Here is a 72089-nt window from a genome sequence, read left to right as displayed (position 1 = left end):
TAGGAGAAATCCTCTCCAAGACAAACATTGAGGAGTGGCGGTACGTTCCATCGAAAATCAACGTCGCGGATGATGGAACCAAGTGGGCTAGTGGACCAAACCTGAAACCCGACAGCCGTTGGTTCAAAGGCCCGGAGTTTCTATGGGCACCAGAGGAGGCTTGGCCACAACAAGTAAAACCAGAGGAAACCGAAACCGAAGCTCGACCATGTCACATCCATATAGCAGTGCAACATGACGAAATCATTAACTGGGAACGCTTTTCGAAGTTCGAGAGGCTCCAAAGAACAGTTGCATACATCCACCGCTTCACAGACAACTGTAGACGCAAGGCGGCAAAACAACCACTGCAATCCTCGCACATTACCCAGGAAGAAATCTATAGAGCTGAAAATACCCTATGGCGATCGGCGCAGCTAGCTGAGTTTCCGGAAGAGATGGTTCGACTCCAGATGACAAAAGATGGAGGAAAATCGAAACTCAACCAAGGTAGCCGTCTTTACAAGCTATCACCGTTCATCGACGAATGGGGAGTAGCGCGAATGGACACTCGAATCGCTGGGGCAATCTTCGTTCCGCACGATACTAGATTCCCAATCATCCTCCCGAAGGGTCATCGCCTCACCAACCTGGTCGTAGAGTGGTATCACCGACATTATCTGCATGCGAACAATGAAACCGTTATCAACGAGGTCCGCCAGCGATTTCACGTACCCTGTCTCCGAGCACTAGTCAGGAAACTCTCCAGAACCTGTATGCAGTGCAGAGTGTCAAAGGCAAAACCGCTGTGCCCACGTGAAGCACCACTTCCTGATGCGAGACTCAGTCCATATACTCGACCGTTCAGCTATGTTAGACTGGACTACTTCGGTCCCATTCAAGTCAAGGTCGGACGTTCTCTGGCCAAACGATGGGTGGCGCTGTTTACGTGCCTCACCATTCGGGCCGTCCATCTGGAGGTGGTACACTCCCTTTCCACTGATGCCTGTAAGATGGCGATACGACGATTCGTAGTGCGGCGTGGATCACCCTTGGAGATTAGAAGTGATAACGGCACCAACTTCCTCGGAGCCAACCGTGAGCTACAGCATCAGATCCTGGATATGAACCAACAGCTATCCGCCGTGTTCACCAACGCTGCCACCAAGTGGGTATTCAATCCTCCGTCCGCTCCCCACATGGGTGGTTCGTGGGAGAGGCTCGTCCGGTCGATCAAGATCGCCTTTTCGTCCCTGAATAGCAGCAGAAACCCAGACGACGAAACTCTTCTCACATTGATGACCGAAGCGGAAGGGATAGTCAACTCTAGACCTCTGACATTTGTACCACTGGAAGCGGAATCGCAAGAAGCTCTCACGCCAAATCATTTTCTGCTGCTGAGCTCGCAGGGAGTTACTCAACCTCCGAAGCCTATATCTGGATGTTCTGAATCTGTTCGGACCAACTGGAGACTGACCACTAACCTCGTGGACCAATTTTGGAGCCGCTGGGTGCGAGAGTATCTCCCGACCATTGCTGGTCGTACCAAATGGTACGGAGAGGTGAAAGAACCGAAAGTTGGAGACCTAGCTGTCGTCGTGGATCCGTCTGTCCGAAACGGATGGCTGCGAGGACGTATTGTTTCCGTAATAAAGGGGAGAGATGGGCGAAGCAGACAAGTTCAAGTGAAGACGTCAGGAGGAGTGATGCGACGACCAGTGACTCGGGTTGCCATCTTGAACATCAAGGCCTCGGAAAACACTGAAGCAGGAAGTAACGCAGTACCACCGGACTCGATGGACGTGCATTACGGGTAGGGGAATGTTGAGGGGGCAAATCACGCCACTGTTCACTTCATATCACCCTGCGCATTTCAGTACCATCAGCATCGCTCCATGACAGTTCGTCTGATAACCGTCGAAATACAGCTGTCATAACAATCCCATACGTCTTCCTCATACACATCTTTGCTAACCACAAAAAGGTAGAGTTCCATCCGAGTGTTATTAGAAATTAATATTGAAATCAATTTAAGCCATCCTGTAGTAAGCTTCGCTGTATACAAAACAAGGAGACCAAATGTAAGTCGAGATGAATTATTGTAAATCATATCTGAATTCATTATGTGAATATATTATATTATAGCTTTGAGCTCGCTCACCAACAATTCCCGCGTGCTGCAAAGAGTCGTCCGAAAAAACCCCAACAATGCGAAATAATCGCTGAAATTGAACAAAATATCGGTTCACCTCTCGTAGAATATGTGAACAGTCGTCCAAACTGTTGGTTTGTCGAATATATCAGGTCAAATAAACTAAATTTCACTAGAAATTCCTAAAATTCGAAGCGCACAAAACTACGGCCGAATGACTACCGAGAGAGCAATTTTTGTTTTTATTTATATTTTGACATGCGACAGCTCCATTGAAGGGTGACTCAAAAGTCATGAAGTTCTTCAAACATGAGATGACTATCAATACGGTGTCAATAGACAATCGTTATACCACCAAACAAGCAGGTGACCACTTTACCCCACGTGACCACTTTGCCCTCACTACCCCTAGTTTGCACTCTCTGAGACTTATGAATCAGGATCTGCTACATTAGTTGAATATGAATCATTCGCTTTGCGTAGTCCGTATGATCCTGCTGTTTCACGATGCATGGAGAGGTTCGATATGTATATGTTAGAGGCAAAAAAGAATATAAGGTACATCGGGGCAAGTTGAAACGATTTTTTCGAAGTTCAACTTGACAGTTATCTTAAAAAATCACTAAATCACTAAATTCAAATCTGTTTGCGGCATATACAAGGTATGACAGATGACTTCCGATAAAAAATAGGATGTAAAAACTGGATGTTTCGAAAAATATCAATTTTTAAAATGTTTAGCTATCATATGTATTATATCAACTCGTCACGTAGAGCGTGGTAAGTTGGAACGCGGAACTATCATGAGTTTAATGTGCGGTTTTGCTTCTCGAACTACCCACAACTGATTTATGAAACACTGAATTGAAAGAATTTCAGATAAACATTTGGAAAAAGGTTTTTAGTACACGTGAGATGTGAAGGAATAGTTTGATACACACAAAATGAACACTACATACTAGAATTAATATTCGAAACAATATCATTAAGAATATTATTTTAGACGCTTCGATGTCAGAGTAGAGTCACACAAAACGATCACTAAGAGGGTCATGGAATCAAAAAATATTCAAATGTTACGTAACGTACTCAGAAAGGGAGGAGGGGATGCCTAGTGGAAACTTGTTTAGAAATAAATCCAACTAAACATAATCATTTTTATGCAAATGACCATTTTTATAATTTTTAATTTATTTAAATGACCAGAAAATAATTTCTGTAAGATCATATTAGAACGAACGAAAGCGAATTATTCAATGAAAAGATCAATCGGCAAACACTGTGGGTTAGTGAGTACAATTTTCATTGGCAATAAAATTAAATCTAACGACAATCATCATTTGAGACCAGTCACAAAAAAACAAATTTTCTAAAAAAAACAAGTACAAAGTTCTACAGTGGTAACAATGAATTATTCCGTTTTCGACGGAAACACAACGTAACTTCTAAAAATATAACGGGTTTTTCAAAAAGAGCGCTACAAAAGTTTTTTTTTTAAATAAACCAAAAACGGGTTTGGATATCAATGAAATTCTTTATTCATGTGAAAGTACAGGTTATGTATGGAACTCGATTTCTTTTGCATGGCCACCACGGGACGCTTGCAAAAGTCCAGACACTGAACCCAATTTTCGACGGTTTTCAAGCATAAATCGACCGATACTGCTGCAATTTCACGTTCGATATTCGTACGAAGTTCTTCAATCATCGCTGGCTTGTTGGCATAGACCATAGACATGACGTAACCCTACAGGAAATAGTCTAACGGCGTCAAATCGCACGACCGAGGCGGCCAATTGACTGGGACATTTCGTGAGATAACACGATCACCAAACTTGGTTTTCAAAAATTCGATTGTTAAATTCGCTGTGTGGCGTGTGGCGCCATCTTGTTGAAACCACATATAGTTCCAGTCCATATAATCCAATTCGGGCCAAAAATATTCGGTTATTATTAAGCGGTAGCGATTCCCATTCACATTAACGTGCCGGTCTTGATCATCACGGAATAAGTACGGCCCAATGACGCCGCCGGACCACAAACCGTAATTTTTCGGGATGCAATGGTGACTCATGGAGTACGTGTGGATTGCTGTCTGAGCAATAACGCATATTTTGTTTATTGACGGAGCCATTCAGCCAGAAATGAGCCTCATCGCTGAAGATGACTTTTCGATGAAAACCCGGATGATTCAACAGCCGGCTTGGAAAAATATACGATCCAAATAACATTTTCAAGTTGTTGATCAGCCCAATTCACGAACATACGATGCTTCTGGTGTTCCAGCGCCTTCAGTTCTTGCGTCATTTTGATCTTGTAAGGATGTAGGCCAAGATCTCTCCGAAAAAATCGTCACAATGACGTCACAGAGATGCCCAACGCTTGAGAACGACGTATGAGACTTATTTGGGTTTTCCTCAATTGATGTGCTAGCGGCAGCAATATTCTCAACACTACGGGCATTTTTTTGTCTCACTGGCACGGGAACACTTTGTACTGTGCCTGTGGATTAAAAAGTTTCCACTAGACGCACAATTGTTGATCTGGCAGGGCGATTATGACGACCATAAATTGAACGCAGCACTCTTAAAGTTGAGACCATTGACTCCGAATTTCGATAGTAAATTTTAATAATTTCGACTCGTTGTTGGATCGTATATTTTTCCACTATGAAATGGCAAACCTGAAGAGAAATGTCAAGAGAGCAGGGAAAAATATGGCGTCGTTCACTGTCCCTATTGGTCTACTTTTGTAGCGTCCCTATTGAAATACCCGTTATTTCTACTATAATGATGTACTACATGGGCTGAAAAGTCCCGGGCATTTTAAAGAAAACAATCGTTTTTTGGGCAAAGCTATTATATAATATAATTATATTATAAGGGCCTATTGGACACATGGGTGTGGTAAGGGATCCATGGTTCATCCATTGTCACAAAACGTCGAAAGAAGTCCACTCGATTACGCTCTTACAACGCCAAGCCGGCTGTTGAATCATCAACGCCCCGGTGTTTTTAGTCGACCGTCAGCAAACGCGACAGCCATCGCGTGGATAGCTGTTTCATGTCCAAAATGTCGTGCAAAATGTATCCCACTCGTTCTTTTGAAATGCCTATTGAATCAGCTAACTCGCATAACTTAACTTTATGATCATTCAAAACGAGTCGATGTACTTGTTTTACGATTTCTGGATTCGTAGCCTCTTTTGGCCTTCTAGAGCGAGATGCATCTGCGGTGCTTGTAAGGCCCATTTTAAATTCACTGAACCACCGATAAACTGTTATTCCGAAAGGATCAGAAGTGAAATAACATTTTGTCAACCACTGCACTGATTGTTCAGAAGTTTTTCCCATCAAAAATACGATGTTTGATCAAAATACGATATTCCTCTTTTTCCATTTACTATACGAATGCTCAGGTAGAGACAACTGTAGTTTGCGAACGAATAAACGAAATGTCATGGAACTCACTTTTAGTGGTGCCATCTGTTGAAAAATCCCGGGACTTTTCAGTCCATGTAGTAGAATAGGGCCCTATTTCCATTTCTCTAGTCAAACAGTGCCACGATACCGAACGCGGTCATCACGAGTACTTCATCAGACGCCTTGACCTGTTATTCTCAAAATAGCGTGGCAATGGTTATGAATTTTATCTGCTTGGAATACAACCATGAATGCTGAGTTTTAAATTTGTCGTGATTCTATATTTGGTGACTAGATTTGTATATACCAACTGTGACGCTTCGAACGATCACCGCTTTAAACTTTGATCTCAGCTGTTTTGCCGTAAACATTTATTGAATTCTTTCTGTCCGTTTATTGGCCTTGCTGAAAATATTCTCACGTAGCCTGTACTCAGTCATAGGTGACAATTCCATAGTTGAGTCAGTACAAGTGTTAGCAAGGTCAGACAGCATACATCTGTCAGCCACGGTGACCATGACCTTCCTCATGAAATTTCCCAGCTACTGTTACAGATTTGATTAAACCATTATTTTCCTTTGCTGCGGCATATCTTCATGATCTCCCACCATTCAGAAATTTTCATGCGAATCAAAATGTTTGATATGCTCAGCAAAATTCCCACACGCCATGTGGAAACTGAATGTTTATTTTTGTATCAAAACCACGTGCTCTCACCCCGAGTAGAAGAGCTGCAACAATCCTTTTTTTATCGTTGTATAGTTGTCGAAAGTATTCAATTATTGGGACTTTTGCGTGTTTCAGTATGTGCTCTGTTGGCAGTTTTTGTTTTAGTTTGAAACCCACTCTGAGTAGGATATAATCAACTGTAATGGGGGGATTTTGAGTAGATGTGAGAGCAAACAATAACAATAAATATAATTCAATTTCGTGTGTAAATAGGATTCAGCGAAATTTCTCGTCAAAGACGATTCATGCTCTCAGAAAGTAATAGCAATAGTTTCCAGAGTATAATTTTATCACAACACAAAGTGTCAGTTCGACAATGTATAGCGTTCGTGGCGGCGTTATTTTATCGGTTGGGAAACAGCGTACTTAAAAGGGATAAAAGGATATAAAAGAGTAATGATTTTGTCTACAAAGTGTTTCTGTGTTTTTCAATCGTTAGAGCGTTGGAAACTGCAAATTATTTCGATCTGTATGGAAGATGCCGGGTCCAAAGCGATCCTGATGTTGAAGCTCTATGTTGAACAGTTTTTTATTACAATTTGATCTCATAGTTTTATCCCAATTAGTATAGGATTCGCGTTCGCGAATAATCCGTACCTATGTTTACGAGCGATGGGAACACTTTCAGAGCGTGGGTGTGAGAGATTCGATTGCTTGGAGAATTGAGATGGTAAATTGAAGTATGGTATACTAATCAACGAATCGCCTATTAGCAAGAGCAGTAAGAGATCACAGAAACTGTAGCTCAGCCTAGAACTTCTTGAGGAGCAATTAAATTGGAGATGAAAGGAGCAACTGTGGCAAAGATAGCGTTGCTGATGATGAAGCCAACGAGAAAAAGTTTCGTCGAGCAGGAAAAAGGGGCGTTATCGTATAGAGTAGGCGTGAACAGATGGAGAAATGGCTTAGAATGCCTAAGAGAAATGGACACTCGAACCATACGAATTTAACCATGCGTTCGATCAGGGTTGCCAATGATATTTTTCAAAAAGCTGGAACAAAACTGGATTGTGCAAAATCGTTGTTTAATGATTTTAAATGATTTTTTTACCCATTCCAATGTTTGAGAAATAGAGTTTCATTGACAGCTTCGGGTAGTATTTACATTTAGTTCATAAAACAAACCATTAACACTTTGGCGTCCGGCGACACCACAGTGGTTACGCACGAAAACTAGCGCCTGACTGCCGGCGACACCACAGTGGTTACGTGCGCATAGTACTTCAGTGGCCGGCAACAACACTTTAGTATCGTTTGCATTCTGTTGGGGTTTTGTTTAGGTAACAATAACTTACACACGCTATCAAGTTTGCAAGTAGTGCACCCGTGGCCGAGTGGTTAGCGTCTCACATTATCATGCCGGGTGTTCGGGTTCGATTCCCGTTCTGGCCGGGGGATTTTTCGTCAAAGAAATTTCCTTCGACTTGCACTGTGGTCACGCGTATTCACGAATTTGCCCCTCGGAATACATTCAAGGCGTGTTATTTGGCTTAAGAAATCTCAACTAAGTATTAACAAATGACGCTAATTAATGCATACGTTGAGACGGCAAAAGTTCCACAGGGAACGTTAACGCCATCCAAGAAGAAGACGCTATCAAGTTTTATGTTTTTATAAGTAGGGGGGTCTTTCGTTGTATGGCTGTTGAGCTTAGCAGTCCAGTCTTTTTTAACCCCCTCAAGTCCGTAGCAATTTTGTCCGTCGCGATAGTGTACGCGTTTGCAATCTATTTCGCGCTCGTTTCTGGCGCTCTTTAAGGAGTGTTAGTAGAGAGTGAGAATGACAAAGTAGAGAAATGAACGGAGAACGAATCAATCCGTTCGTAAAATCTGGCCTTTCCAGAACGCCGCCGAAAAAAAGTGATCCGGTAGAGAACTCTTCAACCCGCGCTGGAAAATTGTAATTTTATTCTAAATGTGAAGAATCCAATAGACTATTAGAAAAGTGCAAACAGGGCTTGATCGTTATTTTAAAAGAAAAATGAGCCCGAATAGTGCAGATACTGGCAATGCAGCCAAAAAAAACCACGAGCACAGTGATCCCACTGAGCAACAGGTTAGATGCCCTTGCCCCAGTGAACGACGAAAGTGCAAGAAACTGTCCAACCATAGCCCGCGCCGATTTACCTGCGTCAAGTAGTAACAAAAAACGCGATTGACCTAGTTAAAAAAGCTATCGGCAGCAACAATTTTCTGTGTCGCGATGTGCTACGCGGAAATATAAGTGAGTTGAAAGTGCAGTGCAACACTCTTGACGATTAACGCAAAATCGCCAACGAGTTAGAAAAAGAAAAAACATTATATTATACCTACCGTCTAAAAGCGTGGAAAGATTTAACTGTGGTGCTGAAAGGCATAGAACAGGGTGTTTCACCCGACGAAATAAAAAACGTCTTAACCGACATGGGTTTTGAAGTGGCCTCGGTTACTAATATGATGAACCGATTTAAAAAGCCACAGCCCCTCTATAGAGTAGAACTCGAGCCATCAACAAGAAAATTGAAGCCTGGCGAGGTGCATCCGATTTATAAAATCACCCGCCTTTTAAATCGAGTAGTGATGTTTGAAGAGCCACTGCTATTGGAATGCAAACGGGTTTCATAACCATTTGAATGAAATTAAATTATTCGTGGACCAACACGACATCGACGTTTTTCTCATCAACGAAACTCATCTGACGGATCACTACAACATCAGAGTCACGGGTTATGATTTCTATGGTACAAACCAACTGCACGGGTCAGCAAGAGGAGGAGCTGCGGTCCTCATTAAACAAGATATTCCACACTATTTATGGCACCGTCACAGTACTCTAAATATCCAAGCAGCGGCTGTGTGCATAGAGAGTAAATCAGAGAAATTAGTACTAACAGCATTCTACTCATCGCCGAAACACCACCCTTCGGAGAAGGAACTGAAAGACTTCTTCTCACTCCAAGGGTACCGATTTATTGTCGCTGGCGACTTCAACGCAAAACACACCTTCTGGGGATCAAGGCTGATTACCACTCGCGGTCGCGTTTTTTACAACGTCATCACTGACTCTGGCTATGGCATTGCATCATGCGGCGAACCAACACACTGGCCAGAGGATCTTGCACGACTTCCGAACCTGCTAGACTTCGCTGTCACAAAAAACATTAATAGTAAACGAATTCGATCTAAGCTCCTTCTGGACTTATCATCTGATCACTCACCAATACTTCTGGAATATTTCATAGAAAACGAAGTGATGCAGATATCATCCAATCTCACCAACTTTTCTACGAACTGGACAACATATAAGACATACATCTCTTCTAACATGCTTGATTTACCTCTGGATAACGAACATCATATCGAGGCCGCAGTAAACCAGCTCAGTGAACTCATGAAAATTGCTGCGAGGATAGCTACCCCACTTATGAAGATCCTGAAACACAGAAAAATTGTTTCTGCCTCAAACATAAAAGCAGCAGTTGCAGAAAAACGACGCCTAAGACGTATCTGGCAAAACAAACGATCGCCATAATCTAAAAACCAGCTCAATATGGTATAACGTAAACTAAGAAAGCTATTACAAGACGAGAAAGATGAAAAATTCCATCATTACCTCACTGAATTGTCGCCAAATCAAGATACTAACTACTCGCTATGGAAAGCAACTATGAATCTAAAACGACCTCTGTTACAGGTCCCGCCATTTAGAATGCCCACTGGGAAATGGGCCAGAAGTGATGATGAAAAAGCAGCTACTTTTGCAAACCTTCTTCATCAAGTTTTCACCCCGAATCAATCGGCACCTAATGAAGAAACGCTCGAATTTTCTGGTGCAACAAATCAAAACAAAATGAAAATCAAACACCGACTGGTGAGACACGTTATCAAAAATCACATCAATGTGAAAAAGTCACCCGGCATTGACCACATCAACGGACAGATGATCATGGAACTACCAGATCTGGCAATCAAACATCTCACGAGAATTTTCAACGCGATGACCCATAGAGGATATTTCCCACAAGCATGGAAAATTTCAACCATCATTATGATTCCTAAGCCAGGCCAGGCCTAAGCCGCCCAGAAAGTGGAATCTTATAGACCTATCAGCATCGTTCCAATCTTCTCAAAAGTGTTCGAAAAAATTATCCTAATAAAATCAACGCCCGAGATTAAAAGATTGATCCCGAATCATCAATTCGGATTCCGAGCAAAACATGGCACTATTGGACAAGTGCACCGATTGGTAGAAGAAATTCGTAAAGTATACGAAGGTCGCGGATATTGCTCAGCGCATTTTCTTGATGTATCTCAAGCATTCGATAAAGTCTGGCACGAAGGGCTGTTCTATAAAATTAAAAATATGCTACCTCAATTGTATGAAATTATGCGTTCTTATCTACTGGGAAGAAAGTTTCATGTTCGGCATAACCAGGTTCTATCACCAGAGCGAGAAATTTATGCTGGTGTTCCACAGGGCAGTGTCCTTGGACCGATTCTCTATCTCATCTATACAGCTGATCTCCCGATCACGCAGAACTTAATGACTACAACATTCGCAGAAGACACAGCAATCCTCAGCAGTCACAAAAACAGAACGATTGCTTCACGGGGTCTCCAGGAATACATAACGGTAGTGGAAAAGTGGCTTCAAAAATGGAGAATTAAAGTAAACGAAACAAAATGTCTTAAGGATAGCGACGGTTAAAGAAGAGCTTCATAAAACGAGGAGGAAATATGCGGAAAAGTTAAAGAATCATCCAAACCCATTAGCAAGGCGACTCGGTCAAACTATGGTTTCACGTCCGAAGAAAAAAACGTTAATTATTTAAAGTGGTCAAACGTTATTGTTGTGCTCCAGCAAACATGTTAAATTTTAACTATAAGATTTGATAACAGATGTAATTCATTATTATGTTAAAACCGAATGCATAACCAAATATTGTTATTTCCACATCATGGAAGATTCAATAAATAATTGTATGGAAAAATAAAAAAATAAGTAGGGGAGGTGGGGAAAAACGGACATATTGAGAAGAACTTTAATCATATCTTTCGAAACTCATGCTTTTCCAAACTTAAATGCCGTTTTTTGCATTTCAATATACTGTTTTTCGAATTTATCGGCCGAATGTTTTTCAATGTTCTTAGTAAAATTAAAACGAAAAGTAGAACCTTTTTGATTATTACCCGCATGGACATATAGTGGAGGGAATATGGACAGGTGTGTAATATTTACGTATGTATATCTTCACAAATTCATGAAAGTAGGTGAACAGGGTTGAGAACTTATGGAAACTAACGATAAGATTAGTAAAACTTAAAATTTCCAATTTCACGATAATGTCATAACGGACGGCGACAAGTCAAGTAATCCGAGTTAGCGCTGCCGGCGCCAAGCGCATATTTTTTTACGAACCGTGCGGACGTCAAAGTGTTAATTAATCATATCATTAGAGTACTCAATTATGTCGTTTTCCACCACTCGAACGTTACTGTGAAACAATGTTTGAGGATCGTTTCTTCTAAAACTTTTAGAAAACTTTGAGTGGGTTACACCTAAGATATAACCACAAAGTTGACGTAGGACTATCATTGGCTTAGTAATGTGGGAGCAAGACCAAATAGCACACCGAGTAAATTTCAAATAATTGTTGAACGCTTGTCAAGTAGCTGCTGTGCGGCAGCGGATAGCACGAAAAGCATTTGAAAGAAATACGGCAATGTAAAATGTTTTTAACGGTTTTTAACTTTCAACACATTTTGGCTGGTTCGTCACTTTTACTTCCATTTTTGGAAGAATGTCGAGAGTGACAATTGAACTCGTGATCTTTGCGTGAGAGGTATGGATGTTACCACTACGCCAGATCGCCTCCACGTTTAAAAAAGGTAATTTTGACTTGGAAGACGAAGAACGTTCCGGACCGCCAAAAAACGTTGAAGATGAAGAATTGGACGCTTCACTCGGTCAAGATTCGTCACAAACGCAACAAGAACTTTCAAATACAGTTGGAGTAGCTCAGCAAACCATATACGATCGTTTAAACAGGACAATGGGTACCGTATGAATTGAAGTCACGAAGACGGCCGCACGGAATATTCACGGCCAGAAGGTTATGTTGTCTATTTGGTGGGACCAGCGAATGAAACCATTACGGGGGAACTTTACCGACGACAATTGGTGCGTTTGAGCCGTGCACTGAAGGAAAAACGGCCACAATACGAGCAAAGACACGATAAAGTTATTTTGCAACACGACAATGCTCGGCCGCATGGAGCGAAACCGGTCAAAACATACTTGGAAACGCTGATATGGGAGGTCCTATTCCACCCGCTGTATTCTCCAGACATTGCTCCGTCCAATAACAACCTTTTTCGATCGATGCAACATGGCCTGGTTTAACAGAATTTCTCCAATTTTGATGCAGTCAAAAATTGGATTGAGGTTCGTTTGCTGGTTATAGATCATTGTATGGAACCCATGAGAAGGATTATTAGGTGAAGCAGATGGCAGAATTTGCGAACGTAGTGTGCGTGATAGCATGCGCTGTTATAGCTACTTTTCACATTGTGACGTTGATATTTGTGTTTATGTTCAATTGCCTTCCACATCCATATTAAAACGCTTTTTTTCGGCATGTTTTTTATCAATTCACAGTGCCTAATCTTACCTTCGATTTGACGTTTCAGCGTGGTTTGGTTAAGTTCCCATTCATTAACATTTGGATAGGGGCATGTGGAAATTGCAAGGAACGGTAGTGGAAAAGTGGCTTCAAAAATGGAGAATTAAAGTAAACGAAACAAAATGTCTTAAGGATAGCGACGGTTAAAGAAGAGCTTCATAAAACGAGGAGGAAATATGCGGAAAAGTTAAAGAATCATCCAAACCCATTAGCAAGGCGACTCGGTCAAACTATGGTTTCACGTCCGAAGAAAAAAACGTTAATTATTTAAAGTGGTCAAACGTTATTGTTGTGCTCCAGCAAACATGTTAAATTTTAACTATAAGATTTGATAACAGATGTAATTCATTATTATGTTAAAACCGAATGCATAACCAAATATTGTTATTTCCACATCATGGAAGATTCAATAAATAATTGTATGGAAAAATAAAAAAATAAGTAGGGGAGGTGGGGAAAAACGGACATATTGAGAAGAACTTTAATCATATCTTTCGAAACTCATGCTTTTCCAAACTTAAATGCCGTTTTTTGCATTTCAATATACTGTTTTTCGAATTTATCGGCCGAATGTTTTTCAATGTTTTTAGTAAAATTAAAACGAAAAGTAGAACCTTTTTGATTATTACCCGCATGGACATATAGTGGAGGGAATATGGACAGGTGTGTAATATTTACGTATGTATATCTTCACAAATTCATGAAAGTAGGTGAACAGGGTTGAGAACTTATGGAAACTAACGATAAGATTAGTAAAACTTAAAATTTCCAATTTCACGATAATGTCATAACGGACGGCGACAAGTCAAGTAATCCGAGTTAGCGCTGCCGGCGCCAAGCGCATATTTTTTTACGAACCGTGCGGACGTCAAAGTGTTAATTAATCATATCATTAGAGTACTCAATTATGTCGTTTTCCACCACTCGAACGTTACTGTGAAACAATGTTTGAGGATCGTTTCTTCTAAAACTTTTAGAAAACTTTGAGTGGGTTACACCTAAGATATAACCACAAAGTTGACGTAGGACTATCATTGGCTTAGTAATGTGGGAGCAAGACCAAATAGCACACCGAGTAAATTTCAAATAATTGTTGAACGCTTGTCAAGTAGCTGCTGTGCGGCAGCGGATAGCACGAAAAGCATTTGAAAGAAATACGGCAATGTAAAATGTTTTTAACGGTTTTTAACTTTCAACACATTTTGGCTGGTTCGTCACTTTTACTTCCTTTTTTGGAAGAATGTCGAGAGTGACAATTGAACTCGTGATCTTTGCGTGAGAGGTATGGATGTTACCACTACGCCAGATCGCCTCCACGTTTAAAAAAGGTAATTTTGACTTGGAAGACGAAGAACGTTCCGGACCGCCAAAAAACGTTGAAGATGAAGAATTGGACGCTTCACTCGGTCAAGATTCGTCACAAACGCAACAAGAACTTTCAAATACAGTTGGAGTAGCTCAGCAAACCATATACGATCGTTTAAACAGGACAATGGGTACCGTATGAATTGAAGTCACGAAGACGGCCGCACGGAATATTCACGGCCAGAAGGTTATGTTGTCTATTTGGTGGGACCAGCGAATGAAACCATTACGGGGGAACTTTACCGACGACAATTGATGCGTTTGAGCCGTGCACTGAAGGAAAAACGGCCACAATACGAGCAAAGACACGATAAAGTTATTTTGCAACACGACAATGCTCGGCCGCATGGAGCGAAACCGGTCAAAACATACTTGGAAACGCTGATATGGGAGGTCCTATTCCACCCGCTGTATTCTCCAGACATTGCTCCGTCCAATAACAACCTTTTTCGATCGATGCAACATGGCCTGGCTTAACAGAATTTCTCCAATTTTGATGCAGTCGAAAATTGGATTGAGGTTCGTTTGCTGGTTATAGATCATTGTATGGAACCCATGAGAAGGATTATTAGGTGAAGCAGATGGCAGAATTTGCGAACGTAGTGTGCGTGATAGCATGCGCTGTTATAGCTACTTTTCACATTGTGACGTTGATATTTGTGTTTATGTTCAATTGCCTTCCACATCCATATTAAAACGCTTTTTTTCGGCATGTTTTTTATCAATTCACAGTGCCTAATCTTACCTTCGATTTGACGTTTCAGCGTGGTTTGGTTAAGTTCCCATTCATTAACATTTGGATAGGGGCATGTGGAAATTGCAAGGAATGGAAGCTGATACAAATCACGCAGAACTGTCAAACTGACGTCTTCGTGCACTGATTTATGCCGTGATATATGTTGAGACACGGACGTAAGTTTAACGTAGGACTGTGATTGTTCGGACCATTATTTTAATGTAATTGTTATCATTGTTCAGAAATCTGTTATTTTAAATTTTTTGAAGCTCCAAATGATGCCCTCTCATGTACTTATAACCATCAAACGGGTTATAACGAACAAAAAACGAAATTAGCTTCCGGCAGGAGGTTTAACTGTCTAACTGAAGATGATTAATCGATATCAGTGTAACACATAACAGGGTGGAATGGCAGACGAAGAATATGTAGATCGGTAAACAAAACAAAATGTAGTCATTTGAGGCAAAATACACATGAAATTATGAAGCTGCTTCACTTTAAATATATAACTATGGTGTTGTGATTTCTTCATATTGTCTTACTCATATTATTAGTTTTATTCTAAGTCATCGGGAATAGTAGCTTCTTCGGCGAAATAATGTTCGTTTGCAGAATATACTTCACGTCACATACTGACACTGTGAGCCATGACAATTTTTTTGGTATCGCTGAAAAAATGATTTTCAGAAGTAATGAGTTTCTATGAAATTGCAGCCATCTTACTAACCCACTCCACCATCTGCATCACCCTTCTTCCTACACATTGACTGGATGTCCAGTTAGTTCGATAGAATGAATTATTGCACACAGTTTTGTGTTGCATACAACATTCAAGGGAATCAAGTTGAAAGAGAGAATGCATAACACATGATTTACCTTCGCATTCGCTCGTAAAACATACCTCTTAAATTCGTGAAATTGCTCACTCGTTTTACTATATCCACTGATGAAGTCTCAGGCGAAAAAATTGCTGGATAAATTTTAATTTTGAATCATAATATATATCGTGAGAAAGATTCTGTGTAATATTCATTTGAAATCTCTTAATTTTTCATAGAGTGATCCTCCTATATGTAAATCAAATTGGGTCAAAAAGTCAATGGACAATGAGAATGGTTTGCAATTCCAAAGCGTCATTCAGTGTGTTTTTTGTGCTATTTCGCTGGTTCAGGTCAATCACAGAGACCAACTACGAATTATACAGTCTATCCAAGCTCAAACTCATATCAATTAAAGTCAATGGAATACATTGACTCTATGACCATCTGAACTTCAGAATTATCTGGAGGATCTATTGCATCTGATGTTTATACAAACTCTGAGCCAGCGAAGCACGCGGGCTCTATTAACTATCTTGGGTAAATTTTCTTGCTGTGAACATTGTACCAGTCGTGGATAAAATGGTAGATCAATTGGTCTGAACTTGTAAATGTTTTGGAGAATCTTGCACATCTCATATTTATATAAATTCAAAGATAGTGTAGCACGATAAAATTCGATAAAAGTTGAGCAATACCCTGACTTTGAAGTAGTTTAATAAGTTTCCATTATTTTTGGAAGCTCTTTGTTTCGGAATTTTCGACAAAACATCAATGAATCGGACTAAATGAGATGAACCAAATTACACTGGGTGACTGGATCGAGAAACAAACTGGAAAAATCCAGTTTAAACTGGAACATTGGCAATACTGTGTTCGACACAGTTTCCGTCATGTATTGGCGATAGAGCACGAATGCATAAAATAACACAGTATACGAACGGGCGGTGCTTCATCGAATTTGTTAAATACCTATACCTTCGCCGTAGAAAGCCGAAGGGACCGTTCATTTAACATTTATTTGCGTTTGCTATTTAGTTAAAACTGTCGGTGTGACAACTGTAAAAAGTGATAAGCGTATTCGGTTCACCCTGAGTCAGCTACTGTCAGAGGGCTGTTGCGAGAAGATTGTCGCGAGCAGCTAAAGGGTGTCCCATATCAAATTGCATCACGGAAAAAACGCGGTAGAAAATTTCCCATTGGGTAGTATTTCTCTATATTTTCTTTTGGTAATTTATATAGTTTAATGTGTACTGTTTACACTGTATTTTTATCGCTGTCATTTTTCGAAAATTATAAAAAATGGCGTCACCCGAAAAGCAACGTCGTGAATTGATTTTGCGCAAGTGTCTGGAAAATCTTCAACTCTCTTCGGGACATCGGAAAACAGCTTGGAAACGTGCAGTTAACGGCAGGTCGTGTGATTAAACGTTACTACGAAACTCTGAGCATCGAACGGAAGGAGAAACACGGTCAGAATGGATGTTTTTTGTGTGTTGTGAAAGCGTTTAAGCGGAATCCCAATGCTTCGGTCAGAGATGTGGCTAAAAAGATGAATCTGTCCAAGTCTTTCGTTCAGAGAGCCAAGAACCGGGAGAACCTGCACACGTACAAAGTACAGAAGGCTCCAAATCATGATGAACGAAAATAAAGTGGGAAAGTCATGGGCCTGGAAACTGTACACCAGATGCTGACTAAGCCTCATTGTCTCATCATGAATGATGAGACTTACGTCAATGCGGACTTTCGGCAGCTTTCGGGGCTACTGTTCTTCCAGGGATCAGTCAAGAGGGTAAAATCAAGTTACCTATGTTTGATAGTTAATTCAATTGTACCACACCCATTGGAAAAAAGTGATTCTGTTTGCTCAAATTCGTGCTGTGAGTTCACATCGTCATCGAAAGTCCACACCAGATTTGAAGATTGTAATCGTCCATAACGACGACACAGCCAGACTTCATTGCGTGGCAAGACATTCAATCGTTTGTAGATGACACTGATGTGAATGGATCTATGAGGGAGTATGACGCATACTGCGATCTATTCCAGATCTACGCCATCAAGAACAGCTTCTTAGTTACAGTTTAAAGTAGATTTCTCGGCAATTAGAACTCCTTCACCTCTTGCGAAGTCACTTGTGACTGTACTGTAGTCACAACGGAAATTGTATAGCAGGAAGCGAGTTCTGAATTCGTGATAACAGCGTGGAGCTACGTTTTAGTCAGCAATGTTGTAATCTTCGTTCGCATACCTCTTACCTTTCGGTAATATTGTTGTATTTAAAAAAAATGGTGCACACTTTCAGGACAACCCATCACCTGGGTGGTCGAAGCGGATGGAATTCATATTGACTATGAACCATTCTTTGTGATTTGGTTATATTTGATTATTTGTTTTTAACATAAAGTGGACATTTTTCTATGTCACACCATGGTTTTTAACTAGTACATTTTTTTATTTCAATTTCTGTAAAAAAATCACACAAATTCAATACCTTTGTATCAAAATTAGTTCATTTTTTTATGAAAACATCAAATTACACATATTGAGGTCGGACTCTTTTTTCTGTCGATCCCTGTAAGCGAGGACGCTACAAATTGATATTGTTCCTGTAAAGGCGCGTCCACATTATGCCGAATGATGCCGATCGGCCTGTACCAGGCGGCATATTCGGTTCGTTATGTAATGTGGACGCCCCATCGGGTGCACGAAGCCGAAGTCCCATCGGATGCACGAAGCCGTCACGAACACACGAAGCACTATGTCGTCAACGCTAATTTACTTCGTTTTGTTTTGGTTCGACTTTCTCGAACCGGACCCACTTTTTTCGGGTTGGGTTCGGTTTGATTCGAGTCGGTTTTCGGCACGTCGGCAAGCTCGGGCGGTACGTCCACATTTAGCCGGCTTTACCGGGCGGTCAAGACCGATTGGCGTAATGTGGACGCGTCTTAACAACTCAGGAAAGAGTGTGATGGAGGAGCATGTGTCTACATTTTCATCAACAACCGGTTCGGATGTTATCAATACACAGCTTTCAAACGATATCGAATCCGATTTCCACAACTCCAGCAGCGATTGAATCTGCGCAGAATCTCTCGCGGTAATATGCTCTTTCCAGAGTGTGATAGCTTCCATGTTGATATCTCGGCCTGTTTACATACAGGCGTTGAATGCAATCATATGTTATGTGTCAGTTCCCATTTTATCAGTAGCCCTTCCATGCGCCAGTGTCTCCAACAAGGTGGCGAGTTGCGGACAGATTGTCCCGTGTTCGGTCGATTTCACGGTCGGTTTTTTTCATTGACTCAATTTTAACATAATTTTTTTATGATAATAGACACGTTATTTTTTTCGTTATAAAAAAAAATAGATAAGCAGTGCCGCTCGAAAGATGTTCTCATTTTCACAGTGCACCGAGGAGATAGTGCGGAATTGTGGATTAACATCGATGCTACGAATTGTGTGTGAATGTTGTATGGTTTCTGTTCAAGTTCAAGGAGCTTTTATTGCAGTAGTCTTCCGTTTATAATTGTTATATAACATCATCTGCAGCTGATAAACGAGCTGTACAATGTGAACTTGCAGTGAACAAGAATGAAAGAATCAATGTCGCAAAAATGAAAAAAGTTACTTTGCTTGAACAGCGAAATTTAGCGAACGTGACATATGGCGAACTGAGAAAGAATAGCGATTAAAGAAATAAAGTCACAAAGCAGTGCTTGTAAACGCTACTCTCGGTCTATATGAGAGTGTTTACCTCCCCCTATTTCATTCAGTTGTTCAACGGAGGAGGGTGAAAGTGCACATAGTAGCTGAGTCAGTTTAACACAAGTATGCAGAACTGATTTAATGCATTGATAGAGACATTGTAAACAGCAAAGTACATTTTCCGAACATGTTTATACTTTTTTTTTCTTTTGCGTTTGATTTTAACCGGATGCTGTGAATCTTACAGAAAGCCACTGATAAAAATAGTAGTGGGGTTCCGATTTGTGTGTCGTTTCTTAGCTGTTACTTTGTTATTTCTATATGTCCTATTGCTTTGATAATATAACAAGATCATTTGCTTGGGCGTTTCTGACGTGGGACTACGTCTAACCGTGGGGGTAAAATGAAAACCTATACACAGAAAATGCAAGAAAAAAATGGAAGATTTCGAATGCTTATAACTCGAACATTTTTTAATAGATCGGAAAGATGTTTGCACCAATTGAAAGGAAATATTTCTACGCATCTATAACAATGAATAACATACTATTTTTCTTGAGATAAGCAGTTGAATAACTGTAAAATGTCAAGCGCTATCTAAACGCCCTAACTTCTCCGTTTTGATTGGCCCGATTTACGGTTTCCCCAACACAGCCATCAACATCAAAGTACCCCACATTACATGGCGTTTGTTCAAATGCTTTACTTACACAGCAAATATGTTGAATTCAGTTGAATTCGAAAATTGTTTCATAAAATCAATAATTTAATGAATACAAACAAATGATTACCAAGCCAACGGTAGTCCCACGTCAACCTTGCGGTTGCATCATATATATAACCCACCCATTTTTTTTCTTTCAAAAGACCCACGATTCAATCCAATCTGAGGGTGAATACATAATATGCACACAATCTTGTATTAATCATGCTTTTACTCTCTATACGTCCGTAAAAACGAAGCATGAAAGAAACACAAAATACAATAAAAAACCAATATTTGCACATTGGAAAACCCAAAACATATTTATTTTTTGTTTCAAAGGTTGAAAAACTCGGAAATTAGTGGTGGTATATGCCTATTTTTAAAGCCTGAAACAATGATGATAATATTTTTGTTGCCGACTATCGTGATTACATTATTATTCAATTAAAAATGTTAAGAAACAGTTTAGTTCAATTATGCTCGGAATAAATCGAAGCAAAGAATTGCAGAAGGTGCACTTGGGATGAATTTTAACACCATAATAGCATACATTTTCCAGCATTTCTTCCTTTTGGAAGTTCGTGGAATTTTCGGGTTCATTTATTTATCTCTGTCTTAACCTTGTTGTACAGACAGAAAAACAATAGAACGTATTCAAAATTTTATTTAACGAGTTTTTGGCTTCTCTCACATTATTCAGTTTCGACTGGACCGGGGTAAAACCCATTTTTAACTTCATAATAACTTCACAGTACAACCATTTGTACATACTGGGATGTGCTTGGCTCGGGAGAAGGTGCGAATAAAGTCTCGGGAGAAGGCGCGAATAAAGTCAATTCCAGACTTTTGAACCACAGTTTGAGGCTAACCTTAGGGATAATCGAGTGACGCCACCGGCCCAATTCCAACACCACGACACTGCTCTTGATTTGCTGAATTCGAGGGTGGATGATATGTTCCAGACAGTCGGAGTTATGCAAAACCGCAACGAACTCATCATAAGCGGCATCCCTTTCAGGAACGGCGAAAATTTACAATCGATGTTCATGGAAATGGGAAAACACTTAGCGATGAACGACACGACCACCTTGATGGCGCAAACTAGGCGCATGAAATCTGGCGGAAATTTGGACGGTGACGGCCTCATTGTTGCGGAGTTTGCATTGAAGGCTACGCGAGATGCGTTTTACAGTGCATATTTGCGGAAACGAGATCTTACACTACGGCATATTGGACTGGATTCTGATCGGCGCGTGTATGTTAACGAGAACCTCTCCATCGAAGCGCGTAAGCTTAAATCGGCTGCATTACATAAGAAGAAGGCGGGCAAATTGGCATCGGTTTTCACCAAGGAAGGAATCGTCTATGTGAAGGTTGCAGTTGGCGGACCACCCATAGCTATACGGTCGGAGAATGAACTGGATAATTGTTTGTAAATCTGTTAGTAATTCTGTGTTTTCTCGTACACTTTTGAAGTAATGTTGATATGTAGTAGTTTATTTTACTGTGACTTGATTTAAATATTGTATGTTAAAAATATTAGTTTTCCGCTCCTCCGTAATTATGCAGCCCTCGAAAAATTGCTTCCCTTACTACACATAATGTTATCGTCACACAACCACACCTACACGAACATTCCGGGGGCGGTGCTGAATGCTGCTCTACTTTCTGGGAAGCTGAATATTTGCCATGGAAATTCCCAAAGTCTTTGCGCGCGTAATTGCAGTAAGCTTGATGAGATTCGAAACTTTTTGCTGAACCCAAAAGTCGAAATTGCGTGTTTCACGGAATCATGGCTAAGTCATAAGATCAGCGATCGTATTATCAGCGTCTCTGGTTACACCGTCGTGAGGAATGACAGAATATATAAGCGCGGCGGAGGCATTGCAGTTTACTATAGGGATCATTTAAACTGTTCTAGGGTTTTCGGCACGACTCTCACAGAAGATTCGACGGACAAGACTGAATGTCTGGCGTTGGAATTTCGAGTAGAAGGTATCAGAATCTTGATTATGGTCATCTACAATCCTCCGGAAAACGACTGCTCGTCTTTTTTGGCGGAGAAGTTGGCCAATTACGCCGCATGCTATGAAAACATTTTTCTACTGGGAGATTTTAATACTGACTTGATGCGATCTAGTAACAAACGTACGTTATTCGAATCAACGCTCCGTACTTTTTCTCTGTCATCCGTGAGCGACGAACCAACGTTCTTTCATGGTGGAGGGTGCTCACAGCTTGATCTCTTCCTAACCAACAACAACGAAAAGGTTTTGCGATTTGGACAGGTCAGCTTTCCCGGGCTTTCTCAGCACGATTTAATTTATGCGTCAGTTGACTTCGACGTCTTACGGCCTTCCACTCCACGTACTTATCGAGACTACGCAAATTTTAATGCGCATGTTTTGGAACACGAAATTCTGTCCATCCCCTGGAACCAATTCTACGCGATGGAATGTCCAGCCGATTCCATGGAATTCTTCAACGCTCACATCAAAAGAGTACACGATGTGTGTATTCCTCTACGTGTCACTGCCAGTCGTCGACAGTACAATCCATGGTTCACTGATAGTGTTCATCAGTTCCTGCTTGAGCGTGACTTGGCGTACAAAGATTGGTTGCAAGCACCTTCACATTTGAAGGACGTCAGGCGGCAGAGGTACAAGATATTGAGGAATCGCGCCAACGCGAAAATAACTCAAGCTAAACGACAGTACCTAAATCGTTTTTAGACAGCAGAATACCTTCGAAAACCTTATGGCAGCGGGTAAAGAGTCTTGGAGTAGGCAAAGATAAACAGTCGCGACCTTGTGCGTTTGATCCAGATGATGTAAATCGTACATTCGCTGCAAATTTTACGAGAAATACTCATCGAGAAGCTGTACCTTTGAGACTAGCACCACCATCGTTGTACAGTTTCTCATTTCGACCTGTGCGCTACTGGGAAGTCGTGAACGCCATCTGGGACATCAAATCGAACGCCGTGGGAATGGACGGTTTACCGATTAACTTCTTCAAGATCATACTACCATTAGTTGTGCAACAAATTACGCATTTATTTAACATGTTTATCAGTAGTTCCACCTTCCCTTATCCCTGGAAACATGCGAAGGTTTTGCCACTGAAGAAAAAAGCGCATTTGAACGATATCTTCAATCTACGACCTATTAGCATCCTTTGTGCATTGTCAAAGGCTTTCGAGAAGCTCCTCAAACACCAAATGACCAGCTATATAGAGGAAAATGATTTACTAACTGACTGTCAGGCCGGTTTTCGTAAAGGACAGAGCATCAAAACCGCAGTTCTTCGAGTGTACGACGATTTAGGAACCATTGTTGATAAAAAAGGTGCTGGCATACTATTACTGCTCGACTTTTCCAAGGCTTTCGATACTATTCCACATAGCAAATTGCTTGGCAAATTAGCTTCTCAGTTTAACTTCTCTTCTACTGCCGTAAACCTGTTGGAATCGTACCTGCGTGGGAGAAGACAGACAGTTTTCTGTGGTGACCGCTGTTCAAGCAGTGTCGAAGTGTCGTCAGGAGTACCTCAGGGCTCAGTTCTCGGTCCTCTGCTTTTCTGCTGCCATATCAACGACCTACCGACGGTGCTTACATACTGTTCCATCCAGATTTACGCCGACGATGTACAACTATACGTTGGTAGGCTTGGTCCATGTACTCGGGATTTAATCAGGATGATGAATGCTGATCTTGAACGGGTTTCGAATTGGTCGCGACGGAATGAACTCCAAGTGAATCCTGCTAAGAGCAAAGCACTTTTCATAACAAGCCGACGTCGTAGAGCTGGAAGCTTTATTTCCCCAGAATCTGAACTAAAACTGGACGGGCAGAGTATAGAATTGTCGGAAAGTTTCAACAACCTAGGATTTATCTTCCAACATGATCTCCAATGGGACGAACTCATAATTCAACAATGTGGAAAGATCTATGCTAGTCTTCGAATGCTTTACTGCTGTACCCGCACTGCCCCGACCGCCACCAGACTGAAACTGTTTAAATCACTGATCCTGCCGCATTTTTTGTTTGGCGACGTCCTCCACGTCCGCCCCAGCGCAACATCTTTCAACCGGCTGCGTGTCGCATTAAACTGCTGTGTGAGATATGTATATGGGCTGAACCGCCTTGATCACGTGAGTCACCTGCAACAGCACCTCATTGGGTGCTCTTTACAAAACTTTTACGCGCACCGATCCTGTGTTTTTTTATGGAATCTATTGAAGACAAAGTCTCCTGGCATACTTTATCGGAAACTTATCCAAACTCGTGGACGCCGCTTGCAGAACCTGGTAATACCTGCCAACAACACCGCATGCTATGCTAATTCATTGTTCGTTCGAGGTGTGGTAAACTGGAACTCATTACCCCCCGCTGTGAAGCGTTCCCCTTCGGAAGCAATCTTCAAGAGTGGCTGCATAAATTTTTGGAATCGAGTAAATTGAATTTTATTATAACGATAGTAAAGAATAGGATAGATTATAATTATGTCTGTGCCAATTTTAAAACCGGAGGTAGCAAATTATTCATAAGATTCATATCTTACGCTACTAGACAATAAACAAACAAACAAACAAACAAAACAATTCATCTTCGTTCCACTTTCGAAGAGATAATAAACTGAAGCCATCTTTTAGTGGGAGTATGCCTGCAAAACCTCGAGACTCATGATATGCGTTGAGGACATACATCCCAACGCAATACGGCGACAAAGATACTGAATTCGCTCGAGTTTGATGAGGTGTGTTTTGGAAGCTGATTGAAAACAGAAACTGCCATACTCCATCACTGAGAGAATAGTTGTTCGATACAACATTATAAGATCTTCTGGATCATCTGCAAGTTGTCTTAGGCTGCAATTTTATGTCAGGCAATTGTCAATATCGTTTACGTAGAAGTTGTACAAAAAGAGGCTGAAATATGAGCCCTGGGGGAGTCCCATGTAGGAGAACCGGCTTACTACCGAATCTCCGTGAAAAAAATTCAAATGTTTCTCACATAGCAGAGTATATAACATGTTATTCAATAGAGGTAGTAGACCCCAAGAGTGTAATTTTTCTCACAAAACTTCTATTGAAACATAATCAAATGCCCCTTTATGTCCAAGAATACTGAAGCCATGCTTTTTTTTCGGCTAAGCCATTTGAATTTTTGAAGAAAGCCCCTGCCCCTTGCCCCTGCGGAACCCGTATCCGAGAGTAGCCCATTCGTTTCAACCCATCGATCAAGGCGAAACCAAATCATTTTCTTCAACAATTTCCGTATACAAGACAAGATTGCTATTGGGCGGTACGAATTGAAGGACGCTGGTTTTCCGGTTTTTTTTAATAGCCATAACTCGTTCTTGTCTCCAAACATCCGGAACAATATTATGCTCCAGAAACTTATTGAATAGATTCAACAAGCAATGTTTTGCCATATCGGGGAGGTTTTTCAGCAAGTTGAACTTAATTATAACTAATTGTTAAATAAAAAATGAGATTTTTTTCCATCACATATAAAAAAATCTTTTACTTTTTTTTCATCGATTTCAGTATTTTTTATTAATAACATAATGTATTTTCTTCAAAAAAATGTCAGTGAATGTTTGAGTAAGGGCCGTGGTCTGCTGTTCGACGCAACTTTGTCGCGATGCTCTCACAAGAACGTTGTACGGCACTTACGTCCATTTTCCGGATACAATTCCGGATTCTTGTAGTCAGTTGCTTGGTGTCCTTGGCCCTCCAATTGTTTTTATACACTAGGGCACTGAGTGAGCCAAGGAAATCCTCTATTGGGCGGCACTGGGGCAAGTTTGTTGGGTTACGATCTTCCGGCACGAACGGTATCTTTTTCTCCTCAAGATACGCCAGCGTCTTCTTGGCGTAATGGGAAGACGCCTTGTCCGCGTGATGCTCGTTCAGGAACGGCAGTAGGATTTTATCGAGGCACTCTTCTCGATAGATTTGTTGGTTGATTGCCAGACCGCTCGGCTTAAACCAAGGCTTTGAAATGCCCCGGTCGAAAATGGCGATGTACAACATAACCTTTTTTTCAAACTTGTGCTTGAATTTGTATTTCACTTCAGGCGGTGTGGATGACTTGTCGCTAGAGTAGTAATTATCATTTCCTGGAATATGCGTTTTGGACAGCGGAAAATAGCTTTCGTCGTCCTGAACGAAAGACGTCCCGCGGTATTTTTCGGTCATCCACCGATACTGTGATTTAACCGTCTCAATCTGCTCCTCCGTGTACTCCGGCGACCTCGTCTTCTTCCTGCAGACGATTCCTTCCATCTTGAGGGTCCGATGAATCAATACGTGGGAGCAGCCATATTTCCGACCGGCGTCACGCAGGCTGGTTGCGTCCTTGTTGTCAAACAGCTTCTTTAACGATGTCTTCCTCTGCTTCGTCATTATCGTCACCGGACGACCACTTCCGACCTTCCGCTCTACGTTCAGGGAACCCAGGATACGATATACCGTACTGACAGGTACATTTTCTTCCTTAAAATGTGCTACCGTGAACTTTTTTCCTTGCTGGAAATGCGTTTCGTAGAACCGTGCAATGCGTTCGCGGAGCACGTGCTGTTTCGTCGCCATCTTTGCTTTGACTAAATTCAAACTAGCAAAACCAAACACGCCTACTGTTTCTAGGGAGCCCAAAGAGCAATTTTCTTGGAGAATGAAAATTTTACGCTCTTTATTTGAGTTACTGAAAGGTATTGAAAAAATTCTCATTTTTTATTTAACACACGTTATCCGATTCTGGAGCAGGAATGTTACATGATAGGAGCGCAAGGAAGAATTCTACCATCGAAAACTCGGAATCAAGATCACACCTATCTTGTTATTATGTCTCGAACATTTTTTTTTTCCATTGGAGCGGAATCGGGAGAATCCTTCCGCGCAAAATTAAAAATCCATCGATGTGAATATTCCTCGCTTTCATTCGTTGAAGAGCGATTTCTCATGTTTCGAGCCACTTTCCATATTTTTTTCATTGACGTTTCTCGTGACAAACCTCCCACGAAATTTCGCCAAATAAGCACGTTTTTTTCCTTTGATCAAGTTTTTGAATTGGTTTTCAAGGTCTAAATACGTTTGAAAATTCTCAATGGTTCCACGATTCCGAAAAGCTTTCAATGTATTCGATTTATCTGCATGAAGCTTGGAACACTGGATATCCCACCATGGATTGGGAGGCCTTCGACGAATGGTGGAACCTGGGATGGGTTTCGTTTGACTGTCATAGATCAAACGAGAAAGGAAGTTATACTCCTCCAATGGAGATAAGCCATCTCTGGGAATGATGGCTAGAGCAATCGCATATTCTTTCCAGTCAATGTATCTTGTGAGGTCATTTGCCATGTTTATTGATTCAGAAGAATTCGACCCAGTAGTGATGGGAATCTTGATTGGCAAGTGGTCTCTACCGTTGGGATCCTGGATTACATTCCACATAACCATCACGTGGTCAGGGAGAAATGAACCAGCGAAGGTGACTCGAAACAAGTCGAGTTTTCAAAAAAGCCTGTACTTCGTAATGTATTCGCACGTCAAGCCCGTTTCGGTTATCACTCCCTCAATTTCTACTACGTGAGATGGAAGTTTATTTTTTTAAGTCTATTTTAGTGGCGATAACTCGGCGAAAATTCCAATGTCGGCGAAGCAGCGACAAAACAAAAACCAATCTTCGACTATGCGGATAGCGAAATAAACTTCTAAGCGGGACAAAACCAACAATTACGGCGGTAACTGATAACGGAATTTAGACGCGATTTTTTTTGGTCTGGTTACTTCGGACAATCGGAGAATAATGACTATAACTTTTGTTTCAGATCTTTTTGGTTCCGCGGTCACAGTGGAAAAGAACTAGTCAAGCCTCCTAGTTCCTTCCCTTGGCTCGTTATTGCCTCTTTCCAACATTAAATCTCCCAGTCCACCTCTCGATCATATATTGTCCCATAATGTATGTCTGTATGTGTTTATGTGTTTCCTTCTCTCTGTCTCTCTAACTGTTATATTTGTTATCAGAGTCATCTGTGGAGGCGATCTGGCGTAGTGATAATATCCATACCTCTCACGCTGAGAGTCACGAGTTCAATTCTCACTTCCTACATTCAGAAATGGAAGGTAAAAGTGACGAACCAGCCAAAAGTATTGAATGTTACTGTAATACAAAAAAAAATTCTGTATTCATCTATGCGCGATTCTGGGAGTCGTAGGGTGAACTACCCGAAACGATAACAGCCTGACAAACCATAGTGGTACGAGGACCTGGAAAGAAACAATCGAATGTAAGCTAAAATTGGAATCGAATTACAAACGTAAACCCAATTGATGAACTAATAAATCAAAGTTTGAACTGCTTCGAAATTATGGTGCATTCTCCAATGTAAATTAGAAAAATATACATTCGTAGGTGTTCAATTTACATTTAGAGGCACTCATCTTATTTGTGCTGGACACTGTCTATACTTTAACATAACATAAAATGCAAATTCGTTCCAAGCAGATGCACTACACTTGCACCGACTTGCACTGTGATCACGCGTTTTCTAGAGCTTGCCACTCAGAATGCATTCAAGGCGTGTTATTTGGCATAGAAATCTCAACTAAGTACAAATAAAAATGACGCAAGTAATACTACGTTGAGACGGCGAAGTTCCTCTGGGAACGTTAGTGCCATTGAAGAAGAAGAAGATGCACTACAGGTGTCTGTAATGTTCCTGTTCATCAATAATTTCCAATATTCCACTCAGAGTTCAACAAGATTTGTTCTCCTATTCTGGCCCAGTTTCAAATAACACAAATTTGATTCGATTAAATGAATTTCGATTCGATCGGCAAATGAGCCATGCCTTCATGTCTTCCTTCTATATTTTGTTAACCCAAATTATTATCATTTCAATTTCATATTTAATTCTTCTGGTTGTTGCATAAGCAACGAGTGACCTGCCTTCGAGAATCATACGGGCCACTACTCTAGCACATTTGGAGCCACGAAATTATCAGATGTTATATTTTTTATATTCACGCTTTTGTGATTTTCATTGGGTTGAATCATAAATTGACCTTCTTAGCGTTGAACCGATTCTCAAAGAGTTTCATGCGATATTTTAGTTATTTTAGAGAAAGTATCGCCTTCATGCCTTACTGCTGACAAAAACAAACGAAAATGCCAAGATGACGGAAAATCAACAGGAAATATTGTTATTGATATGCGTTGCGTGAGAAGTATAACTTAAAAGTAATTCAACACATGGTTCGTGAACGCATTGTTTTTTTTTTTGAGAGTACAAATTTGCTTTGGCATATTCCACGTCCATTTATGCCGGCGTCGAGTGAATGTTTCCATTTCCCCCCCTTGTACAGTTATCAATTTTCATGAATTGCCAAATGCTGGGGGAGGTACATAGTTCTTTGGAGAGTTTCCTTCGTTACTGTTTTCGTACACAAATTCTTCTTTCAACCACGGTGCCTATACATTCATTTGTATTCCTATCGAAAAGGAAGCAAAGCATGATAATGGTTCAAATAGGTTGTATGGGAAATCGACTACTATTCAAGGTCATACACATCGTACCTCCACGGCTTTCCTTTACAGGAGGCGCGCGGTTTGCCACCTGAGGTGATTAACGAATTATAATTAGATTTTTCGAAATAGCCACCTGGCGAAGGGGATTATTTCAGTTTGACTCTGCGTTCCTGGTTACCGAAATTGGGATGGCTAATAAATATTTAATAGCGTCAGGGAACGTAAAGCTTGCTTTATTTTTGTGGTTGGCCAACACTACAACCGGGATTCAGATCGGGTGGAATCATTAATTATTCATCTTTTATATAAGTAACAGTGGTAGATTTGATTCTACAGGAGTAATTCCATTGAATTACTTTTTATGCTTAATTCTGTACTAGAAAAAATTGCCCTGAGTCTATCGATTTCTTCTGCCAATGATCTACGCTGTTACAGATTTTTCTTTCTGTACTATGCTTGAGAGAAAGCGGGTCATAATCGTTAATTTTAATTTTAAGATGGAACATAAAAAACCTAACATGGAACACACATAAAATGCATATATCGTTTATATCGTATTTTGAATTATAATATTACGTACTCTTCTATATCATCATTGAGACTGAGATTTCAGGGGGAATTGGATCTTACCCCTTACTTACCGTTTTGTTAATTATACACCATTCCAGGGATTGCATCCCCACACCAAATTATTTGCGTACGCAAATGGTATATCTGCGGGGAAAGATAAATAGCCTGAATGTTTTTTGTTGGTTTTTTTTGTGTTGTACTCAAGAAAGAAACAATTATTAACGTTTTCACTCCAGACAACTGCGAACCCCACTACTACTCATCCAACAGATTATATTACTCGATTAACAAAAATCTTTCCGATTCACAGCACCGCTTAGTTTAGCATCATCCTCCACAGCAGCAACAAACCGGAACATAGTTTAGTTTGTGTTGCTTTTTAACAAACAAAAATCCGGATGACACACGGCTGCGAAATAGATTAGAAGATAAAATCAACGGATAGTGAAAACATTCCATTTTTTTGGTTTACTAAAAGTTAAGTTTGCAATTTAAACATGGCTGGACCACATCTTGACGAATCCACCGTAACGACACCATCCATCACTGGAGGTGTGGTGGTCAACACGGCTTCCCTCACCCTTTCGCGACCAACGAACTACGACAGTTCTATTTGTACAATCGACGATTTTATATCCCACCTGAAGCACAAGGATTTAGAGAACGACGTCTCCAAGTATTTGAACCATAAGCAGAGACCGCTTTGCCGGCGCGTCCTAAACTATCTCCGGGCCGCTTGGATGGGAGCCAAATTCTCCTCGAAAACTGGTATTTATCTCAGCTTTGATAACATCACAACATATCGCATATATTGATTTCGTTGTTGCTATTTATCTTAATGTTTAAATTTACCATAATACAATCTTTTTCTGTTAAAAACATCGCTTTGTTACGTTGCTATACAAAGGTCTTACTTCATACACTATGTGTACAATAATGTGAATAGCCTGGTACTTTTTTAATTATTTTATCAATAATATATATATATATATATATATATATATATATATATATATATATATATATATATATATATATATATATATATATTGCAGTCGTTCAATCTCTACCTTCGCGTATATGTCGACCATAAATTGTTGGCACAGCTTACGATATCTTGAATTGGCGTTTTATGACCATGTCAAATCACCATATGATAAACATAAAAATCCTTCGAGCGCGCCCTCTGATTGTTTCGTCGCATGTTCATAAATATTAAATCAAAATGAGAAATGATGTTCATAATGAATTAAGTATCAGTGACGGGGTCTCGTTGGTCTAATGTTTATGCAAGAGATTTTTCGTTAAAGAAACCCTTCTGACTTGCACTGTAGTCACGCGTATTCTTGAGCTTGCCACTCCAGAATACATTCAAGGCGTATTGTTCGTCATAGAAATCTCAACTATTTACTAATAAAAATGACGCAAGTAGTACTACGTTGAGAAGGCAAACCTTGGGAACGTTAGTGCCATTGAAGAAGAACATAGCGAGGGTCGTATGAACGGTGTGTGTCAGAGATGAATTCCAGATTATTGTTTTTTCTTCGCATTAAATTTCTCGTGTCACCGTGCTATCATGATTCCAGCAGCGCTTGTGCTTTGGATCTACACACGTGCTCTCCAGCTGATGTTTTATCAGGGTTGATGGCAATAGCGTGATTGTCATTTTGTAATCCGAGTAAATGTGATTTGAAGAATTTCGATAACTCATTGTGCTCATTCAAAAAGGCTTCCAGCTCGTCGGAGATGCTCCCTGCTTTAGATGAATTGATGTTACTTGTGTATTTGTAGATGGATGTTCAATGAAGCGGGCGTTACGCCCGCTTCATTAAACAACTTAACAACTTAACAACATTGAACAACTTAAATGAATTCGTTCTGTTGAAAAAACGAACAACGGTTAAATTATTAGAATATTTTTGACACAAAAATAATAAAATCGCAATTCAAAATAGGAAATTGGGGTCAAAATTTAAGGTTATATGTATGGTATGAAGTCAAATTTTTGAAAAAAAAATATCCAAATCTTTTTTTCTGCATAGAGCCACCCTATTCGGTATTAAATGTATGTTTATCGGTATCCTACCGGTATCATATATAGTTTACAACCTATTCTCATACCTACCAAGTATTTTGAGTATAATTTCATCAAAATCGGTCGAGCCGTTTATCGCGTTATCGTTTATCGCATATATATCGCACTATAAATAAAGGCGCTATTAAAATTCGTGTTCAAAAGCGCGGTGTAAATTAACAGAGAGAATGCAGTGAGCAGTGATTGCTGCGATGACAAAATGTGCACGAGAACTGTGCGGTCGTAAACACTGAGAGAAGCTTTCCTACAATAAAGTTCAGAGGGGTGAACTTTAAAATCATCCGATTACATTTTTACATTTTATCAGCATGTACAAATGGATCTAAAGCCAACTAAAGTTATTCGATATCTAATTTTTTTGATTTTTTTTATGAGTTTCTAAACAGCGATTTTTCATAAAAAATGACTCATTTTTAACAAAAATGGCCATCGTTTTGGCAATTTTTCAAATTTTCAAAAACCCTTATGTAACGCTCTAGGTATTGTGCTAAAGTTTCAAAATATTTATTGGAACTCGTTCTGAGACACCCGTTGCTTCAGAACCGATACTACCAGCAAGGTACCGATTTCAAATCATCAAACTGTCAACAGCGTAATAATCACAATTCGTCAAAAATTCGAAAATACATCTTCAAATATACCCTAAACAATAACCAAAATACTCGAACACGTCACTTTATTCCCAACATCCGAAAATCACGAAAATTCATTATTTTTCGGCTTTCCTGACAGGGGTCCTTTTTTAAGTTAACAAAAACCTCTAAAATTTGAGAGTCTGCTCACAATAATCTACTTCATTTTCATAATGTCGTTATTTTAGTCTACCTTTGTCAAGGTTTACTACTGTCTACTTATTGTTTTTTTTTTTTATAAATTCGTTTATTTTTACAGGCTCAGTTGCATAAGTTTAAAGGAGCCGAAATCTTAAATATATTTTTAACACTATATATATGAACAATTTTCTTAAATCTATGGTTAGTAATGTGGGAAACCGATTACTCGCGGTGAACTCGAGATTAGAAGGGTGACATATTTTTCTCAGGAAAAGGATGGGGTATAAGGAAATTATTACAATGTTGATAATCACACACACTCAATTCTTAAATCTATTCGTACATCTATTGTGAATTTACATTTCATTCTCCTGTTTATAGCAAACGGACCAATTACTCACAAAGGAAGAAATGGAGGGTATAAGGATAATCACACACGAACATCGATAGATTTAAGGAAAACATATATTTGGGACATGTAATCAAGGTCTAACCGAGCCAACACATCTCTCACCGGCACATTGGGCTGCCTTCCTCTAGCCCGAAGGGAGTTCTCTAAATTCGATCTGGCAACAAGATACACCTCACACGACCAAACAACGTGTTCGATGTCGTGGTAGCCTCGGCCACAAACGCAGATATTGCTGCCGGCCAGATTGAAACGAAAGAGTAGCGCGTCTAACGAACAGTGATTGGACATGAGTCGGGAGAAGGTGCGAATAAAGTCCCGACTCAAGTCCAGACTTTTGAACCATGGTTTGAGGCTAACCTTAGGGATAATCGAGTGGAGCCACCGGCCCAATTCACCTTCGTTCCATTTGCGTTGCCAGTTAGCGATGGTATTTTTACGGACTAAAGAGTAAAATTCATTGAAGGCGATTTGACGCTGATAAATATCGCCTTCAATCGCACCTACCTTTGCTAATGAGTCAGCCCTCTCATTACCCGGAATTGAGCAATGAGAAGGGACCCACACAAAGGTAATGACATAACAGCGTCTGGATAAAGCACTCAAATTTTCTCGTATTCTCTCAAGGAAGTACGGCGAGTGCTTTTCCGGCCTCACTGAACGGATAGCTTCGACGGAGCTAAGACTATCCGTTACAATGTAATAGTGTTCAACAGGTCGTGAGGCGACGCTGTCCAGCGCCCAGTGTATCGCTGCCAATTCAGCAATATACACTGAGCAAGGAAACTGAAGACTGTGGGAGGTGCTGAAAATTTTGTTGAACACTCCAAATCCTGTGAACTCGTTTATAGTGGACCCATCAGTAAAGTACATATTATCACAATTGATACCCCCATACTTTGCATCGAAGATCGTTGGAGCGATCCTCGATCGTTGATAATCTGAATATTCATGGATATCTTGCTTCATGGACAGATCAAAATGTACAGAGGAATTGATGTAGTCAGGAAAACAAACACGGTTGGGAATATACGAAGAAGGATCAACCTGCATGGAGATGAATTCATGATATGGGCTCATGAATCCAGAGTGAGAATTTAGCTCGATCAGCTGCTCAAAATTTCCGATCACCAATGGGTTCATAACCTTACACCGGATGAGGAACCGAAGAGATAATAAATTGAAGCGATCTTTTAGTGGGAGTACGCCTGCCAAAACCTCGAGGCTCATGGTATGCGTTGAGGGCATACATCCCAACGCAATACGGAGACAAAGATACTGAATTCGCTCGAGTTTAATGAGGTGTGTTTTGGCAGCTGATTGAAAGCAGAAACTGCCATACTCCATCACTGAGAGAATAGTTGTTCGATACAACATTATAAGATCTTCGGGATGGGCTCCCCACCAGGTGCCGGTAATTGTACGGAGAAAGTTTATTCTTTGTTGGCATTTTTTACTCAGATACCTAATATGGGCCCCCCAAGTACATTTGGAGTCGAACCAGACCCCAAGATACTTGAATGACATAGCATGAGTGATCGGTTTACCCAAAAGTTGAAGCTTTGGTTTTGCTGGTCTATGCTTCCTAGAAAAAACCACCATCTCTGTTTTCTCCGTGGAGAATTCGATCCCTAGCCCAATGGCCCAGGTTGAAAAATTGTTCAAAGTATCTTGTAAGGGTCCTTGCAGGTCGGATTCGTTTGATCCTACGACAGACACCACTCCATCATCTGCAAGTTGTCTTAGGCTGCAATTTTGTGTAAGGCAATTGTCGATGTCGCTTACATAGAAGTTGTACAAAAGGGGGCTTAAACATGAGCCCTGGGGGAGGCCCATGTAAGAGACCCGACTTACTGCCGAATCTCCGTGAGAAAAGTTCAAATGCTTCTCACAAAGCAAGTTATATAACATATTATTCAATAGAGGCGGAAGACCCCGAGAGTGTAATTTGTCTGACAAAACCTCTATTGAAACAGAATCAAAGGCCCCCTTTATGTCCAAGAATACTGAAGCCATTTGTTTTTTTCCGGCGTAAGCCATTTGAATTTCTGAAGAAAGCAACGCAAGACAATCATTCGTCCCCTTGCCCCTGCGGAACCCATATTGTGTATCTGAGAGTAGGCCATTCGTTTCAACCCATCGATCGAGGCGAAACAAGATCATTTTCTCCAACAATTTCCGTATACAAGACAGCATTGCTATTGGGCGGTACGAATTGAAGTCGGACGCGGGTTTTCCGGGTTTTTGAATAGCTATAATTCTCACTTGTCTCCAATCATCTGGAACAATATTATGCTCCAGAAACCGATTGAATAAATTCAACAAGCGATGTTTCGCCACATCAGGGAGGTTTTTCAGCAAGTTGAACTCAATTCTATCCGATCCCGGAGCAGAATTGTTACATGAAAGGAGAGCAAGAGAGAATTCTACCATCGAAAACTCGGAATCAAGATCGCACCTATCTTGTGGTATATCTCGAACAATTTTTTGCACAGGAGCGGAATCAGGACAAACCTTCCGTGCAAAATTAAAAATCCATCGATGTGAATATTCTTCGCTTTCATTCGTTGAAGAGCGATTTCTCATGTTTCGAGCCACTTTCCATAATTTTTTCATTGACGTTTCTCGTGACAAACCTCCCACGAAATTTCGCCAATAAGCACGTTTTTTCCCTTTGATTAAGTTTTTAAATTGATCTTCAAGGGCTAAATACGTTTGAAAATTTTCAGGGGTTCCACGTTTCCGAAAAGCTTTAAATGCATTCGATTTTTCTACATAAAGCTTGGAACATTGGCTATCCCACCATAGATTGGGAGGCCTTCGGGAAATGGTGGAACCTGGGATGGGTTTCGTTTGAGCGCGAACCGCGCTGTCATAGATCAAACGAGAAAGGAAGTTATACTCCTCCAATGGAGGTAAACCATCTCTGGAATTGATGGCTAGAGCAATCGCGTCCGCATATTTTTTCCAGTCAATGTGTCTTGTGAGGTCATATGCCATGTTTATAGATTCAGAAGAATTCGACCCAATGGTGATGGAAATTTTGATTGGCAAGTGATCACTACCGTTGGGGTCCTGGATTACATTCCACTTGCAATCTAACGATAGTGAATTCGAGCAAAGCGAGAGATCAAGAGCACTTGGGGTAGCAGGAGGTTTAGGTACACGTGTTGTTTCCCCAGTGTTCAAAAGTGTCATATTGAAGCTGTTACAAAGATCATATATCAACAGTGAACGATTGTCGTCGTACTGTTCCCCCCAGGCAGTTCCGTGAGAGTTGAAGTCTCCCAAGATCAATCGTGGCTCAGGAAGGAGTGAGCACATGTCAACAAGTTGCTTGCGGCTAACCGCAGCTCTCGGAGGCCAATACAAGCTGACAATACAGAGGTCTTTTCCTCTGATGTTTGCATGACAAGCAACAGCTTCAATCCCTCCAATAGGTAGAAGGTCAATTCGAAAAAATGAGTGGCACTTATTGATCCCCAATAGCACCCCTCCGTATCTGTCATCACGGTCCAAGCGTATAATATTAAAATCGTGGAAAGAGAGATCATCTCGCGAAGAAAGCCAAGTTTCGGACAGAGCAAAAACATCACAATTGAACTTATGAATTAAAAATTTGAATGTATCCAATTTAGGGATAAGACTACGACAATTCCACTGTAAAACAGTGATATCTCCGACCTCTCTATTTGAATTAGACATCAAGAGAGATAATCATTGCAAGGAGGGGCCATGTTTGCATCAATTGTTGCAAAATTGTCTTTAATACTGGAAGCATTGATATGACAATGGTTCTGATGGAGTCGGAAACATTAAAGCATGTGAAGATTTGAGCCACAAGGTCAGTCAACTTTATAAATCCCGATTGGGAAGTTGAACTTGACGGTAAAATAGGGACAGTTGGGGTTTTTGATGTTCCTTCGAGTGCTGGGTCGTTCGAAGGTGAATTATTCCCACGGAAGCCAGGAGGAACCTGATTTTGCTTGTCCGCTGCACTCGATTTTTTAGGCATGCTAACAGAGGGTATAACCGGAGGGGCTTGTACTTGAACTTTGGGAGTGGTCACATTTTTGCGCCGAGGATTCCCTTGGAAGATGTACTGTGTGCCCTCGTTAGCTGTATCCGCTTCCATTTCGTCAACTGGCAGCGAAGCGAAGACATTGTTTGCGGTTAAAGGTTGTTGCTGTTGGGCCAATGGAGAAGCGCCCTTTAAAATTTCCGCAAAAGTGCGCTTCGAGCGTTCCTTTAAAGAGCGCTTCTGCTTCTCCCAGCGACTCTTGTAAGTTTCACAAGCCGAGAGCACGTGCGGAGTTCCTCCGCAATATGGACACTTTTGCTCAATCGCACTGCAGGATTTGTCCACATGTTGCTCTCCGCAAGTGGCACAGCGCTCCTTGTTGGCGCAGTAAGCTGCTGTGTGACCAACTGACTTGCATTTCAGGCAAGTCATGGGCTTTGGCACGAAGAGTCGCAGCGGTAGCCTCAATTTGTCCACCATAACGTAGTCAGGGAGGGCGGAGCCAGCAAAAGTGACTCTAAACGAGTCGGACGGCGTAAATTTCGATTCTTTCCCTTCCTGGGAGACTTTGCCGAGTTGTCGGCATTCTAAGATTTTAACCTTAATCAAAGGCAGCTTTTTAAATCTGCCATCTCCTTCCATAATTGATTTGCACGTCAGACCCGTTTCGGTTATCACCCCCGAGATTTCTACGTCATGGGAAGGCACGTAGACACGATATTCCAGGGTAAACCTCTGGTCGACGACAATACCGTTTGCGTCTTTCCGATCAGCTACGACAACACGCAGTTTGGTCGGTCTAACCTTCGAAATTTCTGTCACGGAGGAGTATCTTGCCAGATCTTTCATGATCTGAATAACATTAAGTGCTTTTCCGTTTGGCTTAGGCCTGAAGAAAACAACCCACGGACCAGTTCCAGGTGCATCTTCAGGATAGACCTTGACACGTGGAGAGAAGACTACAGGACGAGAAGGAGATGACGAGGATTGAAGGGGATCGGGGACAACAGGATGGGGAGGCGAAATCTGAGCTGTTGCAGGAGCGAGGGGGGTTGGAGAGGAGGTATTTGCAGGTTTTTTAGAGGGGGGCTTGCTAGAGTTAGCAGACTCGTCCCCGGACGAAACATCCTCTGATGTAGGAACGCGTTTAAGTGTCTTCGCTGCTCCTTTATTAGAACTTTTTTCAACCAGAGGGGAGTCATCATCAGAGATCTCCATATCTGGAGATCCTCCCCCTCCTTCTGCCATTCACAATGCACCCCAGTGCTGATGAACTGGCAACCGCTGCTTGCTTCTCAATCGGAGCGCTTGAGCGCTCGGCACTATCACACACCACTAAGAAGTGATGCTCTCCTTCACACTGCTGTAAGTTAGCAGCGAATCGCGCTGGTATTGTGTGCGTGCAACTGACCACCGATGTCCGACTTCGACTGCGATGGCGACAAATCGGCGATAACTGAAAGCCGGCTGGCCTTGCCAGGCTTTGACGATTCAGCCTTTCTCACCAATTCCGAGTTCACACTGCGTTCCACGATATCTCGAACAATTCGAAAACGCGCGAAAAAAGCACACCCGGGCGACAAAAAAAAAATAATAACAGCCAACGGTAACCGAAAACAATGCTTCAACGGAGACGCTCACAGCACACGACCAGTTACTCGAAGCTTATGCCGAAGAATGACTACTTATTGTTGAAAACCAATGATTTCGGGAAAAATTGACGCGTTTTTTCTCGCTCCATTGAAGCGGCCAATTTAGGTTGGTTGGTGGTGATGATATTGCTGCTGTTGTTGCAAAACCGGATGTGACCGAGGAAGATGTGAATAATGAGTCTGTTCAAGGGATGCTACCATTGCAAAACCCGCAGTGGTGGACTACCATTTCTGATACATGGGTTGAATCACTTTGATTAGTACGGTCATGATCGGCCATCGTTGCCATTGGTTATATGAACACTTAATGAAAAAAAAGCTACTCCCCCACGAAGCAATCGATGATACCATCCTAGGGTAAGAACCAGTGAGGGAACTTGTTCTCCAGCATAGATAGGTCTCTTTCAAATCCACGTATTTTGCGGAAACCAGGCGTTTTCGTATCATCCGACAGTTTATGTAGTTTGATTGTTCTCTGCATCGTCATGATCCATAAGAGATGGGAAAATTTAATCTGCAGCCATTTGATCATAAGCTAATCGACGAAAAATCTCTCAAGCCAAACCGAATGTACCTCAACCAGCTTCTTGGCGACAACCAGCAGTGGCGACGAGAAGCGACTAGTTTTGGCAGCCCATCACCTGCCGTTTAAACCTCTTGAAAGATCCCAGTAAGATTTACCCTTCTGATTCTGCATTGAGAGTGCCAGGAATAGCCGAAATGAATCATATCAGCCGACCAAATTTGACTACTCTTACTCCACAGTGGCGTTCCGAGCACTAACCATATAATTGAAGTGCTCACTTCAAGAAGGTCGGCTGATAATCGAGTCTAAACATGGATTTTTCTGCCTTTATCGGTTCCATTCATCCGTCCCTTAGGCACCGGCTGTGTAAGTCAGAACTTGAAAGCTATAGTGCCTTCTCTGGTGTTTTCGTTGGCTTGAGGGAACTCAACTTTAGTTGCTCTTAAGTTCGTCAGCATATCCTGGGTGGGAATTTGGCCACCTACAATATTCGGCGGTACATTCTACTAATGTTTGCATTACCGAATACTAAAAGAGCAAAAATTGGAAGCAGAGTTGAAGAAAAGAGACATTCCCGGCATGAGAATAGGTCGTAAACTATATAGGATATCGCTAGGATACCGATTACTGTTTATTTAATACCGATTAAAGTGGCTCTATGTAAATTTTTTTTTCTAAATATTTTTTTTCCATATTTTTGAAGTTTGCCTTCAAAATACACATGTAACCCCAAACTTTCACTCTCTAACCCATATCCCCAACTTTTTAATCATGTATTCAGTATTTTTGTATAAACAACAATATCCAAATAATTTCGTTCGTTTTTTAAACATAACGTATTAATTTACGTTGTTCAATGATAAATGGCGCTACGCCCGCTACATCGAACTCTCATTCACACAAGAGCAAGTAACCTCCATTTGTCTAAAGTTAGGCACATCGCGCGCGAGTTAGAAGATTTAGTGAACAAGCACATTGAATTATGAAAAAGTGAATCATGTTTAGTGAACTGTGCCATCCATGGTCGACATATACGTAAATACAAAGGGCAAACGACTGTGATTCCAACGACACAATCAACAGAAGCGGCGGGAAGGGAAATACATTCACTTGCAAGATGCTATCATAAGTAACACCGATACAGCCTTTGCCATTGACAGACAAAAAAGCCTACATTATAAAATAGCGTAAAAAAATAAGAAGAAAATAAAATATCTGTCATACAGCAGCTCCTCTCTCTAAAGTTATCATTATCCAGAATACACTCATAAAGCTTTTGAGTCCTCGGGCCTTATTCCCGTATCCACTCACACTTACGTTTTCACTACGAATGCATCTCACTTCACTTTTTTGCACCCATCCCCGTTCACACAGATCGTGAAGTGTGTAGATGAATTCTGTATATTAAACACAAAAATGGAATGAAAACCAGAATGACTCTGTGTTCATTTCCAATGAAGTTTTTTCTCAAAATAAAATGAAAACAAAACACAATAAATCGTTCTGTTTATCCTCACAAGAGAGTGTGGTGGAAACCAGAATAACCCCGATGGATGAACTCGAGGTATACATAATGAATTCTAACAAATGTTTGCAGATGCGTGAGTAACAACGTATCGAATGTTTGGCTTACTGGACTCACATATCCAACGTCAAATTAAAAAAGAGGGGAACTCCATAGAATTGTTTGATTGGCACTGAAAAAACGCATGTATGGCGGCAATCGATTTTTTTTTAGAATATTTGCAATGTCGCGAGCAGGCCCCGAAATCTTCGAAAGTGAAAAATGAAGACCGACTCTACTCCCAGTAGCTGACGCTTCGACTAGAACAGCTTTGGCAGTCGCCGCCAACAAAAAATGACTTGACTAGAAAATGAATTGACTGCACGTCACTTTAAAATGCAATGAAGACAAATTGACTGGGAAGAATGAAATGATATAGTACAGTTGGTAGAGGGAGATAGCGACTAAACGACTGACTCTTCAGTCGTTTTGGCGGAGAAACTGAGGGAAGAAGTCAAAAGTCATTTCTGACTGACTGTGGATATAGTCAGTCGGTTAGTCAGCCGACTATCCTCCGTTGACTATGACTATGCCGAGCCCTGGTCGCGAGTATGGCGGTATTCGTTCGCTAAAAGGTAATCAAGCGAACATAATCTCAATATTTTAATATCTCAAATTATATTAGAATCCCCCACACATCTCTTGATAGCAAAACACCCAGTTGAAGAGCAGTCTAGCATGTCCAGTTAGCGAATGACTACTGTAGGGAAACTGGGGGTAAGTCCGGCCCCATAAGGGATAGTATTGTGTTGTGAGATCTGAGGGCACATATTGTTATGTTTCCTCACAGAATCATTGTCTAGATTATTTTTCATGAGATATAAGAAATATCAGTGCTTTTTAAACGGAAATTTCGCAAGTAATAGTCAATTTTCAAAGTTGACATGAAAACGGAGTTCATCAACCAGTGCGGGTGAAACCGGTACCCTCAATTTGTCAATAATTATGCTTTATTCTTTATCTTTATCTCTATTATTTATTCATCATTTGACATCAAGGTCTTTATGAAACTTACTACATAAATTAAAACGGACACGCGGAAAATAAACGTTGACGAAATGTACAAACAAATTGTATGCTACACGAAGACCTCTACAAACAAAATTAATTGGATCGTGTGAGCCAAATCGGGTATTCCTGCGTGTAGCTTGGATAATTTGCTTAGATCGCAGAACTCGTTCAGGTGCATATATGCGCATGCGACCCAGTAGCTCAGAACTGTCAATTTCAGCCCGTAGGATCTTCGCTCCGAATACAGCTTGATTGATAGCACGCCGAATTTGAAGGGGTTCAACGCAAACACAAGGGATCATCAAAACCTTCGGCGACTTTTAAGATAAACCCTAATTGACGATTGGCTTTATCAATTATAGCTGTGTATTGCAGTTTGAAAGAGAGTCGATAATCCAATAACACTCCAAGATCCTTAACTTTCTCGATGCGTTCAAGTCGTTCTCCACGAATGGTGTAGTTGTATATGATAGGTTATAATCGAACATTTAGCGACACTCACTTCGAGAAAGTTTATAGTGTACCAATAGCTCCTGCAGCTCTCTGCAGTCAGCTTCATTTTGAACTTGACACCAGCTGAACCAGTTTGAATTGGGGAACCGTCAAATCGCTATCGAATATGGTTCGAATCGCTCAATTGATTCCGGAGATATGGTCGGAACAAGCTCCGGTGAACTTGTTATATGGAAAAGAAAGGAATTTGATATTAGGCAAATCTATCATGCGGCACCTCAAACCACACCACAATTCAACTACTAGTTCGATGGAATCTAGGTTCTAGTTTCGAGCTTACCACCTTTCACAAAACGTGATCCTGTAATGTAGACATGGGGATTCCAAAGTCTTGGAAGCACGTATGACAGAAACTCCCGCGCTTACTCAAAGGGTGACGGTCTTATCCTAATAGCATTTTTTTTTGAGGAGATTTATTGCTTTAACTTAGCTCAACTTGAATCCCAGCGATAGTTAACAATCCAGGGAACAATCTTTAGAACAACGAAAAAGGATTTGAGACCTCGTTCAAGAATAAAAGCTTAAATTCCACTACCGAAAAATTACATCCGGTTGCACATCATCGGCACTCGCGTTGGTTTTGATTAATATTGTAACACTTCACGAATCACGGTGGGTTGGATTTGATTAACAATTACTAACATATACAGTGTTCAAAAACATAGTTAATTAGAGTTTTCAAGTAAAGGTCAAGGGGGGTCGGTCTTACCCCCAGTTCCCCTATCTGTTTTCCCACTATGCTTTACTAATCAACCACCAAACAAAAAGAGACAAACGAACAACACGATCAAATGTCCCTCTTCGCTAAGCAAACAAATAAATAAACCACGAAATTCAGTTCACTTGCTCGCCACTGACTTGCCTGCCAAGCAACTTATTTTTTTCTATATTTTTTCTTAGAACTGTACGAGTATTCCAAGTAAATAATGAGTAATCCACGGCTGAAATTTGTTCGTTCTGCATAATTTAGAATTCTAAATTATGATGATATACATTTCGTTCGTTTTTGTTTCAATGTTTCGCATCAGTACACAATGCAAACAACGGTGTGAGCCTAAGGTGATACACCGACAAAAGTATGTACATTTATGAAGTTCATACTTCATGGGAAGCAGACTCGCGTAAACACCGGCCAAACGGTGGGTTTTTTTCATATTTCGTGTGTACCGAAAGTAAGAAAAATACAGACATCAGAGGGAATGAAACAGACTCGCTTTGTAATATGACAGAGACTTTGTTTGGCGTTTTATTTTTGTGAATTCTGGGGTTAAAAAAAATGTTTGCTTTCTTTGAAGCGTATGAGTTCAAATTTGAGTACCGGAACCGTGTTCTCGCACGAAATTTGGATACAGTAGATATAGCGATATTTTACTGTTTCCTACCATAATGGATGCAGTGGTTTCTTAGAAATGAATCGTCACACATCATGTCAAGTATTTTATACTTACACAATTAGTCAAAGGCACCGTTCTATTTTTGGATTAAAATTATAATCAATCGTTTTGACGAAATCTGCAAGATAAATGAGAAAAAAATATTACGTGAGGACAACCAAATGATTTACTGACTTTATGTTCTGTTTGGCTTTCAACTTTTGTGTTTGTTGAGAAAGACATGTTAGTACATAAGGGATTCACCATCAACTCTCCAGACCTATGCACTGGAATCAGCACAAGCTCAATACACAAAACCGCGGATTTCGATTTACTGGAGAATCGATCATTTTTCCAATTTGTCCCCTAATCCTACACAGTGGTAGACATTCGTTTAGCCGCACCCTATTTTTCTTCAATATTTTTGAAAATAAGTCAATTCTTTGTACATTTTTGCCCATAAAAGACGATTATTGTTTATTTTCATCGAATTCATTCTAAAAAAATATAAATTCACTTTTTGTTTTCTAAGTAATTCAATATGTGGAATCAGGGTGGACATTCGTTTAGCAGCATCTAAAAATTTAAATAAAAGAAAATTTGTGCGGCAAATTTCAAGTCCAATCGGTAGCTAATATTTAGTATGTCCACCTCCATTTCGGATCACTTTGAAAACTCGATTTGGCATCGAGTCAGACAGCTTTTAAAGTGTTGTCATATTGATTATAGCCCAACATTCCTGAATTACTGCCTTGAGACTGGAAATGTTGTCAAACTGTCATCCATTTGCATAGACCATCTCGACAAGATTCTCCATAGGTTCTCTATGGGATTGCAATCGGCTGCCAGCAGGTCATTCAAGAAGCGGAATGTCCTTCTTGGCAAACCATGCCTCCGATTGCTTGGAAACGTGGATCTATGCATAATCCTGCTGGAAAAACGACATCCTCGGTAGCGTCATTCTCAATATAGCCAATCAAAACGTCCTCCAGTAATTGAAGATACTTTTCGGAGTTCATTCGGGTGAAAATTAAACAAATGAGAAGCTTGCTGTGATAGGAAACAGCTCCCCACACTGTCAAACTTCCGCTCCCAAAGTTTCGCTTCGATCTCACGACATGCCGTTGACTTAAATTGTACCCATAGCAACTGTAACAGTCCGGACCATCCAAATTGAACTTTTTTCGCTGGAAAATATAACATTTCTCCATTCTAGTTTCCATTCCATGTATTGCCGGGCGAAAATGAGATGGTTCTGCTTATGGGTGGCGGTCAGTTTCGGCTTCCCTTGAAGTTTCTTCCACATGATGTTTGGTGACTTATTCAAGATGCGCGCAATATGCCTCTTCATTACTGGAACAACCGATTCTACCTTAATGTATGAGCAGGACATCGTTTCCTGGTTGCTTCGTGTCTTACTCGACCTTCAAGACGCAAAGTAACTTTGGTGTTCCCATTCGTTGGTTGTTATATCCCATATTTCTGGCACTATTTAAAGTGCCAGATAGACCAATTTTTGTTACGATCGAGTGATTAGAAAACTTTTGTTCACTGAATATCTTTATTATGTTCCGCCCCTCTTCCGTAAATAGAATACCTTTCGCCATTCCTTTGAATTCTACGTAAATCACTAATCTGACCAATTTCTTACGTTGCACATCATTTATCTTGTAAATTGAACATTCCCAAGTATTTTTTCAAAAAAAAAAACACAAATAAACGCTTGGTGATTATGCGAAAACTCGATTTTTGTGCCCTGCGGCTAAACGTATGTCTAGGAAAAAAACGACGTTTGAATGTTTATATCCACCGATTCCGCCTTGTGTGTGTGTGTGATTGTGACGCACGTCCTTTCAATAAAAGTGACTTAAATATACTATCACTACAGCAAATAAGTATCCCGATAAAAAGAATATTCCTAGTTGTTTTGTAAGTGTTTCAAGATTTTTTTCAAGTGCGGCTAAACGAATGTCTATCACTGTATGAGTGTCAACTTTCCTTTAAACAGAAAATGAAATTTCAAATTTTTTTTTCAAACATCAATAAAATTTGTTTGTTTTCATAAAATTTGCTCAAAAGAACATAATTCATACCAGAGAATAATAAATAACGTCTTCTTTTCACATGACTTGTTGCAATATTGATACTCCTAGAATCATATTTCGAGTATTGATTGCTCGACAAAGACTCTGTGCGTATGTTCTGCACCCACATTATGATAAGCTGAGAGAAAAGAATACAAACTCCCAAATCCACTACCCAGCTATTATCCAGCGCTTGCGAAACACCCAGATCGTATTAATTTGGTTCCATATTATTTACGTTTACATATCTAGACTGCGAGCTCGAGGAGATCGTGTCCCCACCAAAGTACCGCCCGGAATCTATAGCGGCTCTCTGCGCGGCGACGCGTTTCACCGAAGCAGAAATCAAGCGGATCTACCGTGGTTTCAAGGCGGAATGTCCAGCTGGCATCATCCGAGAGGAGACGTTCAAATTTATCTATTCGCAATTCTTCCCCCAGGGAGGTAGGTAAACAGATGAAATCAGTGTAAAAAACGCAGGTTTCTTCGGAAGCACACACCTTCGTACATACACGATTCACTCTCGTTTCTCAGAGAAGTAATAAATAATAACAATAAGTAACACATTACATCATTATTATGATAGATTGGTAAGAGAATATCATAACGTTTTTGATACTCAAAATACATAACACATGTGTATTTTTTTTCGATTCACCCACCCACGTTCACTATCTTAGCAAGATGGACATAGAAGTCATTCTCTTTCCTTCAGTTATTGCATCTTTCGCAAATCAACTTGTTTTGTGTTTAGTTTGATCTGCTTTCTCATCATAAGTAGGCACCCGAACAACGATTGCGCAGCCTTTTTTTTACGAAAACCATGATGCATGTTGGTGGCTAGTTCTAGTTAATGGTGACCGCTACAGGTTCATGAGCTTTTTTGGAACACCAATGAGTATGCTTAATGAGGAGAATCTGTGGGTTTAACAAGATGCAACATGCCATAATAGATTGTTCGTTATTCGAACAAAGAATTTCCCGTGATAGACTGGTTAATTGGCCTCCAAGATCGTGCAATTCAACACCGTTCGACTGTGTTAAATCTTGAGTTGATACCTTGGAAGATAGCATTCGCCATGTTAACACTGGTATACGGCTTTTACTACTGCTGAAAGTGTTATTTTAAAAAGAATTATCTTAAAATATTTGGAAAAATCCAAATTCATGGCAAATAAAACCGAATACCTGTGTTTCACTTCTATCCCTCTAAGAGGTAAGGTAATGTATTATAGAGATTTCAACCATTACAGTTCATTCGTCTATAGCAGGGATTCTCAAAGTGGTCGATATCGACCCCTTGAGAAAGACCCTGGGGAAACTTTAGTTTTCCTCTATTTCTCCACTCTCATGCCTTGAGAACGGCATTCGATCTAGGATTGGGCGATCTCGGATCGATTCTTAGAGGACCGATCTTTTCCACTCCGATTTTCGATTTTTTGGATCGATCTTTTGTACTCGAGAAAATCGATGTTTTTGCTTTCGATCTTTTCGATCTTTTTGTAGATTTGGTTTTCAGTATATATCGATTTTTTATCTAACTGAAGGCCACGTAACATTTCTTTTAAACATAGTGTCAACATTTGGATTGCTTCTTCTACGATTTACTTCAGTAGGGGAAAAGGGGTCACATTGTATACTGAGCTATACTTGTTTTCTTTCAATCAATAATGTTTAATCATTATATCAAGCTTCAAATTACCAAATATATCATAAAAGAAAAGAGATGATTTTTGGACATTAAAATTTGATGCGAGGTGATTTTGACCCTCTGTGGGGTGATTTGGTCCAGTGTGTGTTTCATCGAAAAAAACATACTCATGTTTATGTAAAGTATTTTGGGATAATGTTGCAATCAGTAACAGTGTTCTGGGATCGATACCAGGTGTCTTGGCCAGATTCCTGACCAGAAAAATTGGATTGAGACCATCTCGAATTCTGACTGGATCTTTTCATTGTTTTTCGAGTATTTTCAAGTACTTTCGATGCTTGGTCAAAGAAAGTCCGTTCTTGGTGGCCTGCGTTGCTCTTCCAAGCTCTCCCTTCTTCCAACGTTGTCTGCCCATCCTTTTTTGTAATTCAGCGGCACCTGGAATCAATTAGACCAAAGAAAAGCCTCAAACCTGCAGGACCAATTCACCCCACAGAAACGTATCCATGTCACTCCACACAACATGCAAAAATTAAAATGCAATTAATTCCATTTATTGTTATCAAACTGACAGTTTCGCTGCATCAAATTGTTCTTCCTCTGTAGACGAACAGAACTTTACTGCACAATACACGAAAAGTTTGTTTAATCAGCGGGAAAAACCTTAAAACCACGATCGGAAAACTCACATTTTTTGATAATCAATGTGCTTGTTGTGTTCATGCTACTGTTTCCTTCCACCTGTCGAATTTTACCAAAGTTTTTTCACGTTAGGTACATACGGTTCAACAATAGAAGGAGATGACATTATAAAAAATCTAAGTTGAGCCGTACTTTTTGAGATAAAGGGTTGGTCCATACCACCCCGTATGTCCAACTCACCCCGTGTTACCCTACATATGCTGACACAGACAGAACTACAGCAGCTACTGAGGGGAAGAACTGTAACAGGTTGCGCATAGGGTCACTGAACCTGATGTTGACGTCAATTACTAGCGAAAGGTTGATTTCTAGATCTGACGCGAAAATGAAGAATCAGTTTCGAGTAAATGACAGATGTGTGGCACGATTGGCTTTTATGCGATCATTGTCAGCTTAGCTCTGGGCGGTTGTTGAATTACTAATAATATTTTTTCAAGCCTTTATATATTTCGAAAATCGATTCGGCAAAGATCGATTCTTTGGTATTCAGATTTAATCAGTGGATTGATCCCTACGCCGTTTGGAAAATCGATTCGATAAGATCGATCTTTTTATAAAGATCGCCTAATCCTAATTCGATCCCTCGCTGCCCAACAAACGATGTTCACAAGTCAGTATCCTCACGAAGAATGGAAGACGAACGAACGAACGTGATGAATTATAGAGGCTTTAAACTTTTCAGTTCATTCTCCTCTAGCCTTGAGAAAGGCCATTGAGCTTTTCTTTCAATAGTTCCGAGCGCTTGCATCTAGTCTCGTCTCCGAAAAATATAGTAAAACTATTATTGGGCCTCCAAAAACACCTTATATTTAATCGCATCTGAATTGATGGATCATGTGCTTCTCTGTCATTCCAATATCATCTAAGACAAGACGCGACGAAATTCTCGCGACGGGAAAGCGGCGAGAAGTCTTTCAATGTAAACCCCTTCCCGTATTATTTAATACGTCACACATCAAGTGATTTCACTACTCTGCTGAGCGTTCTAGCGCCCTATGTTATGCAAGTATACCAGGAATGAGACTCGAGGATGTACAGGAAAGGGTTAAAGAAGGCCTATCACTCTTTTCGGGTTCTGTTACAAATTTGCCCAGTTTATTGTTTTTATTTACCAGGTGTCCCATTTTTGCCTTGATTGAGATTATTTTTTCTTTACAGCCAACACTAGTCTGTATGCTCATTATGTGTTCAATACTTTGGATAAGGACCACACAGGATTATTAAGCTTTGAGGTGAGTTACAACTCGTGGTTTCCAACCATAATTTCCAAAAATCAAGAAGAATGAAAATAAAAATTAGGAAGAAATTTGGATGTGTTGATTTTTGGGAAAACTAAAGCATCAGACATACATTTATTCAATTTTATGAGCATAGTATGGTTCCACAATCATTCACCATCTTTCACACAGCTTGGAACATGTTTGCTTTCTCGTCGAAAACTCTTAAAGGTATTTTTATGCTGTCCATAAAGTTGAAGTGTTTCCCCTTGAGAGAACTTCGCAGGGAACAGAATCTGTTATAATCTCAAGGTGCAATGTCCGGTTAATTTAACTGGTAAGATTGCACCTCCCAGGCAGATTTCAAAATGATTTGCCGTGTTGTCAGAAAGATGTGAAGATTGGTGTTGCCCTGATGGAACGAGACGCCCACCACAATTACTTATCCAGGAAAGTTTATTCAGGATCGCTGCCTTTAATTTGTCCAGTAGCGAACAGTACTAGTGGAATGTATCGACTTTTTACTTTGTAGAAGCTCATAATACAGAATTCCTTTCCAATCCCATCAGACACAACCGTGCTTCAACAAGTCCTTGATGACAGCGGCATTGAGTTTCATTAAGTTTTTGTCATTGTGAAATGAAAATCAACGAAAATAGATTTTCTGGTGGAATAAAAGTACTTTTGAACTAAAAATTCTAAATCAAATTTTACTTTTCCGTGTCGCATATGTATTCCACGTAATAGAGGAACGTGTTTTATTCGGAAATTGTGGAAAGTAGTGAACAAAAACTGTATCTAAGAATGATTTTATATTATATTGATGAGTTTTCGTGGAAATAGCAGAAAATGTATAGACAAATGGTTTAGTAAAAATCAGGACTACGTGTTTAAGCATTCAAAAACATCAGTAATTATTTTCATTCAACGATTTGTGAATCTTATTCGTAATCGTATGAATCTCTCTTTCTCTCTCTTTGACGCCAACTTCAATCTATAATAAATTTCGGTTAATTTTTTCCAGTTGTATTAAAGGGGCTTGAAACATTGCAGTTCATTCGTCCCTAAATCGAGAAAGCTAATCCCTTCAGAATACATAGCTAATAAACGGAAGGAAAAGTGAGTCTTATGCAAATTCGGACCGAGGAGCTTTACAATGTAGGCTATTGTGACTGTCCTCATTTCCATTAAACTTTGGAAGAGATCTTAGTATATTCATCACGGATATTTTATATTCTGATTAAGTAAATAGTACAAAAATCTAGAAAAATCAGGATCATTTCAGAAATTGAGAATTTGAGTGTTTGTCAGGAAACGTGTCAAAAAGACTGGGATATCCTGATAAATCAGGAAAGTTGGCATCTCTGGTTGTAAATAACCACAAACGGGATGATTCTCACTTGCTTTGATTCGTCTATGTGGAATTATATGTTGAGTTTAAATACTATTGGGTCATTTAAAAAGTGTCCACGGTTGTTTGTCACCAAATTTTGTTGTGGGTCATATATTGGGCAACGCTAATCCAATTGTGTTCAGCGGAATGTTAAAATTTTAGGTTACAGTTTTCGTAAATAATGTTCGGCAATTCATCAATCGTTTCAAAAGTGATACTGATTTGAAAATGAGTGATATTTCTGAAGAAATATGCTTTTTACGTAAGAAGAGCAAGAATTTGATAATGTCAATCCAAAGTAAGCAGCGTTGTTCTGGTGTCGAATGTGTTCATTTTATAAAGAAGGTTGATCATGCGATCTTCGAAAATGATCACGCTTAGGAATGACCGCAGAGTAAAAAATGTTAACTATGGCTTAGCCATACTGCCCGGCTCAGCTCACATGGTTATTTAATCTCCCAGGGTCGCCTTAGGACCTCGAAAAGGCTTTTCGACCTTCAACATCTATAAATAAACAGCGGAAAGTGAACACGAAGAGTTGCATTTGCAATGAAGGATTGGTTATTTTAAATTTTTTTTAATTTTCGATAGCTGGGGGTTAGTAAAGGTACCGAACACGTTGGGACCCTTCGTTGTCCTTCGTGGTCGTTATTATCTTTGTAACAGGGCTCTGTTACGCCCTAGCTGCACGCATGGACTCTGTGGTTCCTCTCAGGGTCGGCTCAATGACAGCCAGTAAGATTAACTTGAAAAGGGGAAACACACGTGGATTTAATTTTTTGACGGCTTTTTATTTTCCTATCGATCCCTAAATTCCCTATTTCCCTAGCTCGTTTTTTAACAATTACTCACAGGTAATTGTCAATATGGTGTGTCTGGGCCCGACGTTGACTCCTCTGGTCGCTGCTACGGTTCCGGTCCAGGACGTCGTTCTGAATCTGGGTCTGCTGCTTACCGGAATATCCGGTGGGGTTGACTTCCGGTTACGTGGATTCTGCTTCACGGGTTTGTGGATTCTACTTCACTGGTTTGTTGCGATCTCCTTACCAGGATATGGGTTCACTGGAGTATCCTACTCTGTTCTGTCCGGGTAGTATCCGGGTTCAATCCGGGAGCTCACCTGCTCGGTCGGATGCCACCTCTTCAACAGGAGCACGTACGACGACAAAGAGGGAACTGTCTATCGTTACTAGACGATGTGGTGGGTCTAGTTCGCTTCAATGGTACTTTTAAACTTTAGGACTTTTAACGTCCGAACAACTTAAGTAAAACTTTCACTTCACAATTAGTTAAATTAGTACTTTTTTCGTGAGCCCGTCTGGTCTTGTTCCGGTGACTCAAGCAAGTGATCGAGTCCATCATGGTGAAACTCCGAGGAGCCCGCTGAGTCACATTCGGGTCGAGTCACCATGCATCTCGTACAGTCGTACCAACCGTTGCGATGAATATGTGTGTCATATTGTGTTGTATGGGCTGTGTATAACACCTAAGTTTGTGTTGTATGTATCTCTACCTTATGCCGTCTTCCTAAGGTCTAGATAGCTTTTTTAATTTTTTTTTTATTATATTCTTGTTTTTATTTATCAATCGTATATATTTGTATATGTGTCCTGTCTAGCTATGAGTGTGTTCCACCATTTTTAATGAAAAATTCAATTTATTTAGAACCGTGGGAGGAGACGAAGCCTCAAACAACCCCAGCAAACAGGTGACCTGTTACATCTTCGCGCAGCGGTTTTTCGTTGCTGATGGGAGAAAGAAGGCGTTCTTTTCGAGATTTACGAGATCTTTACGAGATGATCTTACGAAAGCATCGCGTGGGAACGTGATAGTAGATGGCAGGAGTTTCTCTGTCGAGGATGGTGTAACGTGGCTCCAGGTTCCATCTGACGAGATCAGTAGGAGGTCTTCTTCTTCTTCTACTTCACTCTACCACTAACTTTTCTTCTATAATGACTCTTTACTGTATATATCTTCAATTAACGGTCTGTCAATGATCTTTTCTATGAATTTTCTCTTCCAACTCTTAACTTCCTTGTCGTTTTCTCGCTCCGGACTAAGTGCCCGACTCAACCCAACATCACCTCCCAAGACACCTTTCTTTCCTCTCGTTCAGCTTTTCCCTTCACTCCCTCTCATTCATACCGTATGGACCTTCCAACTGATGCTGAACCATGTTGGTCTGATGTCGTGTTAATAGTTTTACATAGCCATTTTACGACAATTATACCAGTCTAAACAGAAAAAATCACTTACACACTAAACAGAATATGTTTACACAAACATCCCGTATTGTGACCGATTTATTTGAATTGATAGGTAACAAAACATCGATGAGGCGTGGCATCGCAGAAATAGTTGTTGTTTTCCCTGGATCCGGACGAAATGGCGTTTTCAGGAATTTTTGCTTCCGGTTTAAACGAGAAATTTCTTAATCTGTTGCAATCGAGCTGGCTTGCTATTAATCGGTTGTCTGCTTCCAGGCTGACGAGCTGCTGGCACACGTCAATGAGATTTTGCAGAGTCAATGTTATGTTCGGTTTCTCGTTCTCCATCCGGGTGAGCAGTATTGCTCGGTATCTGCGGGCATACAGCCTCCAGTCCGGTAACGAAAATCAGATATTTGAACAGGTCGATAGTCAGGTTCGCGAAATTTAAGTCTTTGCGCGCTGGATTTGCTCTTCCTTCATTGGAGATAATGTCTCCTTCTCTTTTTGATAGCTGGAGACGCCGAAATCGACTGACTCGGAAGACTCGGAAGAATATAGCTTAAATTTCGACCGTTAGAAGCGATATTCAGCTCCCGATATCCGGTTTCGACTTTTATTGCTTTGATCGAAGTTCAATTCAAACTAGGAAACCTCGTCGCCAAAATTTGTTGCAGTTAAAGAACACACTTTAGTTGAACATGCTAGTTCAAAAGTGAATTAACAAAATTTCACGATGCTCTGTTACCCAGAATAGAATACCACGTCTACTTTCATTATAGTCATTCAAAAGTATTGATGCCAACCAGTCTTCAGAATGCAACTCGCTGATGCGCAACAAGGTTTTTGAACCCAGTTGAGCTCCCACTTCTTGTGCACGCATGCGCTCTGGCGAATGAGCACAATCCGAAACACAGATGATATGTTTGGTTGTCAACGCCGTTGTTACGCCCAGTTTTGAGCTGAGTTTACGCTGAAATTTGCGCCGTATTTCTGTACTCCGCGCTTGAATTTGGATTGCTCTTTCTGTTGAGGCATTTTTCATCACACAAGCGTATACGGTTCAAATGGGGGCGCGCTGTTGTTTTTATGCTTTGCTTAGAACAAACGAAGACAAAGCGGGCGCTAGAATTCTATGTGTATGTGTGTGTGTGTGTGTGTGTAGAATGAGATGCGCATCACACAAGTGAGAAGAAATGTTTAGAATCTGAGTTCTGCGCCGGGTACATTTTGCGCTATCGTGCTTATGAATTTTGTGCTCTTCGCACCAAGATAGAATCCGAGTTTTCTTTGAGCGCGCGCTGATGAAAATTAACTCAAGCGCAGCGCTGCGTTTGTTTTCTGAAGATTGATGCCAACAATGAATATTCAATACAAAAGGCAACATGAATTAGAATGGTAGAAAGAAGTTGATTTGGCGCTTATGCTGTCACAGCGTATTATAAAATGTTGAACCAGGTGAAATCATCACAGGAACTCGCAACCGAACGTAACTTATTCATTGAAGGAAAAAACGAGCGTGATATGAGCAGAGACAAGATAGTGATTTTGCTGCCCGACAATGCCTGGCCACATGTTCCTCAAGTCGGTGAAACTTTCCTGGAAACACTTGAGACGTCCTACCCCACCCGTCATATTCTCCACAAACAGTTTACGACAAGCGATGGACAATACTTCCAAGAATGAGAATAGAACCTTTGTTTTCGCTTTGAATCTTGTAATTTGATAAAAAACAGCGTATTAAAATTTGCACACCTGATAGTAAGAATGTATTCAACTCAAATTTTCAGATCTGAACTTAATTCTAGCAAATGATGATCGAACAGACTAGGAACGGGTATTTGAAATAGTTTTCACATGAAAATCAGCTCACAGTCGAAGAATTTTTCTCTTAAAATTTCGACAAAACTTTTCCAACACATTCCTGCATTCTAATGAATAAAATATACTACCATCTTTTTCTAGAACTTCGTACAAGGTCTATCCATACTGTCTCGTGGATCACTTGAAGAGAAGCTTTGCTGGACGTTCTCACTGTACGACATCAATCACGACGGCAAAATAACTCGAGAGGAAATGACTGATATTGTGACTGCTATTTATGAACTGATGGGAGCTCGAGAGGACGGAGGCTCGGATGATGTGCAAATAAAAAGCAAAGTAGAACAAATGTTCCAGGTATGGTTCGAAGTATTCTCATAGTTTGAATGATATATCATACGATATTTTTTTCCTGCATTGCAGAAAATGGACGCCAATCGTGATGGTGTAATAACGATAGAGGAATTCCTAGACTGCTGTCGGAAAGATAAACTAATTTCTGACTCAATGAGTGTGTTTGATTCCACTATATGACCTTTGGAGAAAATGCACTCGCTTCATGGATTCGTTGCAGGTCAAGATGATACCACCGAAAGTTTGAATGGCTACAGTCAGCAGACATATAGTAAGCATAATTACAATTGACGAATGTTAGTTATTAAGTGTTGACATTTTTAGTTCATAGATCAGACACATCCAACGTACGAAGGACAGAACAAATCCAAAAGACTGCCACCGTTCCAAAATCACAAATGTTAGCCAGCAACCCGCCAAACAAATCGAGCCGTGTTAGTAGTCGTAAGCAATCAATTCTGATGAATGGCAGGTCGAAGCAGAAGCCAAGCAGCATACGCTATCATCATCATCATCAGCTCAAACACTACCACATTCCTTTCGATACGTATCAACAGCAATCGACTCGTCCCTCTTACTATCCAAGGAGAACCCACCCGTCCGGGTACACCGAGTACCCCCCACACATGACCGGAGGGATAGCCACAATAACCCCGCTCGCCGCCACAGGCTCATGTCGACCGCCACAGCTGAACTGCCACCAGGAGCAACCGGAACTTCCCACATTGGTCAAGGTAAAGGCATGGTACACTGTTACCAAGCAAGGGTTATCCTTCTAAAACCCTGTCTCCTTTTTGGAAATTTGAAACTTTTTGCAACTCTAGCTTTAAACGGAACGTAATATTCGGATTTCTTCAACAGTGTTAAACAATTGAACAAGTAGTTTTAGATGGAAGTTTGTCTTTGATATTTTATCTAGATTGTAGGAGATTAAATTCTTGTTGAGAATGATGATGTTCATTAGTTTTGCTAAAAATATTACTGTACCGATTTTTGGTTTTTCCGGGTGATTTTTGTTTGGTAGCTTCGGCTGCGCCATTTTGTGAATTAAATTCACAAAAGGTGCTTGTTAGAAAAATTAGGAAAAATAGAACAAATAAAAACGGATTCTTTGTCCAAATAATGGGTACTTGATCGAATAATACCATCGCGTATCGTGCTTGTTGTTTCTTTGAGTTGAATTTCACGTTTCTGTTGGGTGTATTGTATGAAAATGGATCTCACACTTCTGATCATTGAAAATTGGCTTTGATTCCAATTTTCTTTAGAAGGAAACACTATTATGGAGTGTATAGCTTGATTTGTTCATTTCATTTCCTGGCACACCACAACCACATCTATCTTCTAATTTTGTGAAACTTCAAGTTAGTTTTAACTGTTCTCGGATTCCAGCTCTTACCCACAATTATCCATATAGGTGAAACTCTGACTGTATATATATACAGTGTGTCAATCAAGGTTCAGGGCTGGTAGTAAAAATGAGTTTTCAATTAATTTTTAAAAATATTTTTAATTCTTTTAAATCGATTTGACAGCAATTCAAATGCCTGCGCTAGTTCATTTTAAGAAATTTCATTTCATTTATTTACCATCTCTTCTAAGCTAAATGTCCGCACCTTAAACTCAACGCTACCCATCAAATCCTGTGCAACTTTTGCGCCATCTTTCTTACACACTTTCATCCAATCTTTATCCAAATCCTGGTCGTTTTTGGAGACCTTTACTGGTTGCGCTTCACAATCATCCAAAATTTTTCTATTGGGCGAAGTTCTAAAGAAGTTTGGTGGATTTGCCTCCTTCGGCACAAAAACATCGTTGGCTTCGTACCACTCCATCACCGGTTTCGCGTAATGGCTAGATACCTGATTCGGCCAAAAAAGAGTGTCACAGTCGTGGAACCGGAGGAAGGACAGCAGGCGCTTCTGAAGGGATGCTTCTATATATATTTTGGTCGTTAATGAAGCCGATCATTATGCACGGCTTGCTGAATTTGCCACACCCACAGATCGGCTGCCATACCAAGTATCTCTTGGCAAATTTGTCGATCTTCTTCTTCCGGAAATTCTCCGGAACATCCAGGCGGGACATGCCGACGAAAAACTCCAGGCGCTTGAAGTAAAAATTCCTTCCGCTGCGGCGAGCTGGGTCATCTGTATCTCGTTGAACGATTTTACCACACTGGACACGGTTCAATGACCGATGCCAACCTGTCCACCTGTTTGACTGGCTTGGATTTTTCACGACCACTCTCATAATTTTTTATCGAAGCACTTCTTGCCATCTCGATAACCACTTGACAGATTGGGAAGGAATTTTGCACATGTAAACATTACACTCCGAACTAGTTTAAAAATTTCATCAAGTTTTACCCATGCAATAAAAAAGTTATACACAAAAGAAAGTGTGGCATTTCTTTCGAAAAACACATTCTCTATGGCACGTGTTTCCCACCCTTTGCATCAACAATGATGACGATGATGAAGAGATAATCGATGGTGTACTCTACCGTATTATGTGTGGAAATATATATAACATGTTGAAACTTGAACCACGAACAGTTGCCGTGAAAAGCCTTTTATCCACTTTTATCTTGACTTCCCAGGACTTCGGAGGGTTGTGGCTCCTTGTAACGATACAAAATGCATCATAGCATCGAAGAATGCTCCGGTGGATTGATTTTCTACCACATCTATGTGCACTGCCTTCGTTGAGAGACATACAAAAAACATGCGTATATAGTGAATTTTAATTTTGCTCGTTGACTTGGCAGTACTTGGAATGGTCCGCACAAGCCTACTCCAGTATGGGGATGGAAGTCGAAAAGGGATTCACACTGGGCTAGGGCAATTGACAAATCCACTGTTTGAGTCTATGCGACCTCATCCGGATACGAAATACGTATTTGTATTACAGAGCTGCTTGTGCAGCTTTCCGTTGCCTACGCATCCAAAATTTTCGTTGAAACTCACCCAGGACTACAAGCAAAAATCTAAGATGAACCAAAACACCTGTAAGAAAAGCAGTTGCCAAAAATTAACTGACCATTCAAAATAGCCGTATTTGTCAGCATAAGTGAGAGACATGGGTACCAACATATTTTCAAAAAAAAACTAGAATCGAATATACGAGGGTCGTTCAAAAAATAAGTTTTGGAGCTTCAGAAATCGCGGAAAAATAAAGTTAGGACAAAAAACAAGGTGATTTTCGTAATCTACGTTTTATTTTCTATTTTTCTACATAATCGCCGTAACGTTCGAGGCATTCTTCATAGCGTGGCACCAGTTTTTCTATTCCGAGCGCGAAGTGCGTAGCGTCCATCTTTTTGAAGTACGATGTAACTGCGTCACGAATTTCTTCAGTGTTATCGAATCGTTGACCGCCGAACGCCTGTTTCATCACCGTACTATTGTGAAGTTTTGGACCGATTAAGAACCGCGATTAAGAACAAAAGGCCAGGTTTATTGACGAAAGGAGTGCTCCTCATCCACGATAGTGCGCGGCCCCATTCTGCTCGCGTAACTCAAGAGCAATTGAAAAAATGCAAATGGACTGTGTTCGAGCATCCTCCTTACTTCCCAGACCTCGCCCCTAGCGACTATCACTTATTTCCGGTGATGAAACAGGCGTTCGGCAGTCAACGATTCGATAACACTGAAGAACATCGTACTTCAAAAATTTGGACGCTACGCACTTTGCGATCGGAATAGAAAAACTCGTTCCACACTATGAAAAATGCCTCAAACGTTACGGCGATTATGTAGAAAAATAGAAAATAAAACGGTGGATTACGAAAATCACCTTGTTTTTTGTCCTAATTTTATTTTTCCGCGATTTCTGAGGCACTGAAACTTATTTTTTGAACGACCCTCGTACGTAACCCGTGTAAACTCGAAAGTCGCGATACTTTTTGAACAGACCTCGTATATCCAGCCCAGCGTGATTATTTGAACGAGATGGATGCGCTAACATAATTTTTGAGAAAGGATGCTCTCTTGGTATGAATGTTGGTTGTTTCTGTTCATCATCAGCCAAGCTCAGCGTGCCAGTGACTTGAAACAAGTCGCCGTCCAGGACAGGGTAGAGGTGTTGTACGATCCCTTGCCTGGTAGACGTGTTATTTATGTTAATGCTCTTCAATTTTTCTTTCAAACAAGTATATTGCATGTTCCTGATAGCTAAACGCTTCAAGCACTTCGACAGTCAGAGGGTCGATCATAGCTTTAAAGGGATTTCCCTTACTGATTCTAGCCAAAAAAAGTTGTCATGAACTTGTTCATTACACATTGTAGATCAATAGCAACTACTGGGTTAACCGTAGCTTGCTAAATGGCGGGTCACATCAGCTTTGGGTGCAATATCCACATCTAGACCGACCTCAGCTAGACTTACTAAAAACCAATTAGAAGCACAGTCCAACTCTGGAGCTTGTTCGTTTTTTATTTGTTTAGCTGAGTAGACAGTGGTATTCACGACATCAATAAGGGCCATGATAGGCTTAGCATTTGGAGCGCTTATTTACTCGAATCTTGTTAACAGTGAAATAGCCTTCGTAGAAAAATGCGTTTCCAAAGCCTTGACGGAATTTTTGGCATGCTCGTAGTGTTCCAAGCATTTGTAGAGGAAAGCGAACTTATCTACATCCTCTCCAGTCGCCTCCAGCTTACACTTGACCGCCACATACGTATTCATAACAATGGCCCATCGTTCTGGTAGCTAAATGGATTGTTCATATAGCCCATCAATAATCGCCGGTTTCGAAATCACGTTGGGGATCTCGTCGGAACCGGGTGCTTTCTCCACCTTCAAATATTTTGCAACCGCGAGGAATTCTTCGTTGGTAACATGTGCATGTTCAGCTTCTTCCTCATCGTAGGGTGTAGGTGGTCACGTGTGGACATACGTGGGCGTGGTTGCGGAAGAGTCTTTCCATGACGACCTCGAGCGGACATAATTCCATGGGTATCGGTGCAAAATCGCACCGAAATTCGTTCAACAACACTCATCCACAGATAAAACTCAACTTCTATTCTCCGTTTATGCCTCACTTTATTTGAGACAGAAAACATTCACTTATCATCTTCGCAAAGTTCATTCTCGAGTTAAACGGAAAAATACTGTCTCGATTCCGCTCATCTATTCTCAGAAAATTTTGCATTCTTTCTTTTGCCTCTCGGGATGACGTTAGATGGTGATACAATCAAATTGGAAACTTTTGCTTGATCCAGCGAGTGTCTCTGTGAAATGATTCGTTTTTCACTCAAATAGCAATTATTGAGCCTCGATCGCGGCAGTAAAATATAGGTAGATAGTTGAAATCGAGTTGTTCCCTGTGCACTATTGAAATGACATATTTTTGTTTCTAGTATGAAACGAACTAAGCCAACGCAAAAGACCATATTAACGCAAGTTATTGGTGAGCGGGAAGGTGGATTCATGTGCACTTGAATGCTGACAAGGAAAAGAGTACAAGGGAAAATAAAATCATATATATGTACAAGCAGATTCAGTCTATTTTGACTCACTCGTTATTTTTTTTCTTGCGATCCTTCCAAAGGAGTATTCATTCATTGGATATTGTTTTCTACTCTTTCTTTTGTTATGTTCACTCTCAGTCCCGATTGAAGATGATCGGGGAGTGAAAAATGATTAATCGTGCAATCTCACGATTGCTTGCTGCATTCTTTTCGCCATGATTATTCCAAGCAGATACAAGAGTGATTTATAATTAGATTTGGAGAAATGAGCGAATGAACTTTTCCATACTTGCCTGTGAACACAGGTTTGCGTACGAGAGACCGCCGCTTCCGACGGCGGTTCGGCGATTGACTCGGATCGCGTTATCTTGTTGGCTTGGGTCGCCTCGATTTCTTATCCTCGTTAAATGAGGACTTCGCCCTCATTACATTGACCTCAGAATAAATTGATAATAGAAAATAATAGAATTTTTATTCTGTGAGACATTTATACCCATGATGTTTTCCCGCGCAACAATATTACTAGCCTAGGGACTGTTCATATACCACGTGGGCAACTTTAGGGGGGTAAGGGGTACGAAAATATCCACGCTTGTCCACGGTGAGGGGGGACGGGCTATAGATAATGTCCACGTGGACATGAGAAAATTTAAAAAATACAATGAAAATACATCTATATTGAGAACAAATTAAACCTGATCTGCGTTTTCAGTATTTTGAAACTTTCTGCCTATCCTGAGTACTTCATAGTTTAATATATACCTGAGAGATCTATTAGGTCGAATACCCATATTTTTCTCATGTCGTTAAGCTTCACTAAAACTATCCTAAAAGTAACTGCCACAGTGTGAGTGATGGAGCTATTTTCATTGTTAGTAGAGGATCATTCATTCCACCAGAAAAAAAATCTCTAAACTCATCATGAAATATAAAGAAAAACGGGTTTTTGTAAATACTTTGAATGAAATTATATAATTGCAGCGCAAGTAAAAGATATAGCAGTTTGGTACCAAAAAAGGGGCATAGAAGAACTCGCGAGGATTTGTTATGTTGACCAAGGTAATTAAGGTCATTAATAAATCCGTGTAAAAAATAACCAAGCCCACTAATTTTGAACTTATTTAACGTTTCAATAAACATCGGATGGCGATGAAAAACGAAACTACAAAAGATAATTCAATGGAACAAATGTTCCTCAAATTCTACTTTTATTAAGCCAGATTGGCTTACAGCAGTCATGGCAATGCTTCTTCGTACTGTCAGCTCCACCCAGGAGCGAAGAAATTGGACATCGTGAGGCACTTCGTATCCGCATCCTTTCTCTTCTGGAGAAAGATCAGAGCTTCGAAGGGAATTTTGGGAGCGTCAGTTATGGCCGGCCTTATCTGAGCACCAGCAGATAATGACGTTCCCTAGCTGCGACCGAACAAAAATTATTGGGTGAAACTTAAAACGGAGGATCTGCACCATTAATAGAAACAGCTGATTGCCAAATTCCCCATAGAGCTGAGTACCATGTCGACATTCATCTTTTCATCGGTCATGGCTAATGTTCCGACCACTTGTCGTATTGGCGTCGAAGCATTTTTGTAAAAGGTTTAAAAGTCAAACCTAGGATTGAGGAAAAATTTGTTTTGCTCGATGTGACGCGGCATTGTCATAAAAAAAAAGTCACTTTGGGTTGCTTTTTCTGCAATCCCGGTAGTTTTGGAGCAGGACAGTTTAATTCAATCAATTGTTGTCAGTAACGTTTACTATTAACAGTTTCGTCGGGTTTCAAAAGGTCGTACTAGTACACCTTGCTGATCCCAGAAAACACATAACATTATGTTCTTTCTGAAGTAGTCTGGCCTTGCGGTTGGCAAAGGTCAACGTGTGATCTTTTGCGCTTGTGATTCTGGAAATATATCCACTTTTTATTCTACTTCACGATCCGATGTAGAAATGGGTGTCTTTGAAGCAGAGTGCTAGGAGATCATAAGGAAAATATCAAGCAGAGTGGTCAGTTGGGAACTCAATTTAGGAGAACACAAAGGGAGAATGTCAGTAGGGAACTCGATAGGATGGCTCCTGTCAGTTCAATAGAAGTTCGATTTGGACGTGTGTGTTTGTATTTGGCAAGTGAATTTTCGCAAATTCTTTTCCGATTTTCTCACTATCTGTCGGTGAAATCATGCGAAACCCATCTTTCAATCTTTAAGATCTTTCCCAATGGCTTTCAAACGAGAGACGGTTGATTGGTTTAACATTCAATTGTTTTGTAATTGGGTTATGAGTTTGACTGTTTTCGTCCAATAAAGTGAGCAGTTCGGCGTCTTCAAACACTACCGGTGATTTTTCACGTCGATCACATCAAAATTATCGCTTTCAAACTTTTTTAAGCACTCATAATACTGCAATTTAGCGAAGGTAAGCTTTCACCATCATTTTATGTGAATCGGAAGCGGATTTTCCTAGTTTCCATCAAAAAATCAAAAAGGAGCTCGCAGATTAATCTTTTACGTTAGTATGTGTAACTACTAATGTAAGAATTCCGTTTTTAATATGCATATTCTTGGTATACAAACGATGCTCTGGAGCTGTTCTGAGTCTAGTCAATTTATATAGAAAAGTATTGTCAAGGGCTATTGATAATATTGCTAGAAGGTAATACTTCTTGAAGGCGAAAATCGAAGCTAAATATTAAAAGTTCAACAATTGTTAGGAATCAATATCTACGTTTTCGCCATTGGCTACTGAGCATTTACTTTTAAAAATTGAGCCGGTATTACCAATAACAAAAAAAATATTGAAGAGTGATTTTTTGAGATATTATAAATCTTGATACTCTTGAATCTTGAATCTTGAACTCTTCGATCTTGAATTCAATTTTGAGTAAATTTTCTTAACAACGTATTTTTCCCATAAACTCTGTCAAATATCGTATACAAACTGATTTTTATTTAGAGGTTAATGATCATTGATACGCCCATACGGAAAAACAGATTTATTTACAATAATAATCAACAGACTGGATCTATGCCCTAATGATATTTAAATTTGTTAAAATAGTCTTAAAATTACGCTTAATAGCCTTCCTACACAAGTTAAAGTCAAACTGTTGTTGAATTCTAAGCAGACCAGAAATACTACCGTACGTCGCATAATTTGTACGCCGGACCGATATGCGCAGGAAATCTTGGTTCCGCAGACTTCTTGGAGGCACTTGCAGTTGGCATGAGCTGAGCAATGCGGGACACTCAGTTCTCGCCGTCAGGACATCAGATACAAACAAAGCACGGACGACATTGCGGCGAACAGCTAAGGTGTCTAAATTAATTAGACGGAATCTACTTTCATAGCTGGGTAGCCGGAACGTAATCCTCCACGGCAAACGTCGAAAAGAAAAGCGTACAAACCTGCGCTGTATAGCTTCAATTCTGTCGACACCATTTATGTAGTATGGACTTCAAACTTGACAGCCGTACTCAAGAGTCGAACGCACCAGCGAGCAGTATAAAGACTTCAAGCAATAGATGTTATTGAAATCTCTACCGATTCGGATCAAAAAGCCTAAGCTTCTAGAAGCTTTGCCAACAATATACGACATGTGCTGCTGGAACGATAGTTTGCTGTCTAGAAACACACCTAGATCTTTGACACAGCTAGTTCTCTTGATAGAAGTACCCAAGAGTTTATAGTTGAACAAGATCGGTTCCTTTTTTCTTGTATAAGTAATGATGGCACATTTACTTGGGTTCACCTTCATGTGATTAGCACTACACCATTCGACAAAGCTGTCCAACTGTTGTTGAAGTAGGCAGGCATCGGCAGTCGAATTGATTAGGAAGTAAATTTTCACATCGTCGGCGAATGACAAGCGCGTCGTTGACGTCGTTGAAGTACAGGAGGAAAACCAACGGCCCCAGGTGGGTGCCTTGAAGAATCCCAGATGGAACATCGAATTCGCGTGAGGAACGGTCACCAATTTTTACTGCTAACTGACGACCGATGAAATATGACCGCAGCCAACTGATTATGCTACAGCCAAACCCCAAATTCTCCATTTTAGAAATCGCAATTTCGTGATTGATGCTGTCAAACGCTGCTGTCAAACGCTGCTGTTAGATCAAAATATATCGCATCTGTTTGTTTGGCGCTGTTAAAACCTTTCGTTATATAGGCCGTGAAAGACAACAGATTAGTTACAGTAGATCTCTTGATCTCTTAGGCATAAATCCATGTTGATCCTCAACAATGTAATGCTGGCAGAAACTGAAGATAGGCTCCAAGACGACAAGCTCGAGCAGTTTGGCGACCGAGTTTAGGGCGGAAATTCCTCGGTAGTTATCGATTTGATTTTTGGCATCCTTTTTATGCACAGGATTCAAAAACGCCGATTTCCAGGAGGTAGGAAAATTTCCACTATTCAACGACCAGCGGAAAATGCGACAAAGAGAATTTATCAGATTAGTGCCGCATTTTTTCAAAAGAATAGACGGAATTCCATCACGACCAGCGAAGCGAGTCGCCTTGAGTTTGTTCATAGCAGATAGTATCATTGGCTCATCAATCGCGATATGGGAGCAAGACTAGCCGAGAAAAGGTACATTTACAGTAGCAGATTCAATTTGTTCCGGTGTTATAATCTCCTCCGAGAACACGCTTCCAAATTTATCAGCAAAAAGGTCACATATCGTTTGTGTGTCAGAACTCCAGCCCCCATTGTACTCCATCGCAGTAGGTAGACCGAACTCATTCCTTTGTTCGTTTACGAACTTCCAAAATGACTTAGGATTTGAGTTCAGTTTCCGCTGCATGTTGTTAATGTAATTTCGATAACACGACTGGCTCATACGTTTATATGCATGGTTTAGTTGCACATAATAGTTTTTTAGTGATATGGTTCGGTGCTTGGCAAATCGACGTAATGCAGCTCTCTTGGCAGTTTCCATCTGACGTAATTCCCTAGTCTGCCATGGAGTATGAGAATGCTCTGAAGTAATTCGCTTCGATGTATGCCTATCAATAGCATAGTTCACAATATTTGAGAACGGTTGAACTGCAGTATCTACATCGTCACAGTTTGAAACATCTTCCCAATCAATAGTAGACAGGACGTTAGAAATGGCGTTATAGTCAGCGTTTTTGAAGTCGTAGTATACTGCAGTTGCAGTTTTGTGGAATTGATTTGAAGCACAGATTTCCAAAACAAGGTGCAGAGGAGGATGATGAGGAAGAGTTTTAACTCATGGAGCAGCTGCAGCAGAAATAACAAGAGCTGAGTCAGCATTGCTAACGAAACAGAGATCTAGAATTCTTCCAATTCTGTTGGAGCAGGCTGGTACTATATGAATCTAATAGACAGACTGTGCTCGTTGAAAGCGTGGAATGATAGGCGTCCGGATACAGAAATCCAAACCTCGAGGGTTTCCATTTAACGCCTGGTAAGTTAAAATCACCGATTATCACCATTTCATCCATCGGTTTTAGTCTGGAGCGCACTGTTGCGATCGAATCCGTATGAACGGTCATCAAAGCTACATCACGGACGCGGTCTGGTGGTATATAAACTGCAGTGATCAAGCACCTTAATTTCAACCCACACTTGTTCGATGCTTATCCAAAAGTCATTTGGAACGATACGGGGTTTTAGATCTCGGCGGATGGCATGCAGTACTCCACCTCCTGAGTGGATGTGGTACGATCGTTTAACCAAGTTTCGGTGAGAGCAATAATGTCGTAACATTGATCAGAACTGGCCAGCAAATAACCCCTAATGGTACTATTCATGCCACAAACGTTTTTGGTAGTACACGTCTAGAGTTGAAAGATGGCGATTTCTGCTATGTGGGTGAGTGCCAACAGGTGCAGGCTGAAAGACCCCTTCCGAACCACCGTGAACAGGGCCGGGACGCCTGCGACAACAGGATACGGAGCAGGTAAAGGTCGACTGTTACGGGGTCAGAAGAGGCTTCCGAAATGCTTTGTGGTGTTCGTCCCGGTTGGCTCGGAGATGAGATCAGCTGACTCATGCAGGACACAACTGGGTTAGGCTGGCTTACGGAAATCGTTTGTTGAACATCATGGTAATTGTCGGAGACAGAGCTGAAATTTGAAGGATCTTCAGGGACAGATCGACTGACCAAACACGCATACTTGCCTGGAGGTGCAGGCTGGAAAACCCCTTCCGAACCTCCGTATACAGGGTCGGGACGACTGCGACGACAGGAAGTGAAATCGAAGAATGTGGTGAAGGATTGCTCGACTGTTACGGGGTCAGAAGGAGCTTCCAAAGTGCTTTACAGCGTGCGTCCCGGTTGACTTGCAGAGGATACTATTAAATCTAAATGTTCGAAGTCGATTCCGTTGCATCCAGAATTGTTCTCGGGAGGTGCTACTGGCAGTAAACTGACCATTTTCGGATCGTTTTTTGACCGATGATCATCAAATTCCTGAAATCGGATACTCTCGGGCCACGTGCCACTGAAGAGGGCTTCATTGTATTGCATTCTGCATTCTGCATTCTTCATTGCATCTTTGTATTGTACTGCAATTCCGATCTTGAAGGAGAAGAACTGCAACGAGCTTAAATCTTTCCCTTTCGGAACCAACTTCACCACCTTAGGTGACACATTGGTCAGATTCAGGCACTCACAGACGAGCGAAGAAATTTGTTTTTCAGATGTAGTGGGATGAAAGGCCGAAAGGTAGATCCAGAACAAATCGTCGTCGACACGCTGGTCGAGTTGAACAGTTTTGATGATACCAGCTGCTCTAGTGCGTACATTGCCTGCAACGTTGGGAAAGCCTAAAGCATTTCCATCATTGGCTCTGCGACGTTTCAAAGAACCGAGGGGAGTATTCATGCGGTTTTATGACAGAGAAATGAGTATATCATAGTCATATGAGTTCAATTTAGAAATACTTGAAATACTTTGTTTTTCTATTAACTGTGAAGATATAAAGGCAATCTGATTTGCCAACCCGGAAAGGTGCGCTCCTAACTGTTGTCTTTCAATAACTCTTGAAATAAAAGCAAATAAAATTATGTTTGCTTACCAAATTGTAACTATATATATTACCTTCGAAACGTAGTACAAGAATTTCTCGAGTTTTGTTTGTGGATGGACACATACCCTTTTTTAATACAGAATGACAAATGCGAACTTTTGCCCCATGAATTCGCGTTGGAGATTGTTGGCTTCCGCAAAATCAAACGCCATGCACCGTAAATCTTTGAGAGTCATACCATAGAAAGCTTTGTTTAGTGCTCTGCAAAGGTTCGCCAGATCGTCAGACTGCTCACTCGTAAATACTGGTCTGAACCACCCTAGGCGCTCGCTGGCACATTCCAGCAGAAGTAGAAATGTCAATAAAAGAAGATTCAAATCATAAACCACTTACTGATATGAGCCTCTTCCTCAGGGCTGATTCAGAAATACCGAGGTCTGTCGCGATCCGACGCTTCGAAACTCCCTCCCGAAGCCTCCGTCAGGCCATTTTGAGCATTTCTGGAGTGCATTTCTTCAAATTATTTTTTCTTCTTGTGAGTCCCGTTAAAAATTCGGTTGAAAACATTTTATAATTTTTTTTTGAGAGCAAAACGCTGGAGCGCACTTTTGCCCCACAAGCAATTTTTCAACTAATCGAATTTCTAAAAAAAGCTCTTGAACTTTTTCACAAAAACGGATACGCACTATTTGAATGAATGAAGGTTTCCTTGACAATGTAGTTTCGACCTTTCCAGTTATTTTAGGCAACTAAATCGTCATCCCCAAAATTGAAAAAAATAGATCAAAACAACGCAAAAGTCTTCTTTCCTCATAACTTTTTGCCACTTTCATGAAATGTATCTTGTTTATGTGCGTGAACAGATGGTGTGATAATGTGTCAAAATGAACTCTACAGTTGAACAATCCGCATCTGAATATAAACCACACAATCCCAAAGATTGATCTTGAGTAAAGTGACCAGATGGTCAAAGGTCTAACGCGGGACACAAAAAACAAAACGTTATGTTTATACGTTATGTGAACATAAACCATAGTTTAGAGAGTCTCATTTATTCGTGAAACTCTTAACATGTGTCCTAGCAAATAAACCTGACCTGTAATCACTCAGTTGTGATTTTTCGGTGGTTTAGATTTTGTTTACGCCTGAAAATCTCTCATTCGGTCAGAGCATTTAGGTCTGGCAAGCACGATTCAAATTCTACAATTTTCTTCCAATTATCGAATGGAATGCTCGAAAATTCCAATCCATTTTTCATCGATTTTAGTGTTAACGGATGAAAAAAAACTACAAAAGATAATTTAATGGAACAAATTTTCCTTAAATGTTAGGTTTATTAAGCCTACAACAAAAATGATTTAAGGCTGTTGGTTTGCAGCAGCAGCACTGTCAAGCAACTTGATTTCATAATGCCAGCTCCACCCCACAGCGAAGGAGTTGGACATTCTGAGGCACTTTGTGTCCGCCAGATATAGCCAATCTGGTATTTACAATATTCTCTCTCTGCTGCTCCTTAAGCCGGGAGATCGAAGCAACCGGTCAAATGATGAAGGAGAATCTGGCCAAAATGGACATTTTTATGCGGAAGCGTCAGACGAGACCGACCGTATCTGAGCAGCAGGCAATCATTCAGAAGAAGTAGCTTGAGGTACCGGTGAAAAACTTCTTTCCGGTTAAAGAAGTGAAAAATTTCTTTTCGTATTCGTAATGAAAGACAAAACGTACTTGATGCTAGAATTCAACGAATGCAAGGGACCGGATACTTTACGTTCCCCAGATAAGTGATGGCGACGAATATATCACCCACAGCAAGTTCTTCAAGAAGGTCATTCTCTGACAAACGAGAAGGGAATGTCCAAGCCGCTCTTCTTTTGAGTCATATGGTAAACTGGGAGATATACAGTACGAAGTGCTTGCCGGAAGTTGCAAAGGTTATGTGGTCGAACCTGGGATCAGCCCATTATGCCAAAAGATCACTGGAGGATGGATCGGCTGGTAAAAGAACACGCTGACATACATCTTCTCATCGGCCATAGTTGAGGTTCCGGCCAACTTCCGTAAGGCCACCAAGCGTTTCATTTACAACATTTCATCAAACAACCCCGTCTCTTCCTGTCCCGTATACACTAGTTATTCCGGCTTATTTAACACGTTAAGCCCTGACCGAGCTAAGGGAACAAAGATGAACTTTTCGTCTGACTCACGTTGGTTCCTGCGGATCAATAGGGGACTTTTATAAAAAAAAAACATTTTCTAATTTTGTTGCTGTCGTTTTCATTTGTCGGTGCGATGATACCAGCTCAACGTATTAATCATTGGATGCATTGGAAGATCTCTTGAACAGTCTGTCAAATAAAAGTTTTTTTGTGATTCATCCATTTAATAAAATCAACATGATCAAATTGTAATATTGAATTATATTGATATCGCGGGACATTTTCATTTCTTTTGCCAAATGCGGGACGTTTCGCGGGACGTAATCTTACGCGGGACATTTTGTTGAAATGCGGGACTGTCTGGTCAGTTTAATCTTGAGCAACGCCGATTGAACAAAAATAAATGGATTTCAAATAATTATCAGATACAATTTTTGTTCACGATTTTTTAAACCCAAAAAAATATGTTGCTATCACATATTAAATACTAGAAACTTAATTTACGTTCACAGCCTTATTTAAGAAGTTGTGCTACCATGGTCGAGTGGTTAGCGTCACACCTAACATGCCAGAGGTTCGGGTTCAATTCCCGTTCTGGTCGAGGGAATTTTTCGTCAAAGAACTTTCTTCCGACTTGCACTGTGATCACGCGTATTCTAGGGCTTGCCATTCAGAATGCATTTAAGGCGTGTTAATTGGCATAGAAATCTCAACTAAGTACTAATGAAAATGACGCAACTAAGATTACGTTGAGACAGCGAAGTTCCTCTAGGAACGTTGGTGCCATTTGAGAAGAAGAAGAAATTGTGCTTATTCCATCTGGAAATCTTAAAGCTTCCTGAAGTGTTGGCAGTACAATAATCCTTGAAGTGAATTTTATTTTGTGTCATAATATGAGTTCCATCAATGCCGAACTTTTCGAGTTTTTGAAGCGCACACAAACAAACAGAGCAATTTTATATGCGAAATTATCCTTTAATTATGAAGTAAGAATATTTCACAGCAAGTCGATGATGAAAACTGCCCATTGCCCACCGCAAACTTGAAAATATTCTATAGGGGAAGTGGGGGTAAGACGGACATGTTAAGAAGATCCTCAATTGTATCTTTGGAAACTCATGTTTCCCAAAACTTGAATGCGGTTCCTTACAATTTAATACACTGTTCTTCGAAATATCGGCTGAATGTTTCTCAAAAAAATGTTTTTCAATATTTTTTTTACTGAAATTAAAACAGACCACAAAGTAGAACTTTTTTTCGATGCGGGTGATATGAACATTTTTTATTTATTTATTTTGGCTTAACGTCTTTACAACATGGCCTGATTCACAATTTTTCTCCAATTAACTCGGTTCGTGGCTCTCTCCAATACCGCGGGCACCCCGCGTTCACCATGTCATGCTCCACTTGGTCTAACCACCTTGCTCGTCGTGCTCCTTGTCGTCTCGTACCAGCCGGATTCCCGATGAACACCATTTTTTGCAGGATAGTTGTCCGACATTCTTGCAACATGTCCTGCCCAGCGTATGCTTCCAGCTTTGATCATTTTCTGGATACTGGGTTCGCCGGTGAGTCGCGTGAGCTCGTGGTTCATCCTTCGCCTCCATACACCGTCCTCCTGTACACCGCCGAAGATGGTTCTTAACACCCGCCATTCAAAGACTCCGAGTGCTCGCAGATCCTCTTCGAGTATTGTCCACGTCTCGTGCCCGTAG

Source organism: Toxorhynchites rutilus, chromosome 3, assembly GCF_029784135.1.
Source record: "Toxorhynchites rutilus septentrionalis strain SRP chromosome 3, ASM2978413v1, whole genome shotgun sequence".
Taxonomy (NCBI): domain Eukaryota; kingdom Metazoa; phylum Arthropoda; class Insecta; order Diptera; family Culicidae; genus Toxorhynchites; species Toxorhynchites rutilus.
The sequence above is the reverse complement of the archived record's forward strand: the minus strand, read 5'-3'. Positions refer to the sequence as shown.